Source organism: Sorex fumeus, unplaced genomic scaffold (assembly GCF_029834395.1).
Source record: "Sorex fumeus unplaced genomic scaffold, SorFum_2.1 ptg000265l, whole genome shotgun sequence".
Taxonomy (NCBI): Eukaryota; Metazoa; Chordata; class Mammalia; order Eulipotyphla; family Soricidae; genus Sorex; species Sorex fumeus.
In genome coordinates this window covers 30,893,996-30,966,084 of record NW_026606322.1, presented here as the reverse complement: position 1 = coordinate 30,966,084, position 72,089 = coordinate 30,893,996, and the positions used below count along the sequence as shown (strand labels likewise).

At 38.4% G+C, this 72,089-nt stretch overlaps 1 protein-coding gene across 1 annotated transcript; it reads right to left on the bottom strand.

Moving 5' to 3' along the window:
- Positions 1–34,343: 34,343 nt before the first annotated feature.
- On the bottom strand, positions 34,344–35,021 carry CLDN8 (claudin 8). The gene has a single exon (XM_056109440.1). The coding sequence runs from the start codon at positions 35,019–35,021 to the stop codon at positions 34,344–34,346; it is 678 nt and encodes a 225-aa protein (XP_055965415.1).
- Between the last annotated feature and the right edge of the window lie 37,068 nt (positions 35,022–72,089).

Genomic DNA, 72,089 nt, shown 5'->3' with positions numbered 1-72,089 from the left:
GTGATGGTGCAGGCAAAATGGTTCTCCAGTATAGAAATCTACCATAATCAATGATCAGTTTGTTCATGAAGCTCCTTCTCTACCCATCACCTTGTCTCTGATTGATCAAAACCTCCTAACAGTATAACCAGCCCTTTGATGATTTATTTTTAATTGATTAATTCCCGCTTTGGAAAATGTTCATTCTATTCTAAATGAACCATATTTTTTAGTTGTCCAACATGTTAGGCTTATACATTTCAGCAATAATATATGGAAAAGAAAGAGACTGAGATAAATATTATAGGTCTAAGAAGAGTTGATATCTATTTGAGATAGAAAATTGGGGTCAATGATAACTTTCCTAAGCAGGTTACTTTCTTATAAAAGTTCTACAGAGGAATAATCAAATTGTAGAAATATGTTTGTATAATTTTGTTACCAATAATATAAATTATGTCATAATTTAAATAAATCATTATTTAATTTCAATTGGGAAATTTTTTACCTTTAAATTATATATAAACTCACTTTATCTTTGTTTCCCTTTTCTTGGCTAGTGGCATTGATCATTGAATATTGGGGCATAATAAATTTTCAAGAGAAAAATAGAGAAGTGTTTTAAGAAGCAGAACTCATTGTTAACAATTTACGTTTTGGGAGATGAGGACAAATAAAAAGCTGTGAATATTATTGGCAAGCGAATTATAACTTCAGGGTATATGGCTCATATAGAAGACCTGGAAAAGTCTCGATTTGGATTAAACACCCCATAATAAGCAAAATTTCTCAATGAACAGAGAGTTAAATGGAAATACTTACCTTGAATGATTTTCTTTCTATAAATTCAACAAAACTTAAATTAGTCTCATTGTAGAAGTTTAAAAACAGCCAGAAATGTTGTAGCCATACAGAGATTTGGATCCAGACTAAACACTCTTTGTATGGTGCTCCAAATCAGAGGCTTATCATTCTAATGAAAGCAAATACAGGTTGGTAGTACTGAATACTCACAATGAAAACAAATGTAACTCTTTTCGACGTCCCAATGAATTTTTGTAAAAAGACTTCCAACAAACAGAACTTACCATCACGGGGACCAAAACACAAGTAAACATCAGAATATGTGAGTGCTGCCAGAAAAAAAGATAAAAGAATCATAAAGTCAGTAACTTTTTATTGAGACCATTGGCATGAGTGAAATGTGTGTGATAACTCAAGTCTCAGAAGAGAGACATAATAGCGGTAGTGCCTTGTATGTGCAAGGGCCTGTGTTCAGTATTGGGCACCTCAGGGTCCTAGAACACCATGAGTATGGCTATCATGGCCACCAATGCTGCTGGACCCAATTAGCACCAAATGGTAGACCCAGTTTTGAGTCACGTGGCCAAATATTTTACGGGATTGGCCTTCTGGGCTTCTGAGTCCTGCTTGGGATAACCTTTTAAAATATGATCACTAACATGATACATCCACCTAGCACCCATCTTGCAAACCATAGCACCCAAAAGAAGAGAGTAAAGGGAATGTGCCTGCCACCGAGGAGGCAGGGTAGGGGGTGCTGTAATGGGAAGGGAGGATGGGAGGGCTAATGGGAATACTGGTGGTGAAGAATGGGCACTGGTGGAAGGATAGGTACATGATTATTGTATGAATGAAACGTAATCACTAAAGTTTGTAAGTCTGTAACTGTACCTCACGGTGATTCATTAAAAATAAAACTTTTTTGAAAAATAAAATACGATCACTAAAATAAAATATCACTGCTTCATTGTGAAAACGAACCAGATACCTTACACTTCAAGGTTTAACATTGTAGGTTGACCATAACAAGGTTCTGATGACTTTCTTCCACTCCCACCCACCACCTTGGTAGATTCCAAGTTAGCTGCAGTTAAAGAAGTGAGTTAATCTCCATAGAGGAAAATATTATATTAGTCATTCAAGGGGAAAAGCTTTTGTCTTCAATGGACATATAGCAATTGCTAATCCCTTGACTAAACAATAACAATAAAATACCTATTTTAATTAATTAATCAATTAATTAATTTTGCTTTTTGGGTCACACACAGCCAATGCTCAGGGGTTACTCCTGGCTCTGTACTCAGGAATAACTCCTGGCGGTGCTTGGGGGACCATATGGATGCTGACAATCGAATCTGGGTTGGCCACATGCAAGGCAAACGCCCTACCTGCTGTGCTATTGTTCCAACCACTAAAATACCTATTTTAAACTTGAAATTACTAGCTCAGAGGCAAGGACTATTCTTTCCTCTGCATAGCCTCTAAATGAAATTATGAAATAAAAGGAATCTATTTTCTTTACTTTATGGAGCTACAATATTAGATTTTAGTTACCATACATATTTAAGGGGTTCTTTGAAGCAAGGCCTAGGGGACCCAGAGATTCAACCTGAATATGGGTAACAATCATATACCCATTTGTGAAAACTTTCACATTATTCCTGACTTTCAGTACCTTTAAAATAATTTCTTATTCATCTTTTCTAGTGTATCTATTTCCATAATACTAGCTTAAATTTAAACTCTGTATGTTCTATTTAAATGCATTGGCATAATTTTTTGTCAAAACTAACACATTTTTAAAGCTTAATGAATAATTAACCAGATATTTAATGTATTTCTTTGTTCTTTCCTCTGATATTATGTGGAGTATAGTATGAAATATTACCAATAGATTATGTTTAAGTAGACATCTAATGTGTTAGTATATTCTTTCCTGTTATTACATGAGATATGTGATATTTACAAAAGATTATGCTTAATTTTACCTATCATACCAACTTATATTCATAGTGAAACATTTTGTTGCCTGTTATAGAAAGTAGAATCTATTTCCAGTTTTGTTCTTTTAAAACTACAGGTAGCAATTATTGGCCTAAGCAAGTCTATATTCTGTCTCCTCATCCCCAAAGGATTGGTCCATGGCTGGAAGCCTACCTCAAGTGCTAGGGGAGAAGGGAGTTGGGATAGAGAAGGAACCACTGTGGCAATGATAGTTGGAAATGATCACTCTGGATAAGAACTGCATGCTAAAAGTAGGTAAAGGATCAAACATAATAATCTCTCAGTACCTGTATTGCAAACTATAATGCTGAAAAGGAGGGAGAAATAGAGAGAAAAAAAGAAAAGTGCCTGCCATAGATAGGCAGACTGGAGGTGGGCGAGTGTGGTGGTAAGGAAACTTGGGACATTGGGAGTAGGAAATATACACTAATGGAGGAATGGGTCATGGAACATTGTATGACTGGAATCCAATCATGAACAGCTTCGTAACTGTATCACAAGGTGATTCAATAGTGTTTTTTAAAAAATTCAGTGAATCACATAAGTCAGCTATAAATATATTATTAAAGAATATACTAGATTTCGATGCAAGTTATTGAGCACAAACTTGCATAGAAAAACACTACATAAGTTAACTACTGATCAGAAAGACTTGTGGACTATTGAGAAATAAATGTTTTTTTTTGTTGTTGTTGTTCTTCTTCTTCTCATTGTGTATAGTCCACATCTAAGGGAATAGCATGCCAAACCTTCATTCACCCAATAAAAAAATATCCTTCAAAATTTGAAAAAGTTGGAGCCTCTGAAATGTATCATTTCCACAAAATATCTTAAAATTTCCCATTACCTAAAAAAAGCAGCTTCTAGGTGATTGTAAATTTGCTTATCAGTGACTTGGAAGAGAAATTTGTAGGCACTGTGTATATTTTTATATTAATCATAAGTCATGCTCAAATGGTGTGAAGGGTCATAAAATAAGCTGTTTCCTTTTTTAAAAAGCTTGTGAACTGAGTGTATATAAAAGGTTTTATTGAACAATGTTAGACTTTACAGTGGATACTCTGCTGACATTAAACATGTCTTTGTAAAAGAAGTGTTAATTATTTATGCAAATATTCAAATGTGTAACTCATAGATTCAGTGCAGGTTTTGACTTACATTTTAGTCCTATAATTAAATGTGTAACAAACAGCTTTAAAAAAAAATCCGTGACAAAACACAGTGCTCCCTGTAGCATACAAATTGTCAATTTAGAAATCAGATTACAAATTATTTAGAACAAAAATACAATTAGTACCACATGAAAAATAATTGAGATTCAATGTCAACTGAGTTCTAAAAATTCTGTGGTACAGGGAATTGAACCCAGATGCAGGCAAGTGCCCTGCCTGCTTTACTCAATAGCTCAGGTCCCTGTTGTTCATATTCTTACCTTAAGGCAGCATCTTTTCGTTCGCTTCCTTTGGGGCCTCACCAGGCTCTGCCTGAGGCTTCTCCAGGCTTAATGTGAGAGGGTCTATCCTGACAGAGCTTAGAGAATAAAAGTGGTGTCAGAAATCAAACCCATGGTCTCACATATACAAGGCAAGTTTAAAGCATTAAGCTATGTCCTTGGAAGATATCAGCTGCAGAAACCAAAACAGGTAAAATAAATAGTGCTATATTTTTAAAAGATTTTTCCAAAGGTGGTTCCTTGAGGTTTTTAGGAGTTCTTCAGTATCAGGAGCTGCATAAGGAGGCATTGCTTTGCCTCGTTCTAAAGCAGCCACAGGTCAACTTTTATAGCCTAATGTCTCTGGTGTTTGGATAAGCTCATTTTCTGGCTAGTTCTCCTCCTCGGCTTTAATTCTATTGCAACCCAGAGTTATCACAACTAATTTTAAAAGAAAATAGTAGATATGATGATAATGAAAATAAGTCACGTGAAAGACAGTTTGTTTGCTAGGTGCTTTACAGCTTATCATATACAATTATGAACATGTATAGACTATTACCTCTGGGTCTACCTAATCATATTTATAAGGATGTTGTGTTCCATTGTCTGATTGAGTACAAGCATAATTTAAATATGCTTTATGTCAGCTCTTGAAATGCCTAATTTTCATTAGAGTGGAGTTTAGATAAAGGTAGTTTCAAAACTGAAAAAATTATGTTCGGGTTATTTTTCACTCTATGTAAGATGTTTTCTATTAATGTTGCTTCAACTAAATGTTTGTTTTTCTCTCAAAGAAAAGTGCAGAGTTTGGCAGCTCAGGGCTGGTACAGCGACTCAGATAATTCCTTGAGGATGACAATATTGTCTCTCTTAACTGCTCACAGCAACCAAGCAAGGAACATCTGTTCTCAGGGTCTCAGAAAGGCTGAGTCACCTCCCAGCAAAGAGGAGGTAAATATACACAGGGACAAAGACCTCTGCTCTAGTTTCTGTTGCTACCAGAAAAAAAGAAAAGAAAAGGCAACAGAAGACTTGGAGACTTGACCTGGAAGATTACCATGTCTCTCTCAGACCAGATATGCTAAGACAAAACTAGATCAAGGACACATAGGAAAAGTATATTTTTAAAAATTTTTTTCATTCATCCTGTAAACAAAATTGAGATTCCTGTAATACGGAAGGAGAATTAGGTACTTAGCATGTGACTATGAATATATTATATTATCTCAGAAACAGATCCACGCTTTACATCTTTCTCAGTGATGCAATTGATGGAGTGGTTTGGGATGTATCCTGTTGGGTAGCTGGGTAAGTCTCTAAAAAAAAAAAAAACTAGTTACACCACACTTTCAGTCTATTTCACATATATTTAACTTAGAATCATATGAGCATTTACCGAATGTAGTAGTAAATGTGGGTGGAGAATAGCTCATCTATTTCATATTCTTTTCACAATTCTAAGGCAACATCCAGCCCAAGATTTCTTAGAAAAATGATTCAATTGTCCTTGTACTGAGAAGGACAAAAGCCTAATTTATGATAATGATGAACATTTCCATAGCTAGATCACAAGACTGGTGAGATGTCCTTATTGCTTTTCCTACTAAGAGGCCAATTCCCGTTCATATGTTATCTCCCTCATCTTTCCAAATACATGCCAAATGTGCCTCCAGTGATCCTGTGTTTCTTTTCAGATTTTTTCAGATTACTATTATGGTACTGCAATCTTAAATACCTATAAAAATAATAAGGGAGAAATCTAAGGAAATACTGATATCTGTGCTATCTACCCAGAGGAGGCTGATTTAATCCCATTTTGATTAAATCTATGTGCAGTCTCAGAGAATTACTGCCCAGATATTTTTATTCTTATTATCTTCACCCTCCCTCTACAGATCAATCTTGAACTTCCCACACTCTGATCTTTACCACTTGTCTGAAATATTTCTAATAAATGTTTGATCCCATTGAAATCTAAAATTATTTGATTAAACACATTTCTACTCTCTCTACTGTTGTCAAGTCCTATATCCTCCCTGAAGCTCCTTGGATTCTCCAGCACAACCCCTCAATTTCTAACTCCAATTTTCTCTGCTTGATTCATCTGGCAAAACCTCAGCTTTTATTAAATCTAGCTCTCCATGGACTATTTAGTGAATACATGGGGTTAAACATGAGTGAAAAAAAGAATTGAAAGTAGCAAATAACCCATTGTAACTAATCTCAAATGAGTCTTTATTTCTGCCCTGAAATCATATTTTTCTAGACTGGTGTTTACTTGTAATCCTCACAGACTATTGGGTATTTTCATCAACTATTATCTCTACTTATCTAATTTTAGCTTGTGGTATTTATTTTAATTTTATTGAACAAAATCTTCTGTCACTAATTCTATTAATTTATAAAACAAACCATATATGATAATGCACCTATTATTTTAAATAAAGTCTTTGATAAATTCATTCCTCTGAGTACAAGATCCCATTCTTTATATCACTTGATCACTTGATTCCCCGTCATTCATTGATTTACTCGAGCGGGTGCCAGTAACGTCTCCATTTGTCCCTGTTGTGTGCTAGCGTAGCCCAATGGCATCTGTTCATTCTAGGAACATGAAGAGCCTCAAACCGATCATTCAGGGTCTTGACGAAGAAGTCTGACCATCTTGTAAGTGGGCGTCCACGCGATCTTTTGACGTCTCGTGGAATCCAGTCAGTAATGGCTCTAGTCCAGCGGTTGTCTGTAAACCTCATTACGTGTCCAGCCCATCTGATTTTTGATGCCTTGGCAAATGAGACAGCATCCCTGATTCTTGAGCGTTGATGGAAATCAGAACTTTGGATTCTATCTCTCATTTGAGTGAATCGTGATATTCCAAGCATAGCTCTTTAGATTCTTCTTTGAGAGACCCAAATAGTGCTCTCATCCTGTTTTCGTAGGGCCCAGGTCTCTGAGGCATATGTTAATGCAGGAAGAACAGTGTAATCGAAGAGATGTGCTCGTAGCTGGAGCTTCTTTGTCCTCTTAGTTATTTCTTCAATGCTCTTGAAGGCAGTCCAAGCCACTCTCTTCCTCCTGCGCAACTCAGGTGCCAGGTCATTCATTATGTTGATTTCTCGACCTAGGTATATATAACTGTTGCATTCGGAGATGGTGGTTCCATTGAGAGTGAATGGAGCGTCAGGAACGAGGCTGTTTTTCATAAACATTGTCTTCATAAGATTCAGCTGTAGTTCGACCTTTTCACACTCACGGTCAAAGTCAGTCAGCATTTATGCCACTTGGCTGATGTTTGGTGTTATTAGAACGGTGTCATCAGCAAAGCAGAGGTGGTGTAGTTGCCGACCATCTATCTTCACTCCCATTCCTTCCCATTCCAGTCATCACATGATGTTCTCGAGGGTGGCACTGAAGAGTTTTGGTGAAATGGTATCACCCTGCCAAACCCCTCTCTTTACATAAGGGATATAAACTGAAAGACATAACACCTTATGTTTATCATCTCTTTCCTGAACTATTACTTCCCCCTATTTACTATTGCTGCTGTTTCAAATTCACTATCACAATCACTATCATCCTGTTGTTCACCGATTTGCTCGAGTGGGTGCCAGTAACATCTCCATCCGTCCCTGTCACATGCTAGTATAGCCTGGTGGCATATTTGGGGGCTCCTTAAGGGTGAGGGAAATGAGGACCATCATTATTACTGTTTTTGGCATATCAAGTATGCCACGGGTAGCTTGCCAGGCTCTGCCATGTGGGTGAGATACTCTCGATTGCTTTCTGGGCCTTCCGAGATGGAGGGTTTTGGGGCAGCCTCTAATAACTTTTACAGGTGTTTCCAGTTAGGCGTATTTGTTGGCAGGATATACTCAGTAGCCTGCCGGGTTCTCCGAGAGTGAGAACTAGAGAATAAGAGGTTTCAAATTATAATATATTTTATGTCTGAATAGAATGCTAATTATCATCTTGCAATTAGGGGTTATATATGAAGATTTCATTTTTGTGACTATATGCCTTGAAGGATATAGAGGAGAATCAATTTTTTAACTTATCTTTGCTACCTTCTAGAGACCATCACTCACAACCTTGCCACCCAAGTTCAATTATGATGACATAGTAGTCTTGAGTTTCACTCTCACCCTCCTCTCTCTTCATTCCCCCTCTCTTTATCTCTTTCTCTCTCTCATTCTCTCTCCCCATTTTACACTATATCACTCTATCTGTAGAACCCAGGTGAACTTCTTTATGCCAACAACCCATAATCAGATCTTCAAAATCAGTTATTGTGGCCAGGGATAGGTCAGTTTCAGACATGAGATGTGAGTTGTGGATGCAATCCTGGGCCTTGAAAAACATTTCTTATGACATGGGAGATGACATATTGACAAGGCTGGAGGAGTAGGGCATGGACAATAGAGGTAAAGGTAAAAGGTAAAGGCCCCCCGTTGATCGTCGATTTGCTCGAGCTGGCCCAGTAACGTTTCCATTGGAGACTTTGTTGTTACTGTGTCTGGCATATCGAATACTCTCGGTAGCTTGCTGGGCTCTCCGAGAGGGGCGGAGGAATCGAACTCGGGTCGGCCATGTTGGCCGCTTGTAAGGCGAACACCCTACCGCTGTGCCATCGCTCCATTATTCTGCCTACCTTGAGCTACTGAATCTATTGCAATATAGCAAAATTCTAATACAAAAGACAAACATTTCCCACTGCTGTTTCTAAAATTTTATTTTTCAAGTGAAAATGAACAAGATGTTATTCCTTGGTCATTCTTCTTCTCTTTAGTCCCTCCTTTCCTTGTCTAATTGAAAGTTCTTCCTTATTTTCTCAATCTCTAAACATCAGAGGTCAAGGTAACCAAATGGATGACTTTAAGACCATTTGAAATCAAATATTTTATTGACTTATTATTGGTTGGTGATGTGGAACTCTAAGGGTTTAGCTTCACGTCTCTTGTACAAAAGGGTGTACAAGAACATCTTCAAGGGTCCATGTCATTACACCACCATAAATATTCTTCTATTTTTCTATTCATTCCATTCATCTCTTCTCCTTTACATCTAGGTTCTCTCATAATTTTTATTGAGTCTTGGAATTGTTTTTATTGTTTCTTGGCAGTTATTCATATACTCACATAAAGTTGAAAGCACCAAATAATTGTCTTTCATTTTACTTATAATAAGTACTATAGGGCCATCTGTTTTGTCTGAAAAGACATAAAGTTGCTCTAGTATTCCACTGAACATAAATAATAAGCATATTTTTTTTTGCTGTTTGGGTCACACCTGGCAATGCACAGGGATTACTCCTGGTTTTTCACTGAGGAATTACTCCTGGTGGCGCTCAGGGAACCATATGGGATGCTTGGAATCGAACCCAGGTCAGCCACATGCAAGGCAAAAGCCCTACCCGCTGTGCTATCGCTCCAGCCTCCAATAATACAGCATCTTAATCCACTCACTACTGATAGGCATGTAAGCTTTAATTATTTTATATGCGTTGACAAACAGCTACCACAATGTCTTGCATCTTGAAACCTTTTTTTTTAAATCAAACAACTAATAGACATCTCAAATGTAACACAATTACATTCAAATTACTGACTTTTAACAAATCACATTGCCCAATTGTGGATCCCCTTAACTCTTTCTAAGTTCATCCATTCCCCTAACAACTGTGATTCTTTATTTAAAACTTTTTTTGTTTTATAAGGTAGTTCACAATATTTGATTACATTTAATATTCAAACACCAAATCTACCACCATTACACCTTCCTACCACCATATATTGGATTCTCTCATTCTGAACCCCAATCCCTGTCTCAAAGCAGAACCGAAATAATATTTTTTGTCTTGTTTACAACTGTGATTCTTAGCTTATTTATAAGCTTTGCAAGCTCCATTTGTCTAGTGACATGTCAGTTTCACCTTCAACATTTACAGATACAATGACTTTTTCAAAGTTTCACCACATTTTCTTAGATCTAAATTACCCCCATTTCTCATCTACAACTGGTCTCTCAATTTTTTTTTAATCCTTGCCTCTCCTCTGTAGTCAGCTTCAGCACATCTAGGGCCATTCTACGAGACCAATGTCAGATCATATTATGTCTTTGTTTAATGCTGAGTTTCCTTGGCTTGTTACCTCTATGAGTTCATTTTCAATCACTATCTTCCACTTGTTTTGCCCAAGTGAAGCTAAATAAACATTTGTCCTTTTCAAGTGTGTGCTGAGTTCTCCTTATAGGAATGTCCATCCTTAAATATTTACCTGTCTCAGGTCCTCATTTCCTTGAGATCCGTATCATAGTATCTTGCTTGACCACTCTGCACAACATACACTCTTTCCCTGACAAATGTTCCTATTCTTTAATATTTATTTGCTTTCCCAATAAACCTATCCTCTAATACATTTGGAGGTAAATGGAAAAATAACTAAAGAGGAAAGCAAAGGCTATTTATGTAAAGTTTGATAAACAAGAAAGCCAACCTATATCTAGTATGGCAATCAGCTACTGTAACTTGAATTATTTGGTGTGTGTTTCTGTGTGCATGTGGGCACATCCAATGATGCTCAGTGGTAACTCCTGACTCTGTCCTTAGGGATCACTCCTGGCACTCTTGGATGACCATATAGAATGCCAGGGCTTGAACCTGAGACAACTGCATGCAAGGCAAGTACCTAGCCTCCGGCTATCTCTCTGGTTCCTACCATTTGTATTTTGACAGAAACTGAAAAGTAAGAGATGGAATAGCAAACCTTTGAGTGAAAAAGAGAGATGGCTCCCATTGTATCAAGCCTGAGAGTTGTTGGCAAGAGGAATTTAGAAGCATATTAAGGACAGGAACCTATGTGATTTGTATATTTGACCTTCTGTACTTGGTCTTACACTGGAAGCAATAATTAAGGAAGCTATCCATTTTTAATCAAGCTCCAATGATTTGGGGATAATTGTTACAGAAATTATCATTCAGATTACTGAATTTTTTCCTAAATAATCTTTTGAATTTTTTAAACAAGTCTGACTTAGAGCAGGCTGTCTCCTTGATCTTGGGCATCATGATTCGTGGATGTTAAGGAAGTTTTGGTTCTGGAATCAAACCTCGGCTTCCTATAGGCAAAGCACACACTGTAGCCTATTGAATTTTCTATTGACCAAAGTTTGAACACAGAGTCTGGCCATTGTCATTGTCCACTTCTATATTCAGGTTCTTCCATGTCTGCCTCTGTAGAATCTGTTTCTACCCCACCAGCAAGTTTGGGGCAGAAACAATGATAGGTGATTTATTCTGTATGGAACCAGAATTGATGCTTATAAATGTTCTTCATCTCACAGCCTTGACACACTTCATGCTCAACATTCTATTTTCTGGATGAATGAATAAAAAAGGGGCAGCAGTGATCCTGTCTATTTTAATGAAAGGGTTAAGTGGAGGCCAAGTCACATCAGAGAATAGAGATAAATTATTGAAATAATTTAAAATGTCAAGTTTGGCAAACACTATTTCTATTTTATTTGTGTAGTTTCAAGACTTCTTTGCTGGAAGTGACTTGTAAATTACCTTTAAGTCTCCAGCCTCTAAGTTTAGTAAAAAAAAAAACAAAAAGTGTCATCAGTCATTTTATACAACACTGACCTTGAGACTTGTTGTTATGGTGTTTGGTATATTAAATATATCACAGGTAGCTTGCCAGGCTTTGCCGTGCAGGTGAGATACTCTCGGTAGCTTGCCAGGCTTTCAGAGAGGGGCAGAGGAATCGAACTCGGGTTGGTCAGGCCCCGTGCACAAGGCAAACACCCTACTGCTGTGCTGTCACTCCAGCCCTAATACTGACCTTAATAGTTAAAAATTGTGTTTTCTTTTAGTGGCTCACTTTTAAAAGCCCGAGAACAACAAAATTAAGTTGTGATAAATTCTAAATTCGTACCACAATGGGATTATTAGGAATCTCTATCCCGACCATTTAGCAAGCTTTGATGAATCTTTCATCTTCTCAGTAGACAGGGGGAGCCATCCCTGTCTTTATCTCACTGAGTAAGCCAGAGCTCCCCCTGGAGCTCGGGCGACATCTCTGCTCCCATTTCAGATCACTAATTGCATCATTCAGAGTCCCCGGTGTGAGTTAGAAAGACTTTAAGGTTGTCATCCCTGACTTTAGTGAATGAGTAGGACTAGAGTGAATAATAAATGAGTAAAAGTTGCTTTCATAACCAGTTTGAGTTTAGAGTACAGATCTAAACCCAATTGATCTACGGATTCATGCCAGAAGTAAGAATCACACACGTCTCCCCCAATTTTAAGCTGTTTAGGTATAAATAGTTAAGTACTTGACTGTGGAGATAGCGCAAAGGATTAACTTTGCACTATTTTGATCAGTTAACCCTGGTCAACTCTGCTTGAATGTCCAGCATCATAAACTCACTGAGCAGTGGTAACAGGCATCTCTCATAAATACAAATCCAGAAATAACCCCTTGAGAATCCCAGGGTGTGGCCTAAACAGACCCTCTCCCTAACACTTATGTGTAATATTTAAGCAAAATATGGGTAACCACTTAATTTGCAAGAAGGGCGAAACATCATTCAATATTATTGGTTTATAGAGTTCTTTGTCCTGGTAAGATGCTCTGTACTATTAAATCCTTCCAGCTAACTTAAAAGATTCCATTATGAGAAACATTTTCAAATGATAAAGCTGATTATACAAGAAGGTCAACAGCTGATCCATATTTTCAAATCTACTGAGTCACATGACTGACTTGCATCTGAGTATATTTGATTTAACCTAGAAAGCTAAATCAGTTGACTATATAGTCTCATTCTGATGCTCCTAAGGAAAAAAAATGGAAACAGATCAGGAACACTGCTCAGGTATCTGATATATTTCAAGAACTCTGCTAGGCTAAATTCTTTTCAAAGTTTACTCATTGTCTTATTTTTAAAAATGATTTTTTTAAAGATACGCCAATTCTGATGAACTTCTGAGCAATTTAGACTGTAGCAAGGAATTATGTGAAGGAAAGAAAACATTTTGTTTGCAAAACTCCTTTAAGATAAGCTGAGTCTCCTTTAAAAATCAATATCTAGGGACTGGAGCAATAGCACAGTGGGTAGAGTTTTTGCTTTGCAAGTGGCCGACTCGGGTTGAATTCCCAGCATCTCATATGATCCCCTGAGCACCGCCAGGAGGAATTCCTGAGTGCATGAGCCACGAGTAATCCCCTGTGCATTTCTGGGTGTAACCCAAAAATGCAAAAAAAATCAAGATCTAAAATTGTATAAATAGGTAGCAAGTTTGCTCAGTGAACCTGGCAGATCGTTCGGTCTGATGCCTAATGTGTGATATAGCTCAACCTAGACTTTAGGACATCTCTGTGGGATTAAAAGCCTCCAGTGGCAGTGCTTGGGGAAACGTGGTACTTGGGACAAACTGGACTTGGATGGAAGTAAGACATGTGCCCTGTATTTCTCTAACCTATACAGAGAATATTTCTTATGTTTGTATCCTCTTATTCTGTTCCTTAAAACAATGGTATGTAGAGAACACAGTGATAGCACAGCCATAGGGCATTTGCTTTGCAGATGGCAGACTCAGGCTCAATCCCTGCTACCCCATATGGTTTCCAGAACCCACCAGGAGTAATCCTGAGTGCAGAACAGGAAGTAAGCCATGATTACCACCAAGTGTGGCCCCAAAACAAAACAAAACAAAAAACCCAATGATATATGAGATTTTTTTAAAACAATGATATGTAAGTTTCCTTTTCTAGTATGACTATAGAAAGTGTTGAGATTTTCTTTCTTAGCTCAGTAACTACAATGAGCTAGTTTGAAAGAAAAACTCCATTTATTTTTTTTGTAAGTATATACAATGTTGAGTCTGAATTTGTGGGACTAAATATCATCTTTGATATAAAATTTGAAACTTTTATTTTGCCAGAAAAAGCCTGCTTGATAATTTTATAATTCACATGAGAAGTTCAATTCTACTGAAATTCTGAAAAAGTACCAATGAACTAAGTGATGCTGTTTCTGGGAGCAGTGAGTCTTTTCATTCTAATCATTTTAATATTAAGTGAAAAAGTCACAGTCCTTTAATTTGTTTCCCAATAAGTGGTATTATTTGGAGTGTAAATAAAACTATTTCAGAGAGGGGCGGGGGCTCCCAGAGCAATAAATAGTACAGCTGGGAGGGCATTTACCTTGCAAGGGCTCCACCGGGGTTTGATTTTGTGACCTGGACATTCTACACGAGCATTGCCAGGAGTAATGCTGAGTTCAGAGCCAGGAGAATCATCAGTTCTGAGCATCACCAGTTCTGGCCCCCAAAGAAAACAAAACAACAACCACAAAACTATCCCACAGGGAAAGGAGAAAACAGTTACATGAAAAATGCTTTTCTTAAATTTCAAAGCATCTTGGTTTTGTAAGAATGACTGGAAGTGAATCAGTCAGTGACTTTGTATAGGCACGTCAAATGAGCTAATGATAAGTCGGTGTTCCTTGATTCCAGTAAATAACTATACAAAGGCTCTTTAAAAGGTTCTGACTTATAGTGCAAAAGTTGTTAACATGACAAGAATAAAAACTGAAACCATCTGCCACAGAAATAGAAGTGATTTGCTTGATTATTTTGTGAGCAGAAAGTGATAGAAAGGGAATGAACTTTAGATTCAGACATAGTTACATTAGAGTGTTGTTTCTCCACTGTAGTTTGGAACATGGTCTTTAACCTTTCTAAATATTACTTTCATCTTGTGAAAGAGCTGCTTTTCTATGTTTATGTGATGATTGTGGGTAATCTTTGCAAATTGCCGGTATGGAGTGCAAGCATAAAAAGATTACCATGATATTTAGTATGTTAATACATCCCTTTCAGTATACTATATTTTACAAGAGCAATAAGTTAAAATAAAATACCAAAATATGAATGAATATGCATATTCCTCATCTCTTTGGTTAGATTTTTAGAACATTTTTTATTTGTATGTGATTTAAACATTTTTAAGATTTTGTATTAAATCCTGCAGAATTTGGTATGTGGGAAGGTGGGCATGGCTATCGAAGAGATTCGAGTATAAATCATTGATAATCTTCTCCATTGCCCTTCTGGAAGATGTGATCTATCAGGACATCAGAGGGCAGTCATCTTGGTCTTGTAATTGGTGAAGGACAGGCAGGTGTTGCGAATGCTTTTCCCGGCTTCTGCAGCATTGGCCAGTATTACTGCTCTTCTCTCTTTGAGATCGTTCTTTATAGCTTCTCTGCACTGCTTTGCAAGCTTGGACATTCGCTTGTAGTTGGCTGAGGCTCGCGCCAAGCCACGTTGGTAAATGAACTCGAGGGTTTTTGAAGACTGGCATCTTTTTATGGCTATCTCTCTCTCAGCATTCCTCGAACAATCTTGTAGGTGCTGAACCAGTCGACCGTATCCTTCATCAATGTTGTCAACATCTTCCCATGTTGTCACAATAGTGCCCAAAAGCTCCCAGTTGGTGGTCATTATGGGAGTTCTCTTCTTAAAGTTTGCAGCCCTTTCTCCCCACTCCGTGAAGCAGAATTTTGCACAAAGGAGTCGGTGGTCTGATCCCGTTTGGAATTTTGGGACAACAGCAACATTGGTCAGGCAAAACCGTAGATTGAATATAGTACTGTCTGTAGCACTGTCCTCCCGTTATTCATCAATTTGCTCTAGTAGGCACCAGTAACGTCTCCACTGTGAGACCTGTTGTTGCCGTTTTTGGCATATTGAATACACCATGGGGAGCTTGCCAGGTTCTGCCATGCGGACGGGACACTCTCAGTAGCTTGCTGGGTTCTCTGAGAGGAATGGAGTAATAAAACCTGGGCCAGCTGCATGCAAGGCAAACGACTACTTCTGTGCTCTCGTTCTAGCCCCATCGATTAAATATGATGTGGTCAATTTCGTTGTGGAACTGTTGACTGGGAGATTCCCATGTACAACGTTTATATTCAGCTTTCTGGAACTGTGAGTTACCATGCAAGGTCTTGGTCAACATGATGAATTCAGACAGTCTCTCACCCTGTTTGTTTCATTCTAGGCCATGGGTCCTGATATGGACTTGTTTGGTTGATCTTCTCAGTCCCATCTTGGTATTAAAATGGATATGTCATTCCCAACGTTCTCCCTTTCGAAATCCATCACACAGTTTACTCAGTAAAGAAGCAAACAGCACCCGGCCCAGACAAGGTCAGACCCGAACACCTGAAGAACCTGCCATCAGTTCTCATCAATATACTGGCTCAGCTCTTCACACGCTACCTGTCTGAATGCAAGATTCTGAACCAATGGAAAATCAGCAGGACTATTCTACTGTACAAGAAGGGAGACATCCACGTCATTGACAACCATCGTCCAATCTGCCTGTTGTCTGTCATCTACAAGCTGTTCACTCGAGTTATCCTAAATAGGATTGGCAGAACACTAGATGAAGAACAACCATGAGAGCAAGCCAGGTTCTAAAAAGAATTCAGCATGATTGATCATATGCACATGGTAACCAAGCTCATTGAGGTTTCTCTGGAGTTCAAGATGTCACTCTAACGTTCATTGATTTAAAGATGGCCTTTGATTCTGTTGAGATGGAAGCGGTCATCAGAGTCCTTGCCAAACAGGGCATTCAAACTCAATACATCAGGATCCTCCATGAGCTGTATTATGGATTCACTGCCAGGATCTTACCATTGTACAGGGAGGTGATCATTGACGTCAAGAGAGGGGTTCAGAAGGGTGATACCATTTCACTGAAACTCTTCAGTGCCACTCTCGAGAACATCATGTGAGAACTGGGATGGGAAGTAATGGAGTGAAGATAGATAATCGGCAACTACACTACTTCCACATCACTGATGACATCGCTCTAATAACACAAACATTAGCCAAGCAGTACAAATGCTGGCCGACTTCAACTGTGAGTGTGAAAAATTGGACTACAGCTGAATCTCATGAAGACAATGCTTATGAGAAACGGACTCATTCCTGATGTTCCATTCACTCTCAACAGAACAAACATCTCCGAATGCAACAGTTATGTATACCTAGGTTGAGAAGTCAACATGACGAATGACCTGGCACCTGAGTTGCACAGGAGGATGAGAGTGGCTTGGAATGCCTTCAAGAACTTGCCAAGGCATTGAAAATCAGATGGACTGGACATGTAATGCAATTTGGAGATGACCGCTGGACTACAGTCATTTCAGACTGGATTCCATGAGACTTCAAAAGATTGAGTGGCCATCCACCTACGAGATGGTCAGACTTCTTGGTCAGACCCTGAATGATTGGTTTGAAGCTCTTTGTGTTCCTAGAGCAAGCAGATGTCATTGGACTACACTAGCTCACAAAAGGGATGAATGGAGATGTTACTGGCACCCGCTTGAGCAAATCAATGAGTAATGGGATGTCAAGTGATCAAGTGATATTAAATAATTTGTATATATGCATACATAATAAAAGCATTACAGGTTAAGTGATACTTATTATATAACAATCAAATAAATTTGAATGTATTTTAAGCTGTAGATCCAGGGACCTCAAACATAAAAATTTGTTTTGGGTTTATCCAATGTGTGTTTTTAAATTGCACATTGTAGCCCTATGATCATCTGTTACTAAAGAATATGATATGCCATGTATTTGAGATGCAGGAGTCTCAATCTAAGATGACAGACCAATTTCAGACTATCCACTGTGACTTTATAGTAAATTTTGCATTTGTATTAAGTTGAAGACACATCAAACACAGAATTGAAGTTTCTAAAGTTCCATTATATTTTCTATCAGAAATTATTTGCTTGCAAACTATTTTGAATGAATTAGTCTTACTTTCCAGGTTCACTTAGTTTCATGAGCATTATTTAAAACACCAATTATTTCTTAAATATTGGCTTTTATGTAAATATCACCTTTTAAATATTATCTAAGCACCTGAGGACTGGAACCTGAAGAAGAAGTCATAATTAGCTGGTTATAAAGTGTTATAAAGTGTGTGATGTAGGATAACAGTAGATATAGTTTGGTGGATGAATGTAGTGTAAATTTGTTTGGGGGTACAGTCTTAAGATTCTCCTGGGAAGGCAAAAATGGAAACAAATGGTGTAACAAGTTTCTAATTCAAAAGAGCGGAAAACTATTGAAGCTCTGTTTAGCACTGTTAACTAAAATAAGATGAGAAATTTGTTATTAAAACATAACCTCATTTTCACTTTGACTACTCCTTGAAATATATCCCAGAGAGGCAAAAAGGTATAGTCGAAGTGACATCTGCAATTGTCTGTTCACTGCAGCCCTCTTTACAATAGCCAGAATCTGGAAAAAATCTGAGTGCCCGAGAACAGATGACTGATTAAAGAAACTTTGGTACATTTACACAATGGAGTACTATGTAGCTGTTAGAAAAGACGAAGTCATGAAATTTACATACAAGTGGTACTACATGGAAAGTATCATGTTAAGCGAAATGACTCAGAAAGAAAGGGATAGACATAGAAAGATTGCATTCATCTGGGGAACATAAAGTAACAGAATAAGAAACTAACACCCAAGAATGGCCGAGATTAAAATAAAGGGGAAAAAAAAAAAAGAATGGCCGAGATTAGTACCAGGAATTTTACTCCATGACTTGGAGGCCAACCACACATACTAGGGGAAAAGGGAGCTCAGATAAAGAGGGGAACACTAAATAAAGGTGTTGGGAGGATCCTCCCAGGATGGGAGAAGCATGCTGAAAGTAGAGTATAGACCAAACATGATTGCCACTCAATGTTTCTTTTGCAAACCACAACACCCAAAAGGAGAGAGAGAACAGAGGGGAATGCCCTGCCACAGAGACAGGGGGAGGATGGGGGGATGGGGTGTGGGAGGGATACTGGGATCCGAGGTGGTGGGAAATGGGCACTGGTGGAGGGATGGGTGTTTCATCATTGTATAAGTGAAACCCAAGCAAATGTGTAAGTCTGCAACTGTACCTCATGATGTCTCACTATTAAAAAAATTTTATAATAAAATATATATATTTAAATAACCTAACATAAAAAAACATAACCTTATTTTCCCCAAATTTGGAAAGTTTTAGTTCCACTGGGTACTTATGTGTCATCTAACACACCTGTTGATTTGATTTTAGCGATGAGAAGCATTCAAGAATGAGATACAATGCTCAGATACATGGTTGGTTTGGAAAAGAGTTAGTACCTCAACTTACTGAGTGAGATTTCAGTATTCAAGTGTGATATCAGTTTAGTGAAAGACTTTCTGATTAAATCTTGATTTATAAAAGCTCCTTCAATCTGAACAATGTTTTGTGTGTTTTATGCAAAACTTATTTTACATTGCAACTGATTTTGAAACTAGTAAGAATTGGGCCAGTATAGTACTTCAGTTTACCTTTTGTTTCCAAAAATAATAATAATATGAGTCTTCTTATTATTAATATGCTATTTTATGCATGTCAGCTCTCAGTGTATTGGGATTCTAAAAGTATTTCCATTAAAAAATCAGTAGGTTATGAAGTATCTTGAAGACAAGTATCCACAGACTTGATGAAACCCCAAGCTTTTACATCAATTAGTGATAATCTACTTTTAAAAGATCCAGAGATCAATGAAGCAGAATGAATGGCCCAGAAGCAGACAGTGAGCTATGTATGCATTTACCACTTGATAAATAATGCATCAGTGAGCTATAAGGAATGGATCATTTAACAAATGGAGCTAAAAATTAGCTCCTTGGGAAATTAAAGTATATATTTACCTGTTTCCTTGATTTTAAAAAAAGTGAATTCTCTGTGATGAATAAGATTATTTAAGGATTAACTGCAAACTGTTACAAAATGCTTCTTGCTCCATTTTGTTAGCATTTAACAGTAGAAACCAAATGTATGTTTTTTCTAGGTGTCTTAAATTTCTATTTGAAAATTTTCAAAATTCTTTTACACTTGAAGTAACAAACATTCATCAAGGTGTCATACATATTTTTCTTCACTTAAGATCATGCAATTACTTGAAGTATAGTAAATCCATTGTCTTTCTATCATGTTTCTATTTCTTGGATTTAGTCTGGTGGTTTCCGCTGTGATTTATGTGAGGTAGGAAGAAGAGAAGGAAAACTGTCACCTTGTCCCTTTCCAGCCCTACCATCCTGGGAGGCAGCTGAGAGAGCTAGGACTGAGGGACTCCACTGATGAGCCTCTGCATGGCACTGACCCACCAGCTTCACAATGCAGATATCAAACGATGCTGCCTGTCCACTTGACATACACGGCCCCCGGGAGCGGATCCTTACCATCCAATTTCTCTGGGAGCTGTGTACTCAGGCGGGAGAGGAGAATTGCTCTTTGCAAGAAAGTCAGGACAGTCTTAGACCTTATCCAAGGCATTTTGAGTCCCTTGTCTCTCCCTCACAGAAAAAGAATTTTAGTAGGGGATGAACAGTGAAGTGGATCGGGAGATAAAGAAAGGCCAATTAAGATACATGCTCAAGAGAGAACTCAGTCCCCACTGAGCAGAGGAACGTGTGCATACCCCAGCTATCAAATGAAAAAGTATGAAAGTACTTATTTCAAGAGGGGAGATGAGGGCAACAGATACTCAGGTATACCATGGAAGAGTGGAAACCGTGTGTGCGGGCCACCTGGGTACTGGTAACACATACATATACCCCAGCAACGCATACACACACTTCTTTTGTCCAGGTAGTTTATATACTCTTCTCCCAAATTGCCTCCCCACCCCAATCCACTGCTAGTGATTGCCAAGGAGGAGTTTGGGGAAATTGGTCATTTTTTAAAATATTCCTTTTGTGGATATTGTTCCAGCTGAGCTTTTACCGTCCCCCTGAGAATCTAGCCACCACCCCTCTCAGTCCCCTGTATATGAGCATTTTGCATCTTAATGGCTTTCTGGTTCCTCAGATGGTTCCTCTGTGTCAAAAGTCTTCATGTCTCTGACTGGTTGATGTTTCAGATACTGTTTTCCACAAATCACACATTCTTGGGTCTGCCTTATCTTCTTGTCTGCAACAAAAAGGACTTTTTAAAATTTTCTTTGTTTCTTGTGCACTTCTTTTAAAATTTTCCTTTGTCAAGTAATATCACCTTTCCTCGATAATATTTTTATTTTCTTTCAGAGTATAATGCTTTTTCTCACCTTTTCCTTTGAGAGTCCTACTGTAATTTTCTATGAAATTGTCAAACCAGAGCTGTATTTTAAAAAAATTATATTTCTATCCTTAAAATATACTAATTTAAGTTTACAGATTGCTATCAGAATGAACATAGTATTCAATAAAAGTTAAAGCATAAAAAAGAGAGGATGAAATCACACTTAAGTTTGTATTTTAAGGATTTTCTGGTGTGTGTATGTTTGTGTGAGTGGGGGGGGAGAGAGAGAGAGAGGAAGAAAAAGAGAATGAAAGAGATGGCAAGTTTTTTGTTTTGTTTTGTTTTTGTTTAATCACACCAAGCACTGCTCAGGGCTCACTCTGGCTATGTGCTCAAGAGATCATGCTGACAGGGTCAATGAAACTATATAAGCTGACAGGGATCAAACCTCGTCAGCTGCGTGCAAGGCAAACTCAGAAAGTGAGAGCAAGAAAGATTTTTAAACTGTATCTACATTTATGATGGGAACTAGATTTTAAAAATAATAATGATTTCATTTCATAGCATTATGTCCAAAACACATCATAATAAGGCAGACAGATGGATGGAGAAGGACTCCCATGGCAATGGGATTCATGGGAAGTAATAAAGCCAACTAGCCTTAAGGCTGTGAGGACCCATCTTATAGAGGCGGCATAAGACCTTTACTTGGCACCAACACAGACCCAGAGAAGGCTGGGCACCCCTTAGAGAGAAGCTCCAGTAGGAACAAAGCCTGGAAAAGGAATTTCAAAGAAGACCATCCACTACTTCCAACTCTACCCCCTTAGCAATCACCCTAGCGATGAACTCTTACATAGCTAGAAACTCCCACGGTGGTAGCTTGGGAGAAACCCTACACAAGCCAACTTGAACAAAGGAAGTACATGTATGTGCTGCCTGTACCCATGTTCTGCCCGCGCCTGGGTGTTCTAGCTGAGCTCACGTGATGTCTGAGCATATGTGTCGCCCGCATCTACCCTCTTGAAATGCACACTTTAATACTTCCCTACCTAATGCTGAGATATGTACTGGGGCTCTTTCTGCCTTTGGAGCAGCTTGTGGTCTCTCTTGAGTGTGTTTCTCTCTCTTTCTTTCTCTGCCCCCTCCCCTCCCTCAAAACCTCCATATAAGGTTTATTTCACTTCACTGGTCGTCCTGAAATTTTTTCTGTGAGAAGACTAAGAACCTAAAAAACCTGAATAAGATCTAGGACTGACTTTCCTTTCCTGCAATGAGCAATTCCTCTATCCAGTCTGACTCTAGCGTTCCCTGAGAAACCTGGTAGTGGGAATTAACTTCTCTGCCAGAAAGAACAAATGGACATCAGGTGTGGCTAGTTAGTGGAGCTGGTGACACATAAGGTTTGTGCCCAGCAGGGACTCATGGCAGACTTTATGTGTCCTAGAATTCCCTGTAGGTCACAGAGGGCAGAGGTGTATTGGGAGAAAGTGGCAGATTCCATTCTCAGCTGATGTCTCTCTCCTCTTCCCTTCACATAAGTTATTCAGGGGCTTATCTGCATCAATAAAACTTAGGTCATCAAGGTTACTTAAGTGCAAGAAAATACACAACTGAGTGAACATACCAGGCACATCATTATTTTACATAATCTCTCTCCATGGGTCACATATTCTTTTCAAGTTTTCATCATTTGTAAACAATGCTTAGAGCGACATGTTCATTTACAAAGCATTCCAAAAATGTCTCTATTAACAAGAGAGCATATGATTCTAGATTAGGAAATATTCTCTTACCTTTCCTCTGTTCTTCTCTTGGTCTGGGTTGAGGAAACAAAATAAAAAATGGAATCTGCCAACCAAGAAACTTTTCCATAAGGTCATAGAGAAGAAAGCAGTTTCAGTATTGAATATGCATTAAACCAAAAAGTGATGTGCAGAGACTACAGATAGAAAGAATACTCACCTCTTTGTTAGCAAAACATTTTTATTTAGGATTATGTGTATGGGAGAAAGAGAACCACCAAACACAATGGACATCCAGAATTGAGGTATGTGGCTAAACTCCAAAAGCTGTACATAGAAAAGGAAGAAGTCCCCCACCCAGAGAAAAGTGTGACTCCAGGATGAATGTGCAGTTACCTTGTAAAGCTGATGATGTAGGTAGTTTCCACATTGCCTTGACTTGGGGACCTCTGTGCAGATAACATAAATCTTACCCTTTTATAGACAAATGGGCACAATCAATTCCATTCATAGTTTCAAGAATACAATTTCAGAATTGTTTCTGAATAAAAAGGAGTTGAAAGTGTTTTTATCATTTATTGTTCATCTAGATTTATCTTGAATTAAGGTGATTATCTATGCTGGCTAATTGTCTTTTTCTAGAAAAGAAATAGGCTCCTCATATCTTTATGCCCAAAGGTAGTTCTGCAACATTGAGTAAATGTTCATTAAAGTCACATTCTTCCAACAAAAAGCAAGAGGTAAGATATTATATCCCTGTTGTTTTCAGAGGGCTCTAGAAATAGATGTTCATGACTTGTAAAACTGGTAAAAGACCTAGGTAACTTTTTTAATACTGTGCCTAAGTTCTAAAGAGAGGAGAAAGCACTTAGAAGTATTTTACTTCCTTACGAAAGTAAATGTTTCAGAGGGTAAAATGGGAAAGAAATCTCTTTCTTTGTTTCAAGAGAGAAAAAAATATTTAATTTTTATTTTTCTCTGTTCTTACTCCAGTAGTAAACACATGTCCTCTTTCACCTAAAGTTTTACAGAACTTGAACATTATTTTTTTATGAAGGTAGAACACTTGGAAAATGAAGTTCTGTTTATGTACTTAAACCCCAATTTTGACCCTCTTGAATTTAAGATGGCTCCTATTTTTTGCCAACACCCTACATCCTGAAGTAGAGTTCTTCTACTTGTTGAATTTTCTGGTCCATCTCCGTTATGTTTTAATAGTGGCAAAGCAACACCAAATCTGCTTAAAGGATGAATATTTATATCATTGGATGCTTAGTGATCTCATTCATCTGGCTCCCTAATTTGAAATACATGATGAAGACATTCTACATCATGTAGGAAGAAAGAGAGACCCTACAAAGAAAAACTTTCACATAGCATCACTGCCAAACAGTGAGAGAACTTGTTGAATCTTTATGTTCCACTTACTAATTGAGTTCTCTGGTACAGGTCAGTTAAATAACACTTATCCCTGAATTCTGCACCACAAAAACATCACAAGTTGCCAAGTTTAGCAAAAATTTGTGGCACAGAAAGAAATAAACAGAAGAGTTTTCTTTTGTCTTATTGTTCTTTCTTTGAAAAGATAAAAATCATTGTATGGAGATGATTCAGTGCTGTTGAATCCTGTAGCACAGCTAGTTGGTGAGGCTGCATCCTTTTCCTTTTGAGAAGTTCACAGCTGTAAAATTAGGAAGAAATTTACTCTATATGCATTTCCACAATCTGGTAATCAGTAATTTATATCTAATAATTGAACATCTAATAAATTCCGCAAAGAGGATCTTTGTATTATCATGAGGCATTGTCTACCCTACCCTGAGCTCTACTTTCAATAATATGGCATAGGAGAGCTGGTTCAATTCAGGAAAGAAAAAATATATATAAAAGAAAAGAAATATTCATTTATGTTATAAGAGGGAAAAGTGTCTCCTCAAAGAAATCAGGAACATTCCAGTTCTTAGGGACACCTGGCCTCAGGCTGTACCTAGAAATCGATCTTTGTGGGCAAAGGGAAGTCATTACTGGTCTCCATCCAGGGTCCCAGGTTTATAATCTATTCTTTTTTTTTCTTTGCTTCATACCAGGCAATGCACAGGGGATACTCCTGGCTCTGCACTCAAGAATTACTCCCGGTGGTGCTCAGGGGACCATATGGGATGCTGGGAATAGAAACTGGATGCAAGGCAAACGGCCTACCCCCTGTGCTATCACTCCAGCCCCTGTAATCATTCTTGCAGGAAATAATTTAAGGAAGAAGATGAATAGTAACTACTTTTTCAGGAAGTATGAAAGAGAGAGAGACAGACATACAGAGACAGGGACAGAGAGACTGAGATATTCAGGGTAGAATGGGCTACTCCAGAGTGGAAACAGAGAAGAGTGCTCACAAGGTGAGATTCAAATAAATCCCAAGATGGGAAATTTGCCCTGCTTGCCTTTGAAAAGTTGGTTTTACAGGGTTTCCCTTCAAACTACTTCATGTTGGGGTTTGCTATTTGAGAAAAGTCAGCTGCTAGAGTGTCATCAAGGGGAAGAGGTTGGAACTTTGGGTGATCGCATTCATATTCTTTTTTTTTATGGGGGAAATATTCATTATTGTGCTAGATACTGAGTTACAGAGAGTGAAGACATAATGATGATGTCCACCATATATTTTTTTAATGTAGGAGTACTGCTATTTATTCAGTCACTGATTAGCTAATTGAATTGGGCATGAACTCCACCTAACTTTTTTTCACAGTTTTTATTTATTTATTTATTTATTTATATTTCATCTTATATTTATTTATTGAATCACTGTGGGAAAAGTTACTAAGCTTTCAGGTTTAAGTCTTGGTCATACAATAATCAAACAACTTTCCCTTCACCAGTACTCACATTTCACTATCGAGAACCCCAATAAACCCCCCGTCCCACCCCACCCAATGCCTCTGAAGCAGATGATTTCTTCTTAACTCTTCTCTACATTGATTACATTCATCATTTCGACAAAAGATGCACCATTATTGTTTAGAATTTCCCCAACAAAGAATCAGAATTGCTGAAAAGGCATTGTGAAATACTTTGTTTTCTATAGCTGGTTATGAGAATCACATAATGTTGCACGGCTGCTATTGCGGCCACGCAATTTTAGATTTCTGCAAAGAGCCAGATAATTTAGAGATTGGTTTCTGTGCATCTGGTGTTATGGCTGTGCCAGAGAGCCGCTCTTGGGGGTAACTCAGGACCTCGGTAGGGTGTGAAGGATGAGCCAGTACCGCTCCCCTTCCCATGAGACTCCAATTGCCCCGTCACCACTGGCTCATAGCTGGCTTTCCCATAAGCTCTGAGGAGGCAGCCACCTTGCTGCCAGGGGGGAAATGGCAGAAGGGAGCAATATCTTTTCCCTCCTGGGGAGGCATGGCGCCATACTTTAAAGCATGGTCCATTTACTTTTCTGCTGGAAGCTGCCGGGATCTGGACTAAGTCCTTTTGCCCCTGGATCCATGTCTGTGCCAGAGAGTCGCTCGTGGAGGGCAACACATGACCTCGGTAGGGCGGTAGGGCATGAAGGACAAGCCGCTACCAACCCCTTTCCCATGACACTGCAGTTGCCCCATCACTGCCGGCTCATACCTGGCTTTCCAATAAGCTCTGAGGCAGTGGCCACCTTGCTGCCGGTGGAGAAAAAGGTGGAAGGGAGCAACACCCTTTCTCTCCCGGGGAGGCATGGTGCCATAGATTAATGGATGGTCCATTCATTTTTGTGCTGCAAGCTGACGGACTCTGGATTAAGTCCTTTTGCCTCTGGAGCCATGGCCGTGCCAGAGAGCCACTCGTTGGGGGCAACTTGTGACCTCAGTAGGGCTTGAAGGATGAGCCGGTACCATCCCCTTTCCCATGACACTGCAGTTGCCCCGTCACCGCCAGCTCATACCTGGCCTTCCAATAAGCTCTGAGGTGGCAGCCACCTTGCTGACGGGGGGAGAAAGGCAGAAGGGAGCAACACCCTTTCCCTCCCGGGAAGGCATAGTGCCGTAGTTTAACGCATGGTCCATTCACTTTTCTGCTGCAAGCTGCCGGGCTCTGGATGAAGTCCTTTTGCCTCTGAAACCATGACCATGTATGTGGTCCAGATGCATTTCTGCCAAAAGCCACTGGGTTTCGGGATTTGTTTCTGGGTCTCTGAAATCATGGCCATTAATCAGCTTGATCAGGAGCCAGAGAGGCCGTTTGTAGGTGGCGACTTGAGATCTCGCTGGGATGGGGAGGAAAGGGCTAATTCCACCCCCATCTGGTAAGGCCCCACGTGTCTCGTCACTGCAGGCCCAAACCTGACTATCCAGTGGCCTCTGGAGGATGATGGCCTCTGTTCCCGCCAAGGGGAACAGGCCAAGGCACGAAACCTATTCCCACTTGGAGTGGCCCAGCCCCAGTAACCTACTGCAGGAACAGGACGCATTTCTGCCAAAAGCTTTTAGGTTCCGAGATTCGTTTCTGAGCCTCTGAGATCACAGCTGTTAAGCAGTTCGATCAGGAACCAGAGAGGGCCATGCCTCCAATTATATAGCTGAGCCGGAGGTGGTTTGTGGGTGCGTCTCCCACATAACTAAATTTTGGCCGTTTACTTTCTTGGTAAACTTTGTCCCAAGTTTTTGGGGTCTGGCCAAAGTCACAACAGCAATTTTGGGGTATCTGAAGGCCTGATGGTGCCACCAGGCTGCTGATGCACTCGCCTCACAGGCTCATTCATAGTCTTATACCTGCTTTCTGTTTCTGCTAGAGCTTTTTCTCCTCCCAGGGATCTGATCTTCTGGGTCTATGCTGGCAGCCTTTGTTTCTGTAGCTCAGTGGGTTGAATTTAGGCTGGTGCCAGAGCAAAATCTTTAATCCACATTGTCAGCCCTCCCTTACTTTCCTAAAAACAATTCCTACTAGGTCAAAGACAAAACACTAAAAAAGAACCTGTCCAATATTTTAGTTTCATTCCTTCCCACCACCCTGTTCATAGATCAGTGGCAAAATACAGAACTAACCACAGAGAGAAACAACTCTAGATAGCAAATTTGCCTGACGTGAAACTTATATAAAGCAAATTTTTAAGCCATTGGTTAAAGAGTGTATACATTCTTTCCCAAATCTGATTTAAAAAAATATACTCTTATAAGGGTGGATGGAGGATAAACTAAGGTGGGGCAGGAGAGCATTTATAGTCAAGGTGATTTGCAGGTCCAGATGTAACCCTAGAGCATTAAAGCCCAGTATCCCAAGTGAAGCAGAGTCTTTGGGAGCAAACCCTCCTGGCAGGACTGGGTGGGCACTGAGCTTAGCTTTTTATGGTGGAAAGGAAGGTGCACAACCACAGAAGTTGGGAGAAACAGAATCTGGTTCTCAATAGCACCTGACAAGAGAGCATGAAAAGACTCTGTAGAGGATAAGAACTGAAAGTCTCTTGGGATGTCAAAGAAGTGTCCCTAAGATCATGGTGTTAACCAGACTAGCTAAAATACAGGCACTGTGGAGCTGGAGCAGGAGGTCTGATGAAAAGGGAAGTCCAGGGCTTGACTTCTAGAGGGTCCTGCTATTACACTGGCTCACCTTGCCAATACAGAGATGTTGGATTTATCTGTAGGGCTGAAAAGGTGGTACATCTGAACTCGAGGTTCAATTGGACACATTTCCAGCAGTTTCTAGAGTTCTTATTGAAGATTGCTCCAGAAGATGGCAGTCTGAACATATGCCCTCCTTTGCAGCTTTGACAAACAATTCTTTTTATTTATCCCAAGAATCATGGCACACCACATTCTCCTCTTTTCTACTAGGCCCATATCATTTCTTTAGCAATTCGTTGGTTCAGTATTTGCTAAAAGAGTCGCTTGGTGAATGATACTGCTGTTAGAGCCTAACATCTGAATTATTTCATTCTTCATAACAGATAAAAGCAGTTTTTATTGGGAAAACATTTCTTGATTAAGGGACTTACACCCTCATTGCCTTGTGAATCCATCTTTAAGCTACTAGGGTCATCATTGAGATATTTGGAAAAACTATGATTTTGCTATTGTAGGGTAATTTTGTGTGATTGATGCAAACTTGAATTTTAGCTTTTGGACTTTGAGAATTATTTCCCTAGGACACTCACTCAAGACACATCCATTTCATCCCCAAATTAAAATTTTTCTGACCTAGAGCCTCAATATATAATTTTAATTATAGTTTAATTATAGTTTTAAGTCCTTTAAAAATTGAAGAGATTAAAATTTAAAAACACTTTTTTCATTTTTAAATTCTATTTATTTGGGAGTCAGCTAGGCCACACCCTACTGTGTAAGGACCTATTCCTGAATCTATGCTCAGGGATTACTCCTGCAAATGCTCAGGGAACCTGATTCAATTCCAGGGATCAAACCTATGTCAATAGCATCCAAGGAAAATGTCATATCTTGTACTATTTTTCTAGCCATCAAATTTTTACATTGAACTTTTTAAAATTTGAAGCAACTATCATTCCTTGCTTGCTTTTGTTTGTCTTTATTCCTTTCTCTGATTTTATCTTAAATTTATTCTCTAATCCTCTTCCATTTTGTTTGCTCTGTTATTTTGTTTGTTTGTTTGCTTGTTTGGTGCCCAGGACTTACACCTTGCTCTATGCTCTAAGATTACTCTTGGTGATGCTCTGGGGACCTTCTGGGGTACCACAGGGAATTGAACCTTGGTCAGCCATGAGCAAGGCAAGTACGCTAATCGCTGTTTTATCATTATAGTTCTGTTTTCTCCATTTTAGGTTTTACTTTCATTTGATCTTCCCAACATTTAATATTTACCTCAGCAGCAACTTTCCTCAACACCTGGCTCCCTGTGGACGTCTTACATGTGGAAACCATGTTATTTTAGTGACAAGAAGCTTTTTAATCTTGAATTTCAATCTGCAGTAAGCTCTGAGAGATATGTTTGTGTAAGATGTCCTCTCTTTCCCAGGAGATCCATTTCCTCAAAGGGTGCCTGCCAATTATGGGTATTCAGCTTGCATTTCCTTTTTTCTCCTTGATGAGTTGCGTTATGTGATTCTGGCATCCTCCTGGACGTTATTTTGTGGGCCCCTGGTGGGAGAGACAGCCAACTCAGGTTGGCAGGCATTTTTATTGTTGACAGATGATCTAGTGACTAGAAGGCAGGTCCCCCTCTCCTGGGACCCCTGAGTTCTTCATAGTCAGCATTCTCTCTCAGTGATTTCACATGAGACACCCCAGAATGATCCAGCCCCTATCTGTGTCCTGCTGACAGTTTTGTTAACCCTGAGATTGTTTTCCTTGTGTTGATACAGGTGTACGCAAGTTTCACTGCTTCGAGACAATCTGTGAAGCAGAATTTGAGTCACATTCTCATCCCCACCCCTGCCCTCTCCTCAGCCCAGCCCAGAGCTTGAGGCCTGGCCTAAGGCCTCCGCTCCAGGAATCCCTGGTTTCTCATTACTCTCTGACTGGAACACAGTGCTGCTCTTTTCTCCTGGAATCTGACAGTGCCTGAAGCCTCGCAGAAAGTCAGCCTCTGGGCTGTGCCTGTTGGCTGGGACCCAGCTGCTGCTCTGCTTCCCTGTGGTAGCTGGGTCAGAGGCAGAGTGGGGAAGTAACACACTGTTCAGGCGGCCTTCTCAGGCCTGAGGGGTTTGAAATAGAAAGATGGTGACAGTCATTTGGACGCCTAGATTGTTTTCCAAGGCAGAAAGGAATGAATGTCAGAAAATGAAAAGTCCCATCAGTGATGCACAGTGGAGAGAAAAAAAGGGAGAGCTCATGTGTGTGGTGAAGAGAGAAGAAGAAGTCCCCCTTGGGGCTCAGGAAGAGTCATAGGAAGTCAGTGAGAGGTAGTGGGGAGGGGGCATTAATGAGCCAAAAAGGAAACTTGGGGAGGGATGGTCTTGGCACGACTCTATTGTAAAGAACAGAGGCATTGTAGGACGTGTACTTTTAGATTCTGTGTTTTCATCATTTACTAAACAATTCACAGAACACTTAAGTGGTCAATGAGGCAAGGAGAGAGACATACGGGGCAAAATACATGGCAAGAATTCAGCCAAGGGTATATATTTCTCACATTTATCTCTCCTGGTTAAACTATAAAGTCCTTCAAAACAAAAATGTCTCATTCTCCTTTTAACATGTGAGATTTCTCAACAAAAGTCCTAAAGTGACCAGTTTGGTAGTGAGTGTGAGAAAGCCATTTTGGATAGAGAGGCAGGAGAGGTGATCATGAAGCAGCAGGTGTTGGAGCATAAGGGTGGGGCTCCAGCTTCACTATTAGGGAAGAGCATAAAATCACATGTGTTTTCACCTGTGTTCATTTCATCCTATTCCCCCTTTTTTCTTCACAAAACTGAGGAAACAAAATGCAGTCTAGAATATTTTCTTGTGTAATTTGAGAACTTCAGACTCAAATCATCTGGAATTCAGTGCATCTCGTTCCAGATGCAGCGAAGACCTATAGTACCTCTGATTCTGGTCTCTGGATATCAGCTTTGTAACTGTTATCATGTACTGATGTTACTGAGTGACCAAATTTGTTTTGAAAACAATAAAATAGGTTTACCTTCAGACCATTATCATCTGTTAATGTGCTGGGATTTTTTTCATAGTCACATATTTCCTTTTAACAAGGAAGGTGGGTTAGTTGTGATGGGTGTTCCTGGCATTTTGGCAAACAGAGAAGACTATGAGACTCAAAGTGGGAAGAAAATTCTGTAGCCAGTAAACAAGCGTAGAGGCCTTTCATATGTAGCAGTGATGACTGATGTCAGTAGGTATAGAATACTCAAAACATTATTTTGAGAAATTAAAAAGGAATGTAATAGTTATTCTGTTTTAGAAAAGGAGGAGTGTTCTATTTTAGTAAAACAAACATTAAGAATTCTGTTTTACAAAAAAAACAGGAGGGCAATAACAAATTCAGAAGATCTTTTTTGGCAAAAAAGGGTGTTTAAGACTAGTATTTAGAAGAATGATTTCTTCTCCAATGCACCCACTTACTTTTATTGGGTGTAATTTCTAGTCTCGTGAATGCTTTGATCTAGTAGGGTAAAATTGCCCTCCATACATTAACACTGACTATTGGAAAAATCACCAGTCCTTGAACAAACTCTGAAAGTTTTCTCAACTAGAACAAGCGTAGTTAAGCAGACCATTATACATAAATAGAGAAGGATGGAAACAAGACACTGCTGGAGAAATCTGCTTTCTCTGGAGAGAAAGAACATGAATGCTAATATAAAACTGATCAGCTCTGTTCTTCTCTTGATTTTATCAGTTACTCTATGTACTATCTTAAAGTATCCCTTTTCTGAATTAATCTTACTGTACCACTATTTATGAAATATTATGACATTTTCATAAGGTCGTAGAATTGCTATCATTCACAGTGTGTGGTCCCTCAGACTCTAGAGATGGCCCAAAGGACAGGTGCATGCTCTGCATGCAAGAGGTTCAGATTCTGTCCCTAGAATTGTGTGGTCCACCAAGCACAGAGCCTGGAGCACCCCTGAGTACCACTGGGTGTAGTCCAAGAAACCAAAACAAATAAAAAAATGATATGTAGCCCACCGACCTTAGTTACTATTATTACTATTTTTCAGAGGTGGCTAAGAAAGTTTTGTATAGAGATGGCTGTTACATACATAATAGCATATAAATATGTTGAAAATAACCATACTGTCTTAATAAATTAATAACCATATTATATGCATCAAAATTAGTTTGTAAATCCAAGTACAAAAGATATTATTTATTACATTTTTACTAATACAATTTTTCACGTAGTGTTGAATTATCTTTGTAGGTGAACATAGTTTTCTTTTTAAAGTAGGAAAGTAAAAATATCAGTTTTTAAATATTACTGGAAATTAAAAGAATCAAATTATTATAAAAGGCACAATTTATTATACAAGGACATAAAATAGAAACCATGCTTGGTTATTTAAGTAAATACAAACTTTCAAAATGAGTTTTTAGTCACATCAGATTTGGGAAAAACACACAGAGATAATATTTCTATACTCTAGTAAAACTGAGCAAGAGTGTGACAAATTATCTTTTGCCAACAAAGAAATGACAATTTGTAAGCCTCCAAATAGAGGAGGCAGAATTTACAAATAACAAATCATTTTGCTCCTTTGCAAAGAAAGAAAGAACGAAAGAAAGAAAGGAAGGGAGGGAGGGAGGGAGGGAGGGAAGGAGGGAGGGAGGGAAGGAGGAAGGAAAGAAGGAAGGAAGGAAGGAAGGAAGGAAGGAAGGAAGGAAGGAAGGAAGGGAGGGAGGGAGGGAGGGAGGGAGGGAGGGAGGAAACCCAAGGAATACTCTTTTTTTGTCCTAACACTCAAACTGATAAAATCTCAAACTCTGTGATCAAATAATTATTCACACCAGTATATGATTTGTTGTTAAAATGCATCCTCTATGACCAAACAACTTAACAGGGAAAAAAATTACTTTTTGAATCTTTATGCTTCTTAGATCATAGTATTTCATCTTTCTTCTTATATACCTTTGGAAAAGCAGTTTTAATGCAAAGCCCCTTGACAAATATCTGCCTTTTAAAAAATGTTAATTTAATATACAAGAAAAGAAAGGCCTCTGGGGAGGATAAAGGAGTTAGGATTTCTAACTCCTGAGCTAAAAAAGCAGGATATCAGAAAGCATTTTGGTTTCCTTTACACTGCTGATTAAAACCTTCATTTTAACCTTCGTTGTAAATTGAGTGCAAGAATCTCTAAGCTGTTTTTAAACAATTAATATGAACCTTCTTCAATCTTATCCCCTTATTCCCCTGAAAAGCAATAGTTGAATTCTATTTATTCAGTGTAATGGATAAGTATTTCATTTAAAATAGAACCATATAAGCCTGACTCTATTTGTGTGAGATATAAATGTCACTCATCTACATACATAATGAAATGACATAGAGAAATCGTGACTGCAAAATCAAAGTCTTTAACAGTGTTCATTTTGAAGTAACTGACAAAGTAGAAGAGGGGAGGAAAACCATGAACCCCTTCTAGAAAACAAATTACTGTGGTTCTCCAAACAAAGCAATATGTGTAATATCCCATTCTGCTGAAACCAGCTTATGGAATCATACATAGCTAATGCAGAACTTCTGAAATTAATAGCTGGCAGTTCAGAAAGGCAAATCAATGTTTCCTCTGGTTCCATTTCTAGAAAAACAGTGGACACGTATAGTCATTTGCCTGACCTGAGAGGTAAAGTGAAACAACATACACAGCTACACATACTGACTTTTCGAATACTCGCTCGGTGATTTCTTTCCCGTGTGATAGCTTTTGGGGGTTGTGCGATGGGACGGGATGGAGTAGCGGTAGCTGCCACTCTTTCCATTGGAACAAGAAACACAACAGAACAGTGCTCCCCCCGCGATGAGCACCAGGGCTGTGGTCCAGCCTAGGTAGAGGGCTTCTCCCAGCTCACGTTTTTGAGCAGCATCCACTATGGGGTTGTAGAAATCCCTGATGATGGAATTGGCCACCCAGCTCACAGGGATGAGCACCACGACGCCAGTGACGATGAAGACGATTCCGGCCGTGAGCAGGATGTAGCCCTTCACTCTCTGGTCCTCCCCAGTGCACCTAGTGCATTTCATGCCCAGGACGGCCGTCATGAAAGCCAAAAAGGCGAGCACGCATGCCGCACACATCAAGCCTCTGGATGCCTGCAGGTCCGAAGGGAGAGCCAGCAGCGAATCGTAGACTTTGCACTGCATTCTGATGTTCGCATGCCTCATGCAGTTCATCCACAGTCCTTCCCACAGGGTTTCAAAGACCACGATGTTGCTTCCGATGAAGGCAGACACTCTCCACTGAGGCATGATCGTGATAGCGATGGTGCCCACCATGCCAACGCCACCAAGCACCAGCCCGGCCATTTGGATGGCATAGCTTGCCATTATCTCCCCGGGGGTGGGGGCGAGGTTGGCGGTGGCTGGTTTCCCCGGCTTGGAGGGCTGCTCTCTAGCAAGTCTCTCTCTGCGTCCCTAGGAGAGCACAGTTTCTCCGCAGCAATGAACTCAGAACCCAGAGGTTTTCAAATAAAAGCTGCTTTGCAACTTGTAGTTAGATTAAATCCAGCATTGGCTGGCTGTGGTGCCCCCTCTATTGACTAAGACAGGTAAACTTACAAATCAGGTGGAGCAACTTTCTGGGCCAATAAGAGGGGGATGGTAACTCAGGTGTGTCTAAACCGACAAGAGATACTTGGAACGGCTGGACCTGCACATAAACATTCTTTGTACTTCTCAGTTTTCGAAGAAGACAGCGTTGTGTTTACCTGCAGCTCCTTACCTGAGGCTGTTACCTACATATTGGTCCCAACGCCCAGCAATGCCCCAATCCCTGGGGAAAGGTGTACCTTGGGCAGGCAGTTTTGAATGTCTTAGACCTGGTGTGATTGTGGCATAGAATATATTTAAAAAAAAACTACCTAAGACAATTTTGTTATGACAAAATGCCAAAGTGAAAGGAGAGAAGGGGGTTAATAGATTGCTCCTACTAGGGAAACCACATTCTTCGGGTTACATGTGACCCAAGTGGCTGACTTAATATATCAAGACTTCAAAGCAAACTGGACAGGTGAAATCAGGGAACTGAACATGCCAAGGGACAAAAAGCAAGAGTAGTGAAATATACAAGGTTGGTCTATTCTTTGGCACCAAACTTTTGTTTGCTCTTCAGTCAGAAAAAAAAAGCCTGTCATTATTTTACTCATTATTGTTTCATAAGAGAAAACATTCTCAAAAGATTCAGGTATTTTCGTATGTAGCGAGCATGCTAATAATTAAATGATGAAATTATTGACAGATGTCTAACTTATTTTGTGTTACTGTCCTTATGTTCTAAGAAGAGTCAGAAGTCCTTAAAAATGTAATGGAGAACTGAACCAGGTCTTCTCAAAGAATCATAACGAATATAAACTACGTCTTCTAAAATAGATATGTTTACATAATGTCTATAAGATCAGTTTTTATAGACATATTATACATGTATAATGTTTATATATTATAAAACACACAAGAACTTTTATGTGTCAAAATTATGAAATTTGGGGAAATCTATTAATAGCTATTTGTTGGAAATTGCCTTGAACTCTGCTGTGTCTTTCCAAATTCAAACTATATTTTACTTTTCTTTTTTCTTAATATCTTAAATTTTATCTTTACAAATTTTTTTGTTTCTGGGGTTGGAGTGATAGCAACCGCTAGTGATAGCATGTAGGGCGTTTGCCTTGCACACAACTAACCCAGGTTCTATCCCTGTCATCACATATGGTCTCCTAGCATCACCAGGAGTAATTCCTGAGTGAAGAGCAAGGAGTAACCTCTGAGCATTGCTGGGTGTGACCCCCCCACCAAAAAAGCAAAAAAAAAGAAAAAAGGCAAAAAATTTTTGTTTGTTTCTTAGATCACTCCAAGCTGTGCTCAGAGCTTTCTCTTGTATCGGTGCTCAGGGATCACTCCCAGCAAGGTTTGAGGGATCATATATGATGCCTCCGATTGAACCGGGACTAGACACATGCAAGTACCTGCTATACTATCTCTCTGGCCCCTGTCTTTTATTTTATTTTATGTTTTAGATATTACTTCCTCTTTGCTTCCTTGCACTAGCTTAGTTCTGAGTAAGGGTGAAATGTTTTCTGCACAATTCCTAAATTTATGCAGTCTGACGGCACATGAAATCTGAGAGGTATATAGTGATTATGGGAGCAATAACAGTTGATGGTAGAGAGAATAAGAAGATAAACTGTCATTTGGAAAAAGGAATATATAGTAGTGAACATTATTGTTTCATCAGAGTCTACATTACAAGTAAGAAGAAATGACAACTTGATATTGACATTATTCTTCTCTTTGATGGTCTTTTAGGAATAAATCACAATGTGTGCATTATGCTGACAAAAGTGATCTAGCATTTCCGTCTTTAGACTTATATCAGTTACAGACTTGTAATGGATAGGGAAATATACTAATCTTGAAAAAAAATCAATGCAAACAGCAGACTTTTGGACAAAAAACTGAATTTAATAGAAGGGGAAATCTCTGGGGAAGGAGTCCTAATGGATTGTTGGTGGGTAGATTTTGGTTCTTTGAACAGAAAAGGGGTAAATTCATTTCCACAAAATATATATGGTCTTATAAATCAATGTTACTCGACTCAGTTGAAACGTAAAGTAAAAAAAAAAAAAAGAGGCACACAACCAAAGAAAAGGAAGATGTTTTTAAAGACATTTGATGGCCCACTGGGAAAATTAATGAATGAACTAAGAAGCAAAAGAAGGCCAGCTTTAGCACTCAGGAAGTAAGGTACTTGCCTTGCCTGTGGTTCAGCATTGTTCGAATGTCTAGTACCACATATGGTCCTTTCAGCAAGGCTATGGCTCACTTCTGAGCACAGAGCCAGTAATAATTACTGAGCATGGCTGGATGTGGCCCCTTCTGGCTCCCTCCCCACTCCTCTAAAAAAAATAAGTGATGAAGGAAAGGCACAATTGGTTGCAATAATAACAAATGATATATATTTGAAGAGAATCAGATGAAAATTTATTTTCTAAACTCTTATGTGACACTCTTGTTGAGTTTTATTAAAATAACGCTCAATATTTACATGAAGAGGAAAACCCTCATCAGATCTCTCTGTCCTGAAAATCCTTGGGTTTTCTAGACCCTTCCTCGACTGTGCAATAATTGTGATGAGCATTCTTAAGACCAATTTCATATAAAATGTTTTGCTCATTTGAAAAAGAAACAGTATTTTGCTGCTATTTTTTTCCTAGCCAAAAGATTAGAATCAGTTTGAGAAACTATAATGTTGGGATCACATTGAAATAAGAATAGTGAGATATGATAGCAGGAACTACTTCCTGAAGCTCTTATCAGACTATGATCTGGTTAACTCTCATTTAGTCACTCTATTTTGAAACAGCAAGGCCTAAAGGTTACAGGAAATAAAAATGTTAAAAGAAAAATGATAATATCAATTGGATGATTAGAGAGGCTGAAATACAGATACTAAAAAATATGATGAGCTGTTTACTTACTTTTTCTAGAATGTTCCTACTGAGTTGATTAATTTCTCTGAAAAAATTACATAGCAAGAATGGTTAAACAATTAAAAAATTAATAAGACTTTTATTACCTCTTAATTTAGACCTGCAAAATAACCCATACTAATTATTCTATGATTTCTCTTCCATTTCTGTGGCAAAACCACACTATAACAAGAACACAAGAATGAAAAGTGTTCAAGTTGACCCTCTGTGCTTAGTCCCCTGAGATGCATTTGATTTATACTATCAGAAGTATGACTCGTTCAACAATTAAATTTACTAAATTAGATTCAGTGCTATAACTATGTAATACATGCAAATAATCTCTCCATTTTAATGATACACAATATTGACAAACTACCCTTGTTTTGTCATCCTTTTTACAATGATGTTTAGCCTCGATTCTTATTAAATCTCATCACTACTTGAAATAATCTTTGCATTTGCCAGTTTCCGATTTCTATTATTTTCTGGATTTCTTGTTTTTGAATCTGTTTCTCATGTTTTGAGAGATCTTGTGCTGCATTTATTTTAGCTGTTTTCACTATTAACTGTTCTTGGCTGACCCCCTTATTTTGAGAGAACATATCAATAGAACTTTTTGTTTCCCCCAGGAAATACTGTACATAACCACGTGTTTTCATGAACTATCCTCCTATTAGTTTTTCAGGGTGAGTATCTGTTCAAGTTCTTCATTCTCAAAGTTGTGTAGCACATTAATTCATCCATATACACCACCTCTCTCTTACATACTCTCAAGGGCTCTGCTTATAAATGAACTCTTTATCTTGTCGAAGTCAATATAGACTGCTTTAGCAAAATAAAATACACTAGGTGGCTTAACTAGCAAATTTATTTCTGATACTTCTGGAAGTGGGGAAACTTTGAGATTCAGTGATCCAGATGGTGGAAAAAGTCTGAGAAGAATCTGCTTCCTGTTTTGCTGACAGCTATATCGCTGTTCCCTCACAATGCAGGGAGTGAAAGCTCTATTCTCTCTCTATAAAGCAGGCATTAATCAATCTTTCATGAGTATTTCTTCCTCAAGACCTCATTAAATTACCATCCTAAAAGTCCCAATTCCAAATGCCATTTTATTTAGGTTAGGTTTTCAACAAAGAAATTTTTGAATTTGGAATCTATATTTAGAACCAAAGCTCATGTTCTTACCTGTGTGGTCCAGGATCTCCCCCAGAAAATGAGAGAAAAGTAACTTCTTACATATGTGTATGGTCAAAGTTACTGACGGAACTAACTTTGTTTACAATTTTTTCTTGTGGGTGCATTGCTGAAAATCAGTGACCAAGATCTGTTTGTTTTTTTCCAAATTACCTCCTTCACAGATACTTGAAGATATATTTCTGTGTTACTTTATTCAGAAAAGTTTCCACTGGGGAAATCACACGACAATTATTCTTTATTATAGTTTCAAAGAGTCCCCAACTTGGAAGACACCATCAGCACCCCTTTCTTAGCAATCTTATCTGTCTTGATGACCCCTTAATAATAGACTGGGTCATTATACTTAAATGTAGTTAAGCACTGCTGTCATGCATTTATACAAAATAAATAGTTCAGCAGTTCAGCACTACTGAATGTATGTTTGTCCAAAATATGAATTAAAGTCAGTACAAAGGAGTGAACCATTTAATGTCTCAGTATTCTTAGCTTATAGCATACAGAAGCCAACAGAAATTTGCAGACTTAAAGACCCAGAGTTATGTGATTTCATTTTCTTTATTTTCCCATTTGAATTGCTCTTTCCAATGAATAACTAATACTTCTACATTTAAGAAAAGCATTGTAAGTGGCCAAAAATTGCATTATTTCTAATTGATAGTAAAGTAAGTTTTAAAATATCTCTGAACATCTTACAATCATCATTTCCACTGAGGTGTACAGGATGATAAGCACCCTTGAAAGAGGAGAGCAAATTGTCTGTAGCAAAATTTAGAAACAGCCCTTTAAAATAAGAGAGACACATTTATGGCCAGGTGGAAATATTAATGAGAAATAGACATGGTAGCATCAATTAATAAATAGGACCAAAGAAAGAACACTTCTCAGAATTTTACCTTGAGTACACAGTAATTCACATCAAATTTTAATCCAGTTAATTATGAAAAGAAAAAGAAAAGTAAAATAATAACTACACTATGACTACCTGTGCATTATTTGAATAAATATTATTTAATAGCCATGCTAATTATGAGAACTGTCAATTATAATATAAATAATGAAAATCATTAGTGATATAATTAATTATATGATAGGTATTCTCCAACATCAAATTAATCACAGTACTAATAATATATCAGTATAACTAAGGAAACTGGTTTAAGTAATAGACCCAAAGCTTCATGACTGACAGCTAGAAGGGTCATAAAGAGACTCCAGTCTCTCGAACCCTTGTCCATGCTCTCTTTCCATGATGTCTTCACAGAGCTGAGCCTAAATCAGGCCCATTGTTTACATTATTTCATAGCTTTATCTTTTGATGTTCTCTGAACCAACAATCTACCCATTCTGAGTTTGTAATACTATGCTGAGTTGCAGGAAGAGAAATAAAAGCCAAAGCCATTGTTCAGTATGAAAAATTACAAGGTGAAAATGTATGGGTGAAAAAAAATCACACATACATTGAAAGCACTGAAGCATGTAAGTACACACATATACACAAACAGATACACTCACACACACATACATACGCACTACCTGTACTTATGAATGTGGGGGCAACAGAAAATGACTTTCTCTTGTAAAGTTGGAGTTAACAGGACAAGGAAAAGTAATTAACTGGGCAAATAGAGCTAAGCCATGTTACTGATTAATTTACAAAACAATTAACTTTCCACTTAAAATTCAAATTAACATTCTGTCTGCCTTAGGCAACCAATGTTTGCAAATTTTAATAGGGTTAGACATTAAGTGCCTTACTTAAAACCAACTTTAGACCACATCGGTAAGACTATTATTGGAATAAGCTGTGCATAGCGTTTTTGAGTTTTAGTTATTAGGGGAAAAAAGACTTAAATGAATGTAATATATTACATCATACTGCACTTGTGAACATTTTTTGGGGGGTCAGTGTCTCCCAAGTACTGATCAAGAAGCCTGGATGTCCATCCCTGTGAGTCTTTGCCAAACGGGCCAGCAATTTAACGTGTGGGCTCAGCATCACAGTGCTCCTTGGGCACTGCGTTCTGAGGATTACTTGGGCCACCTGTTTAGGTGTTTAAGTTCTACAGTGTTTTTTTTTTTTGGTGGTAATTTTATGGGATCATGCAGTACCTGGGATCAAACTGGAATTGTTTGCATGCAAATCATGCGGCTTCACCCCTATACTAATTCTCCATACCACAATGAGAGCATAAGGCACTAAACATTCAAATTCTTCTCAAGTCCATATCACAATCATCAAATTTGTGTAAACATCTTAAGATAAAATCTCAAAAAATACTTTCTGAACATTCCCAAGTGTCCAACAGGTAGGCTGTGCTCAAGATACTTCAAGACCTCAAGCATCGAGAAATAGACACGGTCTCTGCTCTCCTTGAGTTTATAGATTTGGAGTTGTGGGTCAATTAGTTCTGTCTTCTTAAACCAAGTCATTAAAATAACAATGCTAAAGTCAATTTGTACTTTTATGACTTTAATGAGATTCAATTTGTCTATTCCAGCAGGATAAGCAACAGAAGATATCCTTAACCTGAATTTTTATGCTCATTAAGGGGGTTGCACCAATATTACCAGGTAAAATTTTGGATCTTTTGGTAGCATGTGTGTATTTATGGTTCCTGGGTCGGAACACTGTAGAGTCTGATCTCAGAAGAAAAACTACCCTGCTTCCCGTCCCCCACGTAGACTTAGAATTCTAGAAACACTGGGTAATGGTGAGCTGAACAGAGTAAGGGTTTCTGCTGTGCTTCTGATCATAATATTCATATTGAAAACACAAATATTCACCACACAGATAGGTAAGACTTATCTTCACCACATAAAAAGTCTGATTCTATGTTATAAATGAAATTTAATATTTCTTAAAAAGATTCTCCAGGCACCAGTGAATGCATAGCAGAGGTGAGTGGGCAACTAGAATTTTCTGGTACATTTATCCAGCTGCCTCTTCATCTTGTCTTTTCTTTTTTCTGTTCTTTGTCCTCCATAGATCTTACACTGGGAACTTGGGTGTGATTATTTAACTGAGTTCTGGAAGTTCCTCTGAGATCATTTCAGCTATCCTTGTAGAATCTTGAACTCACCAACAGCTTTTTATCTCATCTTTGGGTTTCCACATTGGGTGGGCCAATCCTGCTGGGTGCCCTTTGAGGTGTAGAATTTGGAAGAGAGAAGTGTACTTTTTGTTCACAGAAGTCGGATGAGAAATTTGACCTAGAATGTGTTTGAGTGATTATCTTGTGTGTCTAAATTAGTCTCTAAATGTGGAGACTAAGGGTCTATGAAGAAAGAGATCATTGCTGTTAGATCTGTCCTTGTAACAAAGAACTTGAATCGAAATCACTTGATTCATAATATTATTCAATATTGGAATTTCTATATTCAAGTTCTAGACATTTTCTTGGTGAGTCTGGGAAAAAATAAGACACTGAAGTCAGAGAATGTACTGATTTTTATATTAGTCTATACTTTTTTTCATTGTTACTTTTCCCTAATAGAATGGACAAAAGTGTATGTCTTGTTCAAAAGTGTATTTCCAACTATAAGGATATTTATAAATAAATGCATAGCATAATTCAAGAAAAAGTTCTTTGAGTGTGCAGAATTGTTCATTTATGCCGCATGTAAATCATGTAACGACTCTAGCCTTTTTTCAGATAACTAGCTTATCTGAATTTAGTTCAACTTAAATCAGTTGAATCTAAATAATCAATCAGCTTAGACTTCAGCAGTCCCTCAATGACCATTTAGCTAAGAAGTAAAGGTAATATGGCAGTGGGTTCATGCATTTTTTGTTTAGATTTATGGTTGCTTTTGTCTTGTTTTATGTGTGTGGCATGAAGAACTGTCTTTACATTTCTCTAGTGCTTCCTGAAAATAGATTTTTTTCTTATTGAATCTGCTTTGCTTCTCTCTTCTCCCTGTTTTCTACAACTTACTATTTTTACAACCTACTGTTATGATTAAAATCTCCCTCCAATTGCACACTAAATATCTGATTACCAATTTTGTTTAATATATAATTTTAATATGCTAGATTGCCAGTTATATTTTTATTCATAAAATTGCCAAGAAAAATTGGAGAAATTGTGTTATAAACTTTGGATCTATCAGTCAAAATTAAAGTATACACATTTAATTTTAGAAAAAGCATGTATATATTTATTTGTGCTACTTTATACTAGAAAAGTAAAATATGTCTTCTTGTCACTCTAGGGAGTTGTTCTGATCTTTGGGAGGGATTTCAGTCTTCTTACTTCTTTCAGATGGAATTTTTATAAGTTAATGGTGTTACAAGGAAGAAGTTTGAAGCTACTTTAACAACAATCTAAAGTACATTGGCCAGTCTTTCTCAATTTGCCTTGTGCTTGGTAATGTGTGAGTGACCACTTTGAGAATCAGGAAATAAACTAACTTATGGATGAAACAGAGAGGGATAGAGGGCTTTTAGGGTGGCCTCTAATTGCCCTTACAGGTGTTCCCATTCTTCAAACCATATTTCAATGCAATCAAATATGTTGCAGTAATCTTGAATTAAATGTTTCATGATGTGTCCAGAAATGTTTCCGTGGTCCAGAAAGCGTCATGGAGGGCGTCCGCGGCTGGGTAGTTGGAGGTAGTGGAGGTAGTGTAGAGCCTGGCAAGCTATCGGTGGTGTATTCAATATGCCAAATCCAGTAAATACAATGGGTCCTATTCTTCTGACCATGAAAAAGCCACCAATATGGCAGCATTAAGAAGGATGAGGAAGTAGAGGCTGATAAAAATCTCAGGTCCGACTAGGCTGCCAAAACAAAAAAGGACAAAAATCACTGTCTGTAATTTCAATGCACGTACGCTGACATTGGATGCACCATTGAGGACCTAATGGTGCAAGTGAGAAAGATCAAGTATGACATAGTCTGACTGAGATGAGAAGACATCAATTATATCACGCCATTTTCGACAGTGTTCCTCAGAACATGCGACAAAAGAGGTGTCGGTGGTGTCCGTGTCCTTGTCAAAACAAAGTTGGCCATAAACATTGATTCATTAGAATGCCTAACAACCTGAATTGGACGATTACACTTGAATAGATGTGGCTCACTGCCGGGAGTTTCTATCTTCGTTGTCTACACACCAACATCCAATTATGATGAAGGAGAAATTGAGAAGTTCTACATGGAGCTGCAGAAGTTCTATAAAGAAGACCACACCTTCTACAAGATCATTGTCGGTGATTTGAATGCCAAGGTAGGACTGAGAAGATCAGCCGAAGAACTCCATATTGGGACCCATGGCCTAAAATGGAATGAACAAGGTGAGAGACTGAGTTCATCATGTCCACCAAGACTACCCATGGAAACTCACATTTCCAGAATCTAAACGTTGGACATGGAGGTCTCCCAGTGGACGGTTCCACAATGAAATTGACCACATCATATTCAATTGACGGTCTTGCCTGACCAATGTCTCTGTTATCCCCAAATTCCAAACAGGATCTGACCACTGTCTCCTTTGTGCAAAATTCTACTTCACAGAGTGGGGAAAAAGGGCTGCAAAGGTTAAGAAGAGAACTCCCAGAAAGACCACCAACTAGTAGCTCTTTGGCACTATTACAGCAACATGGGAAGATGCCGTTGTTGACAGCATTGATGAGGAATACAATTGAGTAGTTCAGCACCTCCATGATTGTGCAAGGAATGCCGAGAGAAAGAGCCACAAATAGATGACTATCTTCGAAAACTCTTGAGCTCATTCACCAATATGGCTTGGCACAAGATTTAGGCAACCACAAGCGAACATCCGAGCTTACAAAGCAGTGCAGAGAAGCGATAAAGGAAGACCTCAAAGAGAGAAGAGAAGCAGTGCTGACAGATGCGGCAGAAGCTGGAAAAAGCATTCTCAGTGCCCGCCTGTCCTTCGCTAACGACAAGACCAAGATGACTGCCCTCCGACATCCTGATGGATCTACCACATCTTGCAGTAGGGCATGGAGAAAATTTTCCATGACTTCTACTCGGATCTCTTTGATAGCCACATCCACTTGCCCACATACCAAATTTTGCAGGATGGATATGTCGTTCCCAATGTTCTTCCTTCCTAAATCTGACACGGCATTTCATCAGTATAGAGGCAAACAGCACCCGACCCAGACAAGGTCAGACCTGAACACCTGAAGAACCTGCCATCAGTACTCATCAATACACTGGCTCAGCTCTTCACACACTACTTGTCTGAATGCAAGGTTCTGAACCAATGGAAAACCAGCAGGACTGTTCTACTGTACAAGAAGGGAGACATCCACGACATTGGCAATTATCTCCCAAACTGCTTGTTGTCTGTCATCTACAAACTGTTCACTTGGGTCATCCTGAATAGGATTGGCAGAACACTAGATGAAGGACAACCATGCCAGCAAGCCGGGTTCTGAAAAGGATTGAGTATGATCGACCATATCCACACTATAACCAAGCTCACTGAGGTTTCTTGGGAGATCAAGTTGCCACTTTGTCTAATGCCGTTCATTGATTTAAAGAAGGCATTTGATTCTGTTGAGACTGAAGCGGTCATCGAGTCCCTAGCAAAACAGGATGTTTTCAAAGTCAATACATCGGTTCCTCCGTGAGCTGTATTGCTGATTCACTACCAGGATCTCACCATTCTACAGGGAGGTGATCATTGACATCAAGAGAGGCGTTTGGCAGGGTAATACCATTTCACCAAAACTTTTCAGTGCCACCCTTGAGAAGTCAAGGGACGACTGGAATGGGAAGGAATGGGAGTGAAGATAGACGGTTGGCAATTATACCCCCTTATACCTTCACTGATGACATCATTCTTCTAACACCAAACATCAGCCAAGTGGCACAAATGCTGATCGACTTTGACCGTGAGTGTGGAAAGATAGGATTACAGCTGAATCTCACAAAGACGATGTTTATGAGAAACGGTCTCGTTTCTGACGTTCCATTCACTCTCTCAGCTGGACGAACATCTCCAAATGCAACAGTTATGTGTACCTCGGCCGAAAAGTCACCATGACTAATGATCTGGCACCTGAGTTGTGCAAGAGGAAGAGAGCGTCTTGGAACGCCTTCAAGAAGGTTGAAGAAATAGCTAAGAGGACAAGGAACCTGTGGCTCTGGGCACATCTCTTCGATTCCACTGTTATTCCTGTATTAACATATGCCTCAGAGACCTGGGCCCTACGAAAACAGGATGAGAACACTATTCGGGTCTCCCAAAGAGGAATTGAAAGAGCTATCCTTGGAGTAACATGTTTCACTCAAATGAGAGAAAGAATCCGGAGTTCTGACCTTCATTCACAGTCAAGAATCTGGGACCCTGTCTAGTTTGCGAAGTTGTCGAAAATTAGATGGGCTGGACACATAATGAGATTTGAGACAACCGCTGGAGCAGAGCCATTTCCGACTGAATTCCATGGGACGTCGAAAGATCACGTGGCCGCCCACCTATGAGATTGTCAGACTTCTTTGTCAAGACCCTGAAGGATCGGTTTGAGGCACTTCATGTTCCTACAATGAGCAGATGCCATTGGGCTACATTAGCACATGACAGAAATGACTGGAGATGTTATTGGCGCCCACTCTAGCAAATTGATGAGTAATTGGATGTCAAGTGAAAAGTGATATGGATGAAACAGACATTAATTTTATTTGAAATTATTGTACATTTGCCAGAAAAACTATTTGTGTGAGTTTCTTTTACCTTTCTGTCACATTTTATTTCAAGTGCAATGCTATCTGAACAAGAACTTGTACTAGAAAAAAAAGACGTGTTTTTATATATATATATATATTTTTATATCTTAAATTGTGGCTAGCAGTTTGCTTTGGGATGGTCACTGAAACATGTGGATATGTACATGTAAAGAAACACAAAGGGCTGGCCACCATGGAAAAAGTATGAGATTTTGTTTCATAAACTCTCTGTGGGTTAATTATTGTACATGAGAAAGTGTCCATGAGATACCAAGAAGGTACAGTTGTGTGTAATGTATTCAATGTTATTGATATGTGTATTATTAATATATATTATTAATATGTGTATTCAATATTCAACCCGATCTCTACAGTTCTCTTGACATTTAAATTCCACTCAAATGAACTTTACCGATCTTTTGACATATTCCAAAAATATTGCATGTACGATTAAATTCCTTAATTTGAAAATGTGAGATCTTATTTGGTAGAGGTTCTACATTAAACAAAGCTCCACAGTAAATTTTACAAAGGAAGGGCTTTTCCTTCACAGAAAAATCCATACAAAACTCTTTGCAACCTTTGGTAGGCAGCACCTGGAGAGGAACTTCTTGGAAAAGGTCTGCAGCAGATCAAGGAACAATGCATGCCATGGTCTTCTTTTCTAGATGATTGTCGAATATTCCATCTTATAACTTTTCACTCTGTTACTTATTCATGGGGCTTTGTGGCTTCACCCTATCATCTTTCACCTGACTTCAAATCCCAATGACAATGAGCCCTTTGTCAATTGTGGATTATTGCAAACAATGGAAGACCCACCAGTCTACTACATTTCTACTGTGCTATTCATCTCTTGGTTTACAAAAGTTTCCTTCTAGCAGCAGTTCTAGTCATGCCATTTTGAGTAAGGATTCCAGTGACGTTTTTAAGTGATTCATTGTTTTACCCATCTTTAATTCAACTGTTGTGCCTAAGTTTCAGATCCCCAATTGCGGAGAGACCAAGTCCACACATGATAATACAAAAACAAAGGAACTTTATCATTAGCCTGAGCCAGCACAAGCCCGAGCTAGGGTTCAAGTCTCTTCCAACACAGTGGAGTCTTGACAAGAACCACGGATCCAAATCACAAACAGTTTATATAGGGTTCAGAGATAAGAGAAGTCTATACATTTGTCTATTTTTAGCATTTGCCCAATTACAATAGTGGTCAGCAATTAGGCAATGGTTAGTAACAATTTCGAAGGAGGTACAGTGACCATTCATGATTGGCCAGACCCAACTGCCCAATTCTTTTTTTTTAATTTTATTTTTTTATTTTTTTATTAGTGAAGCACCATGAGTTGCAGTTGTAGATTTACAAATCTTTGTGCTTGGGTTTCAGTCATACAATGATCAAATACCCATCTCTCCACCAGTACCCATTTTCCACCACCATGGATAATATCCCCCCATCACCCCCACCCTGCCTCTGTGGCAGGGCATTCCCTTTCGTTCTCTCTCTCCCTTTGGGTGTTGTGGTCTGCAAAAGAGGCATTGAGTGGCAAACATGTTTAGTCCATAGTCTATTTCAACATGCATCTCCCGTCCTGGGAGGATCCTCCAAACACCCTTTATTTGGTGCTCCCTTCTCTATCTGAACTGCCCTTTCCTCTAGAATACCCGGCTGGCCTCTAAGCTATGGAGTAATCCTCCTGGTGTTGATCTCAGCTATTCTTGAGTATTAATCTCATATTTTGTTACTTAATATCCCCCAGATGAATGCAATCTTTCTATGTCTTATTATGTTTTTTTCTGTGTCTTATCTTTCTATGTCTTATCTTATTATGTTGATTATGTTGATTGATTTCTGAATGTTAAACCATCCTTGTATCCCTGGGATGAATCCTACTTGGTCATGGTGTATGATCTTTTTGATGAGTAGTTGGATTCTATTTACTAGTAGTTTGTTGAGGATCTTTGCATCTGTGTTCATCAGGAATATCGGCCTGTATGCCCAATTCTCTAACTTGGTAAATTACTGAAGTGCAAATTTACCAGAAACTGCAAGTCCTGCTTTGGGGAAACAGAAACTGAGGACTCGTTGAGATTTAATGTTAGTTACAACCTGTCGTGACTGCTGAGAAGCCTGCTTTTTGGCCTCACACAACAAATGATCATTGACTTGGCACTACTCAAAGAAAGGAACTGAAGACTAAACCATGAAGAGGACACAGTGCCTTCTTACCTCAAGGGAGTGCATGAATTACTTGGGAGCGAGTTGCTCTGTGAGCATGACTCCCATTTGTTACCACCCTTCCAAATTGTTCTGAAATCATGGACTTTATGAGTCAATCTTTCAAAGATCTGCCTGGAGGAATCTGGGAGGTAAAACAAAAGAATTAAGCAGGAGAGGTGAAGATAACAAACTTCTATCCCAAAGTTTGCCACAAGGGAACGGAGAACTCACCGTTCCAGTATAATCATGAAGTCACAAATCTGGGTTTTTGTAAAAATAAAACTCTCCACGTTTTGACTTGTCCAACAAAGTGGTTGACGAAAGAGGAAAGGAGCATGCGAGACAAATTTGGTTCAAGGTTGGTCAGTTTCTAACCACTTGTCATGACCCAGTGACCTCCAGGTATTAATTGCCCCCAAGAAAGCTTTTTAGTTCAGTGGTCACTGAACCTACCCATGTTTCAAATTCTCTGTCAACACAGGGCAAGCAGAACCTGCTTGCTGTTGTTCCGTGGAATTTTAAAAGAATTAATGACCCGGTGAAAGGCTTAGATCTCCTTGGATAAAGAAACTGTGAGATAGGCATTGTGATCTCTGTTGCTGCACCACCCTGAAGAACTTCACTACGGTTGTCCCAAAGCACAGTAATTTAGCTCTACATGTTGGACACACACACACAAACACAAACACACACACACATATGTACATACACACATATATATGTATATATATGTAGCACTGTCCTCTCGTTGTTCACTGATTTTCTCAAGTGGGCAACAGTAATGTCTCCATTGTGAGACTCTCCTTACTGTTTTTATTTTATCGAATACCCCACAGGTAGCTTGCCAGGCTCTGCCGTGCAGGTGAGATACTCTCGCTAGCTTGCCAGGCTCTCTGAGAGGGACAGAGGAATCGAAGCCGGGTGGTGGGCCGTGTGCAAAACAAACGCCCTACCCACTGTGCTATCTCTCCATCACACACACACACACACACACACACACACACACATACACACACACACATATACTATCATACTGTTATTCATCAATTTGCTCAAGCAGGCACCAGTAAGGTCTTCATTTTTCCTAGCCCTGAGATTTTTATCAGCCTCTCTTTACCTGTCCTTCCAAACGGTGACGCATTGGAGGCTCTTTCAGGGTCAGGGGAATGAGACACATTATTGTTTCTGTATTTAGCATATCTAATACACTACTGGGAGCTTGCCAGGCTCTGCCGTGACATACACACACACACACACACACACACACACACCTGTATATATATATATATATATATATATATATATATATATATATATATGGAGTGTGTAGTTGAAACTGTTAAATATGAGCATCTAACTTTCCTTCACTTAAATAACAAGTGTTATTTAAGGGATGAGTATTCTTGTTACTTGTAAACTACTTAGAGCACTGTGAAAAGCTCCTCAAGAAAATGCAAATCTACTTGTACAAAGCATCCTCGTTTGAAAAGGAAATCTCAATCATAATTTATGGTCCACTCATATGACTCTTTTCCCTTTTCATATAAGTTGTGGAGACTCAAGTAGTGTTAAAATATTAAAAAAAGATTATTGGTTGGCTGTGTGCTAAAATTCCTTGGTAGAAATAGCATAGCAAACTTTTCCACTCCTGAAATGGCAAGTTTGTCTGGTAGTGGAGAGAGAGGAGTGAATAAGAACCCTTTCCTATTATTTTTGCTGCTTTCCAACTCCAAGAACAAGGAAGTGGACAGAGCAATACTGACCTCTGCAAAGTCAGTTTCCCTACTTCTAGCAGATATTCTGTTTTGATAACATTGCTGGTCAGACAAAACTCACATGGCTGGTTTTCTCCTGTTCCTCTTGTTTGACTGGCATTTAATAAGTAAAAGATCCAAGATTCATTACCATCAAAGCAGTAGATGAAGATACTCTCGGCTTCAACCTCATTGACTAAGGATTATAAATTTTCCCAATGTTTATAATGTTTTCCAAAGAGATGTAGACAACCCCAATTCTGAAGAGGAAAGATTTATCCATGCAGAATAAGTAATTATGTGCTCATGTTTTATTATCCATAAAATTTTAAGTGTTTGCTCTAATAACTATCTATGAGAAAATTAAATTAAATTATATTTCTATTTTCACAAGAAATGCTGGTGGACTGGTTGGAGTTAAAATCATGGTGACGGGGGCTGGAGTCATAGTTCAATGAGGAGGGAGAGGACATTTGTGTCACGTGCTGCTGACCCTGATTTGATCCTCAGCATCCCATATGGTCCCCTGAGAACTGCCAAGAGTAATTCCTGAGCATCGCTGGGTGTGACCAAAAAAAGGGGAAATAAGAAAGAAAAAAATTAAATAAAATCATAGTAACTTAAAATCTGCTAACCTAACTGGAAACTTGTTGATCACTTAGGTTATAATATAAGAGTAAATAGAAGTTGTTGAGGTATTGGTTCTTAAATTAAACAAAGACAGATTTCATAAATGTTTTAAGTAAAAGTACAGCATAGCATTGCTTCCTATATATAATATGCAGCATGTGTGATTATATTTATAATAACATTAACATAATATCGATTATATTTTATATTCTATACCATAAATATCATATTATATATTTATCAACTGAAGAAATAAAAACTCTTTCCCAGGTGCAAAATACATACAGTCCTGGGAATATATTGTCTATAAAGCCATATATACATCATTATTACTTTCATCTGGTGACAATATCATGTTAGTATTGATCACCCATTAAAACACAACATTCTGTGAGTGACAAAAAAACAAAACTCTCGTAAGTTCTCCTACCAGAATTTGTTATGAAGCATAAGACATGATGAACCCAGTCTTGGAGATGATTCAGAATCTATTTTAAAACATTTCATTAATTAAGAACACTAAGATAATTCAAAATTCTTGTGATGAATTGAAACAGGGTTAATAGAATAATTTTCTTCAGTTTTCCCCTGAAATAAAATTTTATGGTATGAAACTTTTATAGTATAGGGCTGCTGTACACAACATCTGAATGTGTTTTGTTCTGATGTGTTTCAAGTATACATATTTATTTCAGGGCTGATTTATTTCACAGGGGTTAATTATTCTGGCTCAAAGATGAACAGAATGTTAAGGGAAGTATACTAAAATTTAGAAGTATGAATTCCACATACTGATTTTTTATTTTCTTAGCAGTATTGGAGAACTTGCACAATTTTACAATTTCTGTCTCAACACATAGACCTGACATTTTTGAGGTATTTGGTTACAACTTCATTAAAATTCCAGGCATACTACTATTGTTATTTAAAAATAAAGAAGAGGGCTTTTAAAGTGTATGACTCATTGTTGAAACTTGTGACTTCTGTAAAGCTGTGCTACAAACAATGTTTTCATTTGAATCCAATAACAAGGGTGTAAATTTGTTATATATTTGTTATATAGTAACAAAAGAAAAGATGTTATATATTGAAAAATGACTTTGAATTTCTGGAATCTAATCAAGGCTACTTCCTTAAGAAAGTATTATAATGGCCAGACTGTTTCTAAATGATATGGAATGGGAATTAAGTCACCATGGTCTCCTAACTAGCATTTAAAAATTAGTGAGAACATAGGTCAATGATACTGAGCAGCAATGTGTTTCAGTGTGAAAATTCAACCACAAAGTGGAGCTTAGGAGTTTGGAGATCAGGATAGCAGTGGTCTGGAGGGGTCTGGGGGGTGGAGGGATAGGTGAATATGGTATAGGAATAGTGTACGCATGAAACGCTACTGTTAGTTGTATAGTAAAATACAGTCCTTCAAATAAAAAAGTTAAAATTAAAAATAAAACAAAATAAAAAATAAAATAAACTTTAAAAAAGACCACTACCATGCTATTAGTGGATAATGAATGATTGATACTTCTTATTGTTTCCTCAATTAGGATTTCTGTATAACTCAAAGCCAACCTTATCACCTTTGAGAAATGGAGTCATTCTAAAGTCAGTTTATAACCAAGCATTGTAATACATAATTTAAAAAAAGAAAAACAAAAAACAGGCAACAGAACGTCCTGACCCTGCAGCAGGCTGTCCTGCCCAGGGCAACAGGGTGGGGTGGGGGAGTTGAGTTTCCCTCCCTGCCCCAAGAAGCACCCTAGCAGCTGAAAAACTCCAGAATCCAATTGCAGTCATGCTCAAGGCCGCCCTGCAGAAGCTCAGATGAATCTCACCTATGAGGGAACCTGCAGAAAAACACAGTTATGATGGATCCATGACTGAGATCTCCAGGTTCACTTTGAATGGGACCGGGTCTCCTCCTCCCGGTTCCCCAGTTTTCCAGTAGTTTAGCAGTAGCACCTACAAACTGCCCCACTGTGCAATATAATCTCATCATTTGCCAAGTTTCAGAGACTATGAAATAAAGCTCCTAGAAGAGAGCAACACAGAACGTCCTGGACCTCTATTTTCTAACCCACTGATGTAATAACAGTAGCACACATTTATTTGGGTTTAACATATATGTTTATAATCTCTTATATAAGGTCTTAAATGACTCCAGGATGAAATACAACAATCTTCACGCATTTTCCTCCTAACGTGGTTGGAAGATGCATGGTGGTGGGATTGGTGTTTGAATATTATCTGTAATGAAGTATTGTGAACAATAAGAATAAAATACATTAAATAAAATCAGGTATTACAATGTTAAGTCTGTGCCTTTTTTCCACGATAGATATTAGGACTTCTATTTTTTGTTTAAAGGATTCACTGAGACTAAAAAGAATATATGATAGGGGCTGGAGCAATAGCACAGCGGGTAGGGTGTTTGCCTTCCACACGGCCAACCCGAGTATGAGTCCCAGCATCCCATATGGTCTCCTGAGCACTGCCAGGAATAATTCCTGAGAGCAGAGTGCAGAGTCAGAAGGAACCCCTCTGCATTGCTGGGTGTGACCCAAATTGAACAAACAAACAAAAAAAAGATTATATGATAAAGTTCGCTTTACCGGATAAAAAGTTGGCAGAGTCTGGCAAACTCCCTGTGGCCTACCCAATATGCCAAATACCAGTAACAATGATGGGTCTCATTCTCCTAAAGAGCCTTGAATATAATCTCAGGGCTAGGATGAAGAAGATGTTACTGGGGCCTGCTCGAGGCAATCGACGATTAGCAGGATGATTTGTGATTTTTGTGTGATAAAGTTGAGACACCAGGTTGAGTCTTTATTCCAGTTTCATACTTATCTACTTCTGTCTAAATTCCAGTTCATCATAAAAATTCATTGGTGATACAGAGGTGTGGTAAATGTATACATCTAAGTTAGCGAACCAACAATAGTATAAGCATGAGATCCAAACTACAATAATCAAACTTAAAAATGGCCTGTCAAAGAGTCAGGCTGCAGGGATGGAAGGGTAGCTGGGGGCACAGTGGAGGGAAATCAATGCTGGTGATAGAATTGGTTTTAGAACATAACATACAGAAAATTCAACCATGAATAACTATAAATATCAGGGTGATTTAATATTAAAACTTTTAATAAAAACAATTTATTAAAAATCAATATAGTTGGCATATTTTCTTGAGAGAATGTAGGCCACTCAACACATATAACTTATTAGCAAACTATGAATAATTTAATTATTAAAATTAATTTCAATAAGCATAAAAATCCTAAAATATACTTGAGTCCTATAATATAGTCAGACTTATACTGGAGCAGAAATATGTTAGTAATATATGAAAACAATAGAATATACATTTATATGTGTTACAACAATGTAATGCATAGAACGATAAAATAGCACCAAGCTTTTTCAGTTGGTAGAATTTGAGACTCAACCTCAGGGTAGTGGGACTGAGCATCACAACAGACACAACATTCCTTTCTTGGGGCCAAGAGATAGTAAAGTGGGCCAGGTACATAACTTGTATGAAGGTGACCTGATTTTCAATCCCTTATACCACACATGGTCCCCGGAGTCCTGCAGGTAGTAATCCCTGAGCAAAGAGGCAGGTATAAGCTTTTAGCTCCTCTGTGTGTGACCCCAAACCAAAAAGAAATGAATAAAAACATTGGGAGAAATGGAGAGAAAAAGTGAGCCTATTAGATATCACAAAAATTATAGATACAAGAGGTAAAAAGAAAACAGGGGAGCTATAAATAGCTGAAGAATCCTGGAGTTTATCAATAATTTGTAGTTCTATTCTCAAATGTCATTTTGTAGTAAAGACATTGGAACATGAAAAATTAATGGGATAGAATGATTTTCAGGCGTCTTTAGTCTTCACATAGCTTCCAAATATATGCAGTAGAATGGAATTTTTTTCAAAGAAATAAACATATTAATGTTCCAGCATATTAATTTTGTTGGCTTTGCTAAAGACAGAAAGATATGTTTCTGAATCCTGAAGCTGTTATCAGATTTCTTAAAATGAGAAGAAGTTACTAGCATTTTGATTTTCACAACATAGCCAGATTCATGTTTCCCACAGAGCTCACATTTAGTTTGTGATTTGGGAAATTATTTCTTAAAACTAAGGCTATAGTTTCTTAGCAATTCTCAGTAATTTTATAGTTACATCTGTGTTTATAAATACTTAACTGGAAGCTCTTGTTAACTTACGGGTTACAATAATTAATTGTGTGTAATATAGAAGGGAAAAAATCTTAATCTGGGTGGGATAGAAAGGAGAGAAGTCCATTAGTTTTCCTTATTAGTGTTTTCTAAAAAAGATGGAATTTGTTTCTTACTACTTTTAGAAAGTTTAATGATTAATCATTTAGTATTAACATTTTTAAGAGGGTTCACTCCATACATGAAAATACTCATTTTCTTTAAGGACATATTTTTAAGATCAATCAGTGAAAAACACACCATAGTCACATAGAATAATGTGAGTACACAAAGTATTCCTGACTGTTGGTGGGCACTTAGACATTGAAAACATCTTTTATTCTTTTTTTGTTTTTAAAGATTTTTGTAACAAAATATGCATATGATCTTTATTGAGCATAGACTATCAGAAAGAAGTATGGTTGAGAAGAGAATGCCAACTAGAAAATATACTTAGTTAATATGTTTAAGAAAGACGTGACTGGACAGATAGCACAGCTGGAAGGGCATTTGCCTTGCACGTGGCCGACCCGGGTTCGATTCTCAACATCTCATGTGGTTCCCTGAGCACCGCCAGGAGTAACCCCTGTGCATCACCAGGTATGACCCAAAAAGCAAAAAAAAAAAAAAAAAAGAAAAGAAAGAAAGAAAGAAAGAAAGAAAGAAAGAGCTAAGTGAATCAGAGACAAAAACAGTGGGTTTATGCCAGTCACATAATAAAGGGATAAGCAAGACAAATATGTAAGAGTAAATAGGCCTATTTATATCTGACTGGATAAAATGAATTGTGGCATGATATATATATATATATTATAGATGTATATTGCATGTGCTATATTTATTTATACATTAAGATAGAGTAATCACTAATTCCATTTAAAGCAATATACACTAATAAAGCTGAGTACATAGGTTAAGGACTGAGATGTAGTGCTTAAGATATAAAAAGGATTCCAAACAAATGCTCACACAGAATTTGAAACTGAAAGCAGCATGTTTTTTTTCTGATTGTCTTAAAAAAATTGTTCCATGTTGACAATTATGTTTCATCGAGGAAGGGGAAGTTTTAGGTACCAAATTTATGAAAAGGAATAAAAGTAGATTGCAAATAAACAAATTGAGACAACGTCAAAATGACCCCAAATCCTTTTGCATTCTCCAATGGTTAATGGGTTCAAGCGTGGGAGAGGATTTATTTCAAGGAGGAATAAATTCACCTTGGACCAAGACAAAATTCTTATGAGAGTGAATAGTCGTTAAGAGTGGGTTAAGATGGCGTAAGAAGGTGCCTCTCTGGCATTTATAATGAGGTGAGTAGCTATAATTAGAGAGACACAGATTGGTGAGGAGGGTGAGTAATGAGAAAAGTGAGATGATGCTGGCAACAGATTGATCTTCAAAGCTCAGGATCCCTCATTACTAAATAACTTTTCCCACCGCTGTTTTCTTGGCACAATCTTAAGTAATGTTAGCTTTGTAAAAAATAAAATATTTTCAATGGGGTAATTTAATACCAAATTTTACTCCTACAAATAATAGAATGCATGTTTATGTTTACATTGTTATTACTCTGTGAAATGGGAAAGTCATATCATTCTCACTTCCTAGGAAAGGGCCTGTTATAAACATATCTGTACTTTCTCCTGGTATGAATTCCCACTGAAAATGTTAAAACAGTGGGTTTAGTTAGGAAGGACATGTATTCACCACAGGCAAGATGAGAATTTCTTAGAGGCATATAAGAGAAGAATTTATTTCTAGTTCCTTTCTCATAACTTGATAAAATAATGAGCATTTATATATAAGAAATTCCAAGATCTAGCAATAAAAATTTCAAGGATAGCAACAGAGATATTTGTGATAAACTATAAGAAGAATAAATCTGTGATTCAGCTGAGGGAATATTTGCTTAATAACTACCACTATGAATTTTTAAAATTTTGTAGGGAAACTCAAAGAAAGATTCCATAATCTCTATATATTCTTTTATAGAACTATACTGTACATAAATGTATGAACCATACAAAAATTTCATTGGAGACAGAAATATAATCACTATTTGACAGTAAAATTATGCCTTCATGCTCTTGAACCTTGCCTATGTCTTTGCTGCAAACACATTACTTACATGTGGTTGTCTTCATTGGTTTTCTAAGAATAAATTTGGTTTTCTCTAAGTACCATAAATCTGACCTGGAAACTTGTAGTTTCCTCACTTTTCTCTGATCTAAACATTATAGAATCCTTTGTTTGAGTAAGAGCTTTTTGAGTAGAAGGATGCTATTTAATTATTTTTATGAAGAAGAGTGTTGTTTTAATATAGTTTTCAGAAAAAAATTCTCAAAATCATAGGTGTTATTGTGTTTGCTGTTTTCACTAGTGTTTATGATCAATAGCTACTCTTTATTCAGAACATTCTATGTGCCAGTGACCATATGCAGTTGTGTCTCACATCACAATTAGTTAACTTTCCTCCATATCCTAAGAATAATTTTATTATCCTTCTATTATCACCTATTAATAAAGAAAAAAACAGAAACCTGCAAATCTCAATAATTTGCTTAAAACTACATAGTGTGTAAGAGGTTTTCAAGTATTTGTATCCAGGAAACTACCTTTTCATGACCTCTTTTGTTTTCCCAGAGAAGTAGTAACTTGGGTATAACTTAGAGATCCTCTTGCTTGTTCTATTATTAATATCATAAAAAAAATTTCACATACTTCCAGATGTTTGTATTGATGACATCTCTCTGTCTCTCTGCATCACTCTCTCAATACATTGCTGAATATCATACCTGGAAATAAAAGTAAATATTCTATTCCAACCTCATAATACTCAGTGGGGTGTTTTGGTAGATTTTATCTTATAAGAAAAACAAATTTGTAGACTAAATTTCAAATAAATTCAATAATTTTCATAAAACTACACAGTTGATCACGGTCATGGCCCCGGTCCTCCCATTGTTCATCGATTTGCTCCAGCAGACCCAGTAACGTCTCCATCGTGAGACTTGTTGTTACTGTGTTTGGCATATTGAATATATCACGGATAGCTTGCCAGGCTTTGACGAGCGGGCAAGATACTCTCGGTAGCTTGCTGGGCTCTCCAAGAGGGGTGGAGAAATCAAACCAGGCTCGGCCGGGCCGGCTGGCTAATTTTTCATTAATCTTACACAAATCCATAAAGTTCACACAATATATAGTTTTTCTTTCAACTTATGCTCACTTGCTTCATTTTCAAACACTAACTTCATGAGATATTCTTAACTCATGAAAAGCTTTAACATAATGAGCAAATACTAATAAACTAGTGAACACGGAACCACCTGCAAGAAAGAATTCGAGACAATTGTCTTAATCACGGAAATGATCAGCTCATTTGCCATCAGTGAGGCCCCTGTGATGACAGGGGTACTTTAAAAGCAGAATATTCCTGGTGTTTATTCAAGTCAGAGAGAAGATTGATCTGTCTGTGTTCCATCATGTTTGTTAAGGGAGTTGATGGCTTGAACTTTGCAAATCAGGGTCATTGATGAAATGGAGGAAGTAATCAGTATGAAAATTATTTGTTGCCTTTCTGCTATGAAAGATAAGCAGCTCTTTGTTTTGCCTCTCAAATCGAAATTATATGTATAACCAGGAAATGCACAGTGGTATGCATTTGGAACTGGGGACGAAGAGCGTGATGACCAGAGAGGGACTTCCTGGGTGGTCCACATTCTCAGAAATGTTAGAGGAGTAATATGAAGCATTCTAACTGGTGACTTTAAATATTATTTCATGTGCTGACACAAACACATGACAGGATAGAGACTGGGAAATTTTTATTAACTGAAACAAATCCTGGATGCTTCTAAAAAATTTCACCGGAGCCCTGGCATTTTTGCCTATGATATCATCTTCCTACTTCCCAGGACGTATCTTTTTTATAGTCTACTATAAAAAGATAAGAAGCTTTGACTTAGCAATTGGGGGTAAATGGAAATTTTGAAATAGAACATGGGTTTTTCTTTTCTTTTTTTGTTGTTGTTGAAGTGAAAGTTAGGTGTTTATAATAGAGTTAACGTTTAGGATAGATCACAGCACCTCACCACCACCAAAGTGGTGCCTAATATTCTCTTCCAGTGTCCTTGCATTACTGCTACTAGTCTAACTCTTCGTTCCCCATTCACTCATCCCTCATAGCCCACTTTATTGCCTGTTTTGTATTCCAGAACCAAGGGTCTAACATTATTTATTATACCCATCCCCCATGTGTTGCCTCTCTCTCTATCTGTAAAATCACCCAGTATTTATTCCCTCTCTGACTTATTTCCCTCAACATGATACCCTCTAGTTCCATCCAAGTTGCAGCTAATTACAAGATTCCATATTTTCTTTGAGCAAAACCAACCAAGCAGGAAACAAACATCCATGGGGAGATTTAAATAGTCTAGAAGAGCGGGAACATTTTGTGGTTGTGTTGCTTCAGACAAATTTGTAGACTTCCCAGTAACTCCAGAGATTTAGTTGTTTTAAGTAGGTTACAAAAAACTGAAAATATAGGCTTTACCCCCTGAAGAGGAAGAATGCTCGCCACTGACCTATTTATGAAGTTCATGCTCTCAGAACCAAACTAGAGAGAGCAGATGTCAAATGAAGGCTCCACTTATTACCCACTGCTAAAGCAACAATGCCCAGTGCTGCTGTAGTTTTCAAGAAATGACACAACAACTTTGTGGATCTACAGCTTTAATTTTAGGAAAGATTCAGTCTCTCATGCAGGCACCCCTCTGAACTTGTCTGGATTAGTCAGAACCTGTGTCTCTATATTTCTCAAGAAGGCAAGCCGAGAACCTATTTGGGTTAGCAAGAAGACAAAGCACCATGGAAGTTTTGAGTTGTGTAAATGAAATGCAAAATTGTCCTGAAATGCAAGACAGTGTTTTCACTCCAGGTAGTTAAAGGAGAGAGTACATTAGCTCTTATGAAGTTGCTGGTATGGAAAATGAGAATTGTTTCCTGTGGTGCACCTCTGAGCTGAATTGATATACTCTCAGAGAAAGGTTTCCCAGTGTTCCATTAAGTAAAAGTAAAATCTCTCACTTGATCAAAAATAAACCATGAGTGGATTGGGTCTCTGTGCTTCCATATGAAAGAAGATAACTTCATTCATCTTGAGGCTGACCCCGCTTCTTTAAAGGTGGACTAAAGGGGTTGGAAAGATTTTATAGTGGGTAGGGTGCTTTCATTGCACATGGCTGCCCACAGTTTGTTTCCCAGCATCCCATATGATCCTCTGAGTATGATCCGGAGTGAATCTTGAGTGTAGAACCAGGAGTAGCTCCTGGACATTGATGAGTGTGGCCCCTGAACCAAAAAAAAAAAAAAGAAGAAGAAAAAGAAAATACTAGGGAAAAAATGTGGGTAAAATAAGGCAGACAAGTGACTCACCCAAAGGTTTTTTTTTCTTTTTCTGATGGTGGTCCACTGCTACCTATTGTTTTAAAGTGTGATACTTTGTCTGCTCTGAATGAAATAATTAAGTTAAGAAGAAAAGTAAGACAAATACTTTTCGAAACAGCATTCTTTTATTATCACAGGCAAAGGAAGATGGCATGATTATCTCATAGAGAGGAGAGAACTGAAACTAAGGTTAAGTGTCCTGATTAAATGAACACAGTCAGAAAGAGGTGCCATCAAATGCAGGTGTGCAGTTCCCAAGTTGAAGAGTTCTACATTATTTATGTCTCTTTAACCAAACATCAAACTTCTCTGGTCAGGACGAACCTCTATTTATAGTCCCTTAACATCATGGTATTCAATAAAAACAATATTTGTTTCATTTGGTATGGAACCCTGTGCAATATCTAGTTGTCAGTGCCTGATACAAGTCCCTAGTTATGAAATTTGATGCTGTGAAAATGCAATGCATACCTGTGGGATTCTGCAAGGGCTGAATCTCTTCACATGCAAGTCACCAACCAGCTGTTGATCAAAGCACTCTATGTGAAAGAAAATGAGCTGGTATGAAGAAATTTTGATAGAATTTTGCCTACTCTGAGAACTCCCTTTATTTTCTGCATCCCATTTAAGCTGAGTGTACAGAAACTTCCTTAACTACAAAGATAAATACTAAAACTAACTGCCTTAATGCAAACTAGAGCATTATAAAATTTGTACGGCTACATGCAAATCTATAACTATTAAAAAATTTACTTCAAGAATACCTTTAGTGAATATCAGATAGAGAAGAAAGCACCAACTAAAGGATGTTGTGAGAATCCTCCCAGGGTGGGAGAAGCATGCTGAAAGTAGTCTATAGACCAAACATGATTGCCACTCAATGCCTCTCTTGCAAAACACAGTACCCAAAAGAAGAGAGAGAGAACAAGGGGGAATGCCCTGCCACAGAGGCAGGGTGGGACAGGGGGGATGGGGGAAGGGAGGGATGCTGGGACCCATGGTGGTGGAGGATGGGCACTGGTGGAGGGATGGGTGCTTGATCATTGTGTAACTGAAACCCAAGCACAAAAATTTATAAGTCTATAACTGCACCTCATGGTGTTTCACTAATAAAAAAACGAATACCTTTAGTACTTCAAGGATACCTACTTACTTTAAGGATACCTCTAGTATATTAATATAATCACTTGACCACTTGACATTTCATTATACATCCATTTGCTCAAGCAGGTGCCAGTAACGTCTCCATTCGTCCCTGTCGCGTGCTAGTGTAGCCCAGTGGCATCTTCTCACTCCAGGAACATGAAGAGACTCCAACTGTTTATTCAGGGTCCTGAGGACGAAGTCTAACCATCTTGTAGATGGGCGGCCACACATTCTTTTGACGTCAGGTAGAATCCAGTCGGTAATGACTCTAGTACAGGGCTGGAGCAATAGCACAGTGGGTAGGGCGTTTCCCTTGCACGCAGCCAACATGCTCGACCCGACTTCGATTCCTCCACCCCTCTCGGAGAGCCTGGCAAGCTACTGAGGGCATCTCGCACGTCTGGCAAAGCCTGGTGAGCTACCCATGATGTGTTGGATATGTCAAAAACAGTAACAACAAGTCTCACAATGGAGACGTTACTGGGCCCGCTCAAGAAAATAAATGAACAACGGGAGGACAGTGACAGTGACAGTGGTCATCTTCATATCTCATTATGTGTCCAGCCCATCTGATTTTTGATGCTTTGGCAAATGAGACAGTGTCCCTGATTTTCGATCATCGACGGAGGTCGGAACTCCGAATTCCTTCTCTAACCTGTAAGGGTGTTTGGAGGCCACCCTAAAAGCCTCCATCCCTCTTGGAGAGTTTGGCAAGCTACCGAGAGTGTACTGCCCACACAGCAGAGTCTGACAAGCTACTTATCGCATGTTTGGTATGCCAAAAACAGTAACAGCAACAAGAATGGTCCTCATATTAATATAATAGTCAGTATAATAATAAACATTTCAGCATAAGTGAAAAATCATGGAGTTGAAAGAACATTTTATGGGGGCCATGGGGAGCCACACCATGTGGTGCTCAGGGCTTACTCCTGACTTTGTGTTCAGGGATCTATTGGTGGAGCTTGGGAGACCATATGGGTGCTGAGGATCAAAGCAAAGTGGGTTGTATGCTAAATAAGCATCCTCCCTCATCTATTGTCTTTTTTAACTCCTGAAAGAACTCTTTCTTAGATAATATACTAAACCTGTTCTCAGAAGATAATTTCAAAGAAAGGATAATAAAGTAAAATATCTGTATTCTAGTCCTTTCTAATACTTTTTATTTTCCTATAATTATATACTAATATTGATCCTGCTCAATTCTTACAAAGCCTTTTCTTTAATGAAAGCTCTTACTTTTATCCACATTATGAGGAGGTATTTTCACCTTAGATTTTATTATGTATTATGCAACACATCATTAAAATATATATTTTATTCATCTCCATAGTTTTTGTTCAGAACAGTAATCTACTTTGCAGATGCTAAAATATAAAGACCATTTCAAAGGAGAGAAAACCTAACAAAAACTTCAGAATTGGAGATGCCCTAAAAAGTAATATATGAATTTGGATTAATTAAGTAGAATCATGAAATTTGTCACAGGATGCAATAAAGTCATTAAGAGACCCCTTCAGAGTGTAAATGCCGATAGGTATCCTACTAAGACTTTATTCATTTGATTATTTGCTTAACTGCTACCTGCAGAGAACACAAATTGATATTTTCATTGAAGTCATTTCAGATGAATAGAGGCCATTTCAAAACAGGACACTGAGTGGCATAAATCTGCGAATTTACAGGGTCTGACACATTCATCTGTAACATACAATAAGCCAGCCAGATCTTCCCAAATATCAAAAGGCAGCGACGCATTTTCTATGCAAGTAATTTTAAACTAAAACAAGTAGAGTGTAAGAGTGCAGTGCTTAGTTATGATGTTCACTTTGTTCAAGCTGTCCTCAGCATGGAGAATACTAATGCCAATAAAAATGCAACGAGCTCTCTCTGCTTTGCTTTCATTGTTCTGGAACCTTTTAATTACCACGAAAGACACTCTTTTATTTATTTAACTGACATTTACTCAAAACTTGGCTGACTTGCTGACCTATTGGTGTAAGGGGTCTCTCAGGGGTTTCAAATATTTGTGAATAATGATGTAAAATACATTTGCATATGGTGACACTTCCTTCCCTTAAACTCACAAAATTTTATGCCAGTTGATTTAACCGACTAATTACATTTTTGGCCTCGGGATGCCAGTTAGACTAATTGGACAGTAGTGGTTTAGCTGTATGAAATTGGGTTGTCATCCCTGATCTGAGCTGTAAAAGGTTAAGAGATAAAAGAACTGTGTTTTGGGGTCAGCCAGTCTAAAAGTGGGTGTTTGACACCCAACAACCAGAATCATGACATTCAAGTTTAATGAAGCAAAAATCCTAGAACTCCAAGGTGATTATTGATTGGGATACCCTACAGAGTACCAGAACTTAGCTCTGAAAATCAGAGAGAGTCCTTCTGATGGCAAAATAATTTTTCCAAAATCTAATGCAATGCTCAGAGTCCTGACTATTCCCAACCACACATGTCATGAGTTTTTTGTGTGTCTGGTCATAAATCATATCTGAAATAACTGCGCTCCCTTTTTAGTAGACAAATGTAGATGAAACTTCACATTTGAGCAGAGAGAAAATAAATTTGAAAACATTTTAGAGTCAACTGTGGAGGATAAACATCCTTATCTTTAGGGTTGTGAAGAGCCCTGAGGTTCTCTCATCACTTACCATTCATATCTGGTGTCTTGCTAAGATAACCTAACTAGAATGGCAATAGCAGCTATATAGACAAGTCAAATGTCCCCCTACGTGAAAAAACAATCAAATAGAACGAGTGTAGACTTTCCATTTGCATTTTTTTCATACCTAGAATGTTTGTATTTGGGAAATAAAAATCTCTTTGACACAAACTTTGCAACTTTTTGTTCAAACAGGAAGTTGGGAATATTATTTGCCTGTCAAAAATAAAGCTTTTTAAAAATGATCAACATAGACTTTTCTTCTATTGATAATATCTGCTCCAACTGCACACATTGGAGCTGGAAGTATGTGGTGGAAACGGAAAGGGACAACTAATTACAATTCAATCTTGGTTTTTTTCTCTAGGCAATTCTCAGCCTTAACTGGGATTAAGGGATCATATTCACACTCGAAGTACTCAGAGTGCACAGAGGATGGTCCATGCTCTATACTCAGGTGTCATGCCCAATGATGTTTAGGGATCCATGTGGTACTAGGAATCAAATATGGGATTCCAGCATGCAAAACATGTGCTCGGTCCAGTAATCTATATCTTTGGTCCCTCAGCCTTAACACTATAAAAATTCATTTTTCCCTTGGGGCTGAAACAATGGTACAGTGGGTAAGGAATTTGTCTTACATGCTGCTCTCCTGGGTTTGATCCTGGTTTCCCAGATAGTACCCAGAGCGCCACCAGAAGTAAACCCTGAGTAGTACCAGGTATGGCCCCAAACTCAAACAAATTAAATAAATAAAGTTCTTTCCAACTTCTTTATTCAGTGGCTATTATTTTATTAACTCAAGAACATTTGGATTTACAGATTATTAAAAATAATTTCAAAGGCATGCATGTCAGTTATCTCATTATTTTGATGGTTATTACCTTTAATCTATGTTTGGTTTGCTATACTCTTTTCGTACTTGTATTTTAGAAGATGCTGTGTCTAATGAACAGAGAATTATAACTCAAATGCCCCAGGATTAAAGGATCCATTTATTCATACCGTGCAATGGACCTTTTGTGACTGAATAGATCCTAAGAAACTAAGATTTTATAAAGTTTGGTCACCTGGCCTTACTTTATTTTCCAGTTAAGCATATTAAAATCAAAATAGAGATGACAAAAACATTAATCCACTTTAATTAATAGCTGCTGAAAATTAAGTTGGCCAACTAATGTTTCTATCAGCTTGTTTTCTGAGTGAATTATGTTAACATACATACTTAAAATGATAAATTGCACTCCAAAGTTGCATAAAGAAATTGAGAAAAGTGTGGCAGATGAATAAAGAAAAGGATTTTCAGTTGTAATTTATAAGCTTTGTGCTTAATGTATCCATTAATTGTTTAGAAAAATAAAATCTCAGTTTCGCTCATAGCTAAAATGCTCTATGGTCAAAGACTTGTATCTATAGTTAACTATGTATCTATAGTTAACGTATCTAGGAAGTACTAGTCAATACATATTTGTCCCACAGAATCATCTTGTTTTCCCTCTTAAATCCAGTATTAAGTGATGTCCTTGCATACCAAAACATTAACAGCAGGTTTTGCCTTTAAATACATATTTTTGATGATATTACAGTTATTCAGGGCAGGAGCGATATCACAGTGGGTAGGGCATTCGCCTTACACGCGGCCAACATGGCCGACCCGAGTTCGATTCCTCCGCCCCTCTCGGAGAGCCCGGCAAGCTACTGAGAGTATTCGATATGCCAAACACAGTAACAACAAAGTCTCCAATGGAGACCGTTACTGGGCCCGCTCGAGCAAATCGACGATCAACGGGAGGGCCTTTACCTTTACCTTTTTTACCTTTACAGTTATTCTGAACAGAGTCCACTTGTAATGAATTTGGTGACCCTCGCCCCGCCCCCTCACCCCCAGCCCCTTCCCGGGGTACCTTATGTGAGACAGAAAAGAGAGAGTGGATACTTTCTCCTGATCCCCCTCTGCCAACCTGGAAAAGGCTGGGGAGGCTAGTACTGATGAAGCCTGGAAAGTCAGGCACTTTGTCCTGTCATGCAGAAAGGAATTTCAGAAGGAGATAAGCACTGTAGCACTGTAGCACTGTCCTCCCGTTGTTCATTGCTTTGTTCCAGAGAGCCCGGTAACGTCTCCATTTTGAGACTTGTTGTTACTGTGTTTGGCATATTGAATACGTCACGGGGAGCTTGCCAGGCTTTGCCGTGCAGGTGAAATACTCTCGGTAGCTTGCTGGACTCTCTGAGAGGGGCAGAGGAATCAAACCCGGCTCAGCCGGGCTGCCTGCGCGCAAGGCAAATGTCTGACTGCTGTGCCACTGCTCCAGTCCATAATGTGGGTAACCTGCCAAAAGGGCCTCAGAAATCAGAATGCAAGTTCGAGCTGGTAACAAAACAGAAAATAAAAAAAAATAAGTAACAAACTACTCTATCTAGACCACATATACAATGACTATCAGGAAGCCTAAAGAACTGCCCAAATTTCCAGGTCTGGGTTTCACTTTTCTGATAGAAACAAACAAACAAACAAACAAACAAAAACCCACTGTATTTTTATCTAGGTGTGGCTAGAGCAATAGCACAGCAGTAGGGCGTTTGCCTTGCACATAGCTGACAGGAGTTTGATTCCTCTGCCCCTCTCAGAGAGCCTGGCAAGCTACCCATGATGTATTCGATATGCCAAACACAGTAACAACAAAGTCTCCAATGGAGTAGTTACTGGGCCCGCTCTAGCAAATTGATGAACAACGGGAGGACAGTGACAGTGACAGTGACAGTATGACAGAAAATTTAAACACCTAAAACAATCCTAACTTGAACACATAGAAACACCAAAAAAGTCACTATTTCTTAGTCAAGCAGCGACGTAAAAACAGATTTTATTTGGAGGGTTTTTAAGAAGGGGAAAGAGGGAGAGAGTAACATGCTCAAGAGAGACCGCGGGGTTCTCCAAATGCAGAGAGAGCCCCTACATACATCCCACCATTAGATACAAAAGCATGAAAGTACACATATCAAGAGGGGAGATATGGTGACACATGTGCTTGGTCACATGGGCACAAGCTATACATGGGCTCGAGCAGCATATGCACGCCCTTCCTTCGTTCAAGGTGGTCTTTTTTTAGGGTTTTCCCAATCTGCCCCCACGTGGGAATTCTATGTAGGTCAAAGTCCATTGCTAGGGTGGTAACTAGGGTTTTGAGTTGGGAATGGTCTCTGGCCTTCCCTCAAATTCCTTTCCTGGTCTTTTGTTCCTGATGGAGCTTCTCTCTGAGGGGGTTTCCAGCGTTCTATGGGTCTGCTGCTGGCATCAGGGGAGGGTCTTATCAGGTGTTGGTTCCTGTGTTTGCAGCCTTGGCCCTATTGGCTTTAGTACTTCCAAGTAATTCCATTGCCATGGATCCTTCCCTGCCTACTACTTTCCTACATCAGTGCTACCAGTCAGTGGAGAGGCCTTTTATGTCCTGATACAGAATGAATGTCCAGGTACAATTACTAAGTTGGAATGTGATTCTGGTTTATGACATCACCACCTTTGCCCTGGAAAAAAAAAGATGAACAAGACAGTGAAATAAAGGTTCTGCCAGAGGCACATTCAATGGTTATATTGCACTGAGCACATTAATTTCATTTTCCAGGTTAGAGGCCAAGGTAGATAAGTAGGTGCTGGTGCAAGGTTACAGAGATCTATAAAGTTGTTTTGAGTTGTTGCACTGATGATGCTCATTTTAAAGCAACTTATCATGTTCCAGGCTTTGTCAAGATTGACCACAGAAAGTACAAGGTGATCTTAAGGAAACACATGAGCAACAGTGTCTTGAATGTTTTTTATTTCCTTCATTCTCTCAGTAAACTATGATGTAATGGCACGATCCAGTTTAGAGCAGATCCCAGTACTTATGGTTTAATGCCCAGCAGCAGGAAAATTGTTTTTGAAATTGACTTAAGACTAGAGTTGTGTTTTAAATATTAACAATGTTTTATTGAAAATAGCCTTTAGAGTAGAGTGCTTGATTTAGGGTGGGGGGTGTTAGGGAGAGGAAGACAAAAAAAATCTAATGAGAATTTGAATTAAAGTAGAGACTCTCAAAATGTATTCCCAGAAACAACGGATGAAATTGTTCATTGAAAAAAAAGTAACCATTGTTTAATGGATACCATTGTATTTTCCTCTGAGGACATGATTCCGTTCATGCTGCATTTATTGGACTGTTCCTATTAATACTTGTGCTTGGCTGGTTACAAGGCAAACACCTCCAACTCTATACTATTTCCCCCTGTCAACATATATTTGTTAAAAAAATCTGTGTGATAAGTATGGTGACTCTGAATAATGTGGCGTTACCTCTGTAATACATTTCTGAGAAACATTCAACTTATGTCTTAGGACAGTGGAGATAAAAAGGCATTTTTCAGGCACAAAAACCAAAGGGCAGTTAGCTAAAAACTTTTCCAAGTGCTGAAAAACTTTCCAAGACCCCAAATTGTGAAAAAGAGGCAACTTTCTAAAAATGCTGAATTAATCCCTTAAGTTGTACAACTGAGGCCCTTTCCTATTATTTTTTACCATTCTATGAAATAGAAATGTAGTGAAAGAATATTTGCTCTTCATGGGGCTGATTATCCATTTCCTCCCTCCTGCTGTCTTTCTACTAGACATGTGGCTACTCATTAGCCCCAGAGGGAGGGCTGGGGAGGGAAAGGGGAAAAGTCAAATTAGCTAATTAAGCAGCCCTGGCCAAAGTTTTGGTAGGAAGAGGCGGTTGAAACTAATGGCTAAAATGAGTCTGTTAGATTTAATGAAACTCTCGGCTTTTACTTCCCTATGACTATATGAAGAAATGAGAATTTGCTTTAATGTGCTTTTTAATAGTGTCCCATTTGACACAAACTCTTAGATACTTAATTCAACAATTAAAAGTTTGAAGGTATAGATGATGCTAAGGGAAACAGGACCCTTTCAAAGTTTAGGTACTTATTCCCTGAGCAATGCAAAATATGAAAGCAAAAGTTACATGAGGAGGTCTATTTGCTTAACGAGAAAGCATATAGTGCTACAATTATGCAATAGGAAACACTATTTTCTTTTCTATGTAGGTAGTAAGTGACATGTCAAATGTCCCTCATTTTTAGTTTGAGTTAATGAAACAGATAATAGGGAGAACAATATCTTCACTTACTAGATTTATTCCCGCAATCATCCTGTTTGAAGTAGCACCTTCTTGAATGGAGAACATTTTAGAAAACTGATCATGATTCAAGGACCCCAAAATTGTATTGCTTAATTTACGAGCAAATTGCTTGTTAAATAGTTTATTAAAGAATGAAGAGCTTTTGTAAAAATAAAATGTCTCCAGAAGCAGACGTTTGATTAAGGTAGTGGAATTAGTATACAAGTTTGGTTAACTGACTTTTCTTGGGTGTCAATATATTTTAGTCATCATCTAGGTAGGGCCTCTGGTATCTTTGTATCCATACATAAATAGGTTAAACACGGGGGGGAAAAGTTAAACAACAATAATTCAATGAGGCTTGAAAGGAAAAGTATGCACAGTGGAGAAATGACAGAGGAAAGATGAATTTATATCGAACTAAGAGAAAGTAACGACAGAGAAAATTATACAATGAAATAGCAACCACCCATTTCTGAAATGAATATATATATATATATTTAAAAAAACTTGTAGGAAAATTAATATTGTGGTTGACTCATTTACAGAACCAGCACAAAAATAGTAACCATATAGGTTTATGAGGTAGTAAATTGTCAGAGCATAAATAGGATGTTTATGCATGGCTGTCAATACATGGTTGGTTGGTAGCAGATGGTTGCTAGTTTAGGTTGCTGACAACTGTCCTCTAAGGTCAAAAGTTTAGGCAAAATACCAAACTAACTAATAATTTGATCTCTGAACCTAGAGAGTTAGGAGTTTGCAGCAGTTTGGTATCTGATATATCTTGCTACTGTAATATGTTTATAATGCCAGGGTATGGGGTTTTTGATTTATGAGAATGATCATTATAAGTTTTTCACATCAGTTGTGAAAGAAGAACAAAATTGGGAACACACACTATTCACATCTCATCTATAATTATCACACCAGCCCTATGCTTCCAGAATTGCTTTATTATAGAGGTAGATAAGTCAAAATTCTCCAGAAAACAAAGCCAATATGACCAATACGACGTGTGTATGTGTGTGTGTGTGTGTGTGTGTGTGTGTGTGTTTAGTCAGTGGAGGAGAAAGAGTGAGAGAAAATGACAGAGAGAGAGTTTATATTATTATGGAATAGGAATTGACAAAGTCCAGTGTTTGTATAAGCGTCTGTCATGTTAGAGACCTATGAAGAATTGACAGCATAGCTTAAGCTTGAAAACAGTGTGAAGAAAGAATGGATGGTTTCTTTATTGCGGGAATCTCAGTACTTCAGCTGATTGGATAAGGTCCACCCACGTTAGCTGGGGTAATTTGGACAGAGAGATAACTCAGTAGGTGGAGCAAGGGTCTGCAAGCAGGAAAGCCAGATTTACTCCCCAGCACTTCATGGTTTCCCAGAAAAAACAGGCAGAACTCCTTCAGCATCATTCCACTGTGATCCCCCAAATAAAATATGGATGTTGTTCTGCATATTTAATTGATTTCTGTGTTAATCTCACTGAAGACATATCTCAGAAACATTGAGATTGGTATTTTATTGAAATACTGGGTTCAATAACCATCAAATTCACGATCACTATCACAATCATCCTGTTGTTCATCGATTGCCTCGAGCAGGCACCAGTAACGTCTCCTTCGTCCTAGCCCTGGGATTTTAAAGTGCCATATTCAAGGCTCTTTCAGGGTTAGGAGAATGAGACTCATCATTGTTACTGGTATTTGGCATATTGGGTACACCACAGGGGCTTTGCCAGACTCTGCTGTGTGGGCAGGTTACATTTGATAGCCTGCCAG

What these genes read in the sequence shown, in the direction of transcription:
- CLDN8 (XM_056109440.1), bottom strand. Translation starts at nt 35,021, where the DNA reads ATGGCAAGCTATGCCATCCAAATGGCCGGGCTGGTGCTTGGTGGCGTT.